Here is a 72,089-nt window from a genome sequence, read left to right as displayed (position 1 = left end):
TACTACTGATTGAAGCCAGGGAAAGTCTACAACTGAGATAGCCCTATTTTATTTTTATGTGTGTGTTTACTTTTCTTTTTGTCTTTGAAACAGTCTTGCTATGTTGTTCAGGCTGTCCTGGAACCTGCAATCTTCCTGTATCAGCATCCCAAGTTACTAGGATTCCACACATGTTCCATCACACCTGGCCTCAACTCTACTTATGTTCCTCTTTGTTTATTCAATAAGGAAACAGAATCATACCTGTATGAAACCAATAGGCCATTCTATGATCTCTTCATTGATGACCAAGCCTTGATGGAGTGGACTTCCAGAGGCAAACTCCCCAACTTTAACCAGCAACCCAAGGCCACCAGGGAAATTCACAGCATTCTGGATATCATACTCAACCCCATGGCTTTCTTTCTTGTCTAAGGATATGAGCTGCCCAGCACTGTTGGTAAACTGGAGTTTCTTCAGGAGTGGATGGAGCTGGAGGAGAGGCATTGATGTGGCAATGAGGCATGCATACAAACGGAAGGTGGAAAGCCCTTAATTCCTAGGCAGTCCTTCTTCCCACCTCCCCAGGCTCAGGATTCCTCCTGGGGAGAGGCTCTGGTCTTTCTGTTTTGATGGTCACTTTCTCATGGACTCAAGGGAGGGGAAGAGTTCTCCCATGGGCAATGTGGTGGAGCCATGGAGTCCAGAGATTCTAGGATAGGCCAAGAGGTTGGCATTGTCAGAGGTTCTGCCATAACCCTGACCAGCAAGTCTATTTGGATCAGATTGGAAGCAAATCCTTGTCTTAGGCCACAACAGGGTTTGAGCTATTCAGAGCCTGCATCCTGGGGAGGGCAGCCTTGTGTGTACACATCACACCTTATCAAAACAGTAAGATAAAATATGTACTTTGATTGACTTATCAGTTTTATATCAATGAAAGTTTAAAGAAGGCAGAACATGGGACCCTTGTCTCTGCTGTTACACTTTCTTAATGACCAGGCTATAGTCTTCTGACATTTCAGGGAGCCACTGGTGTCCCCCAACTGAAAAAACAACTGTCAATTCTAAGGAGGTTTTGAATCAAGCATGCTAATCTGTGAGTCTGTGGTGCCCAGGGCACTGTATTGAGAAAAATCACAAGCCTCTGATTTGTTGCTTTTCTAAATAATTGACCCTTCCACCTTTGCAATCCACCTGGACACCGTGACCTCCTTTTCTACGTTGCAATGTCCAATAAGAACCAAATGACACATCGAACATTATTATAGGAAAAATAGAAATTAGACTGTAGAAGAGATTTTCTGATGTTGCATTTTACATATTTTCCTTTGTCTACTGAGTAAATTCATTTAGATATTCCAGAAAAATGATTAGTGATGTTGACTATTGTGCATTAGTTGATAAACGTGTTTCATACATAGACTATTGATTCAGATCAGTTAGGATTAAAATCGCTAAACATCCATCTCAAACCTAGAGGCCAGTCTTAGATGATAGGAACCATCCATGGTCTCCTACTTAGAAGTGGAGCCACAGGCCATATTCCAGTGTTATTTATAGGTTTTAGAAAATAATAAGGTCTGAACTGGATGCAATGGCACATTCCTGTCACCAAGTACTTGAGGTTGAGACAGGAGGATCAAAAGTTCAAGGCCCACCTCAGCCTCTGAGTGAAGCTCTTAGATACTTCTGAAACCATGTGTCAAAATTAATATAAAAATTGAAAGACATTTAAAAACATTTAAAGGGCTGGGGTGTCCCCACTTCCAAAATAATATGGAAGAGTAAGAAAATGGAGAAGCAGAGGAAGAGGCTTAAAACCAATTCATTTCCCAGAGTCATCTTATATGTAATAGAGATGTAGAATAATAGAGCCTAAATGGGTAGAGTCTACTTTATCGATGCAAAGTACCCAGAATCAGACATGGGCACTGAGTCCATGTCTCCCAGCATTGAATACATTCCAAAAACAGTGCAGATCAGAACAATTTTAATCACCCTCTCATTTATGATTTGTGTTCATATATATGAAAGCATTTTATCCTGCAACAGAAAATGCTTTCCTGGTTCAGTTTTATAATTAAATAGAGATGGAAGCTCTCAAAAACAGAACTCTTCCCACATGGGTAAGATTTCCAACTATACCTAGAGCCAGTTTGAAGGTGCATATGATCCTTCTTGCTGGACCCTGCTGGTCTAGAGATGAGAACACAGTCAGGACACCCCTCTCTATGGTACCCACAGGTGCCAGCAGGTGCTCAGCCCTGGCCTGCTCCTGGGGAAGCCTTACCTGCCATGGAGGGGGCCTGGGCTGCTCTGCATCCTCTGGAGATCCCTGTGCTATTCTCTCCACAAGCACCTCATGGAGGACGTGGGCCACGGCATACACAGCATTATAGAGGAAATAGCTGGAGTCAGATAACATCATGATGTCGCTATATTGTGTCATAGTCTCTAAGGAGGTATTTGGTCCACACTCTCCAATCTTCCCACATGATGACCCAGTGGGTGAGCAGTTAAAATGGTGCATCCAATATTTACTGAAGAAAAAATCATCTGGGTACTGGGAAGGGGTGACAGTCTTGAGAAAGTTTTGGAAGCCAGGGATTTCCCGCTTGTGTTGTGAAAACGAGAAGCTTCCATGGAAGGAATGCAGTATTTGCATCATCTCCAACACAGTGATGTCCCACTTGTCTGCCATGATCCACACCTTCCCTGTGGTGAGAAAGAAATGTGCAATGAGGTCCACCATGATGAGACTCTCTGCTTCTCCATAGAGTATATGCACGTTTGCAGGTGGAATGCTGAGCCTGCTCAGGGCAGAGATGACACCTGGTATATGTGATTTCTTAAGGATAGGGAGCCTTTCTGTTAAGGCCACACAGATATATTTCTTCACCATTTCTACATTCAGATCCTGAAGGAACTGTTCTCCTTTCAAATCATCAGATATTAAGATGGCCACCCACGTCCAGCCAAAATGCAGCAGCAATGAGACCATTGCCTGGGCCAGAGAGCTGTCCTCAGGGGCCATCTGGTAGAGTGACTGGAACTGCTCTTTGTCACTTAGCATGGGATCAAAAGGTCCGTACGTGACCTGAGAAATCAAACAATATATGATTCTGAGTTTATACGGCCTTGGGGTTGTCTGCCTGAGAAAGTAATTAGACTATTCTGTGCATTACAGGGCTATTCAAACAGGCAAAGTTGCACACATCGGTGACCTCTGTGATTGTGAGGCTCAGACAGGAGGATTGCAAGTGGCAGACCATCCCCAGCAAATTAGAAAGGTCCTGTTTCAAAGAAAAAACTGAGCCAGGTTTGGTGGCACACATTTGTAATCGCAACACCTGGGAGGCTGAGACAGGAGGATTGCAGTTCTTGGACAGCCTCAACTACTTAGGGAGGCCCGCTTCAACTCAGTGACACCCTGGTTCCAAGTAAAGAATCAAAAAGAGTTGGCAGTATAGTTTGAATGTAGAATTCTCCTGAGTTCAGTCTCCACTACCAAAAACATTAATTAGCAAAAAATGCAGAGTCTCTGTCCTGGAGTAGAATCTCCCTGAGATCAAATCAGAGAGTGAGAGAGAGTGAGAGTTGAGAGGGAGAGGGAGAGGGAGAAGGAGGGAGAGAGAGGGTGGGAGAGAGAAAGAGAGAGAGGGAGAGGGAGAGAGGGAGAGAGAGAGAGAGAGAGAGAGAGAGAGAGAGAGAGAGAGAGAGAGAGAGAGAGAGATATTGAATAAAATACTTTTGAGTGGAGAGGAAGACCTATAGACCTTATCTGTTCACCCATTGTGGGCACAGAAAACACCATATGTTTTAGTGTTCTTACCTTTTAAAAGTAAAGAGGATCCACACTGACATACAATCATAATCCCTGTACTTGGTTAAGTGAGAAAGGATGATTGCAGGTTCTCAGTCAGCCTCTGCAACTTAGTTAAGGCTCTGATTTAAAATAAAAATAAGGTCTTGGGGTGTTACTTAGAGGGAGAATGTCCCTGGTTTGGGTGCACAGTACCACTATTTGTTTATTTATTTATTTATTTATTTATTTATTTATTTATTATTATTCTGGTGGTCTGGGGTTCCTGAAAACCCTTCTACTTCCGGGCTACACTCCCAGACCTATTTTTATACTTTTTTATTTGGAAACAGGGTCTCTTAAGCCAGTGTGGCTGGCTTCAAACCTGCGTGATCCTCTTGTTTCCGACTCCCAAGTGCAGGGATTACAAGTGTGCGCCACCACACCCGGCATCAGTACCACAATTTCAAAAGAAAAAGAAATGGAAAGGTGAGATTTCCAACTGCTTTCACCTCCTGCCTGGGAAGAAGGAGGTATGGCGTGGGTGCAGCGCTGAGATAGAAAGTTTTATTTTGCTCTTGTGGAGCAGAGCCAGCACCAGCCACCCATGCTGCCTGTGCACACTGATGATGGAATGTCTTCATACTACACTGACCTCCTGGTAGTCTGGACATCAGTTATGAACACAAGGACTGAGGTTATCTAGAGGATTACTTCCATTTATACTCTAGTTTTCTAAAACCTATTTTTCCCTGAACACAATGCTGCTAAGCTGCTGCCTGTGTTTGGCAGTGACACCATCCTGATTGTTAGAATTATTTCCAGAGCTTCCTGCAAAGAAGCAGTGACATGGGGAGGTCTGATTCTTCTGCTCTGTTATCAGTCTGACCAAAGTACCTGACGAGCACAGCTGAAATGAGGAAAGGTTTATTGGGCTCATGGATTTAGAAGTTCTGGAGTTGCTGTTCCTCTATCCATGTTCAGATGTCTCCAAGTCAGAGACTTTGGTGACAAGACATGGCAGATGAACAGAGAAGGAGAAAGTAGTGAAAGCAGCAAGTGAGATGGAGGGGGGCAGGGACACATACATTTTCCAAGACTATGCCCACAAACACCTCATCCAGCCATATCCCACTTCTCCAGCTGGTTGGGTGCTGTAACAGTGAATTCCTAATCATTTGCTTTAGGAGGAATGTCACTGGGTGGGCTCTCAAGAGATCTGCTTGGATGGACATGAGTGAGGCAGGCTGGGCAGAGGCTGTGGGTAAGCCCCAGGATGGGTGTCTCTGACCCTCCGCTCTCCTTGGGATCCTTAGAGGCACAATGGACTTTATTGTTGCCACAAATGCCAGCCAGATGCCCAGGGACTGCTCTCCCTACACATGACAGTCTCTGATGGAGGCGTCTGAAGTTGTCATGTCCTGAGTGGACAGTCTCTATGCTGTGGTCGTCTCCAGGGAGGCTCACAGGTATGAGCCATCGGGAGTCAATCTTCCCAGTGTGTGGGAGACAAATATATAGTTGACACTTTTTATTTACTTATTTATTTATTTATTTATTATTTGCATTGGGGATTGAGCTCAAGGCCATTCTACCTCCTACCTCTGAGCTACATTCCGGGAAAAGCAGCATTTTTCATTTGGAAACAGGGTCTCACTGAGTAGCCTAGGGTCTCATTATGTTTCTGAGCCTGGTCTCCAACCTGTGGTCCTGCTCCCACAGCCTCCCAAGTACTGGGATCACAGGTGAGCTCCATGTCCAGCCTAGTTAGATGCTTAATCTCCAGAGCTTGTCTTCATCTTTCTCCTCACACAGCTGATATTCTCAAGAGTTTGGGAATTCACTAAGACCCAATCACCTGAATCCTCATGACTGATAGGCACTTAAATCCTACTTTTGTCTTGATCACACATTAGGGACAAGCACTAGGGGAAATCTGCACATTTCTTTACAGAATTCTTGGCCAACTTACCTGAGGGGTTTTGTAGAGCTGCAACAGGGCTCCAATCTCAGCCGAAAATGTTGGTGAGGTCCCAGCGATGGCGGCAACAGGACTGTAATTTCTCTTGCACACGTAGTTGGGGAGAATCACGTCACCACCTGACAGCCACATCAGAGTGTTCTCAAGGGTCCTGCGTTCACTGGAGTAGACATTGTAAAGCTGAAACCCCAAGGTCAGGTTGGGGAGCAGGTGCGGGTCCCTGTTGATCTCCTCGATGGTGAAGTAAAAGGCCAGCACGTGTTGGTATTTCTTCCAAAGCCACCTGGACAGAGGAGCAGCATCAGGGAGAAGGTGAGGTCAGGAGGCTCATGGCTGAGTCCTGAGCCAGCATCAGCACCAGACAGGCTAGATCCAGGAGGCAATGCAGAGGTGGCCCTGGCCTTTGGACCCTGTGTGAGTAAGGTTCCCAGGGTTCTCAATGACCTTGAAATGACTCTTGGACATTTGAGAAGCCAATTTTGTCCTTAACACTGAGAGGTTTTTGGGACATTTGGAGTGGGTTGAGGTGGAGTTATGCTGGATGCTATCACTGTCAACTGGAGCACTTTGCTGAGTTTCTATAAATTTGAGGTCCATTAATGGGTACAACAGGAGCAGGAAGTTGTTAGGGAAATGAGTGAATGTGGCTCACACCCTTCTTCATGAACTCTCTTCTTTTATGATGCTGAGGGTTGAACCCAAGCAGAACCTAGGCTTTCTACCGCTGAGCCACACCCTCTACACACATTTGTTTTTTCTTGAAAATGGATGTCACTAGGGTAACAAAAATTTCACTAAGTTTCTGAGACCAGCCTTGAAACTGTGATTTTCCTTCTCTGCCTCTCCAGTACTGAGTTTACAGCCATGAGCCAAGAGGCCAGCTCAGACAAACCTGTCCTCCTTTTCCTCTTAGAACCAAGACACAAGCAGTGCTGGTTTTCCCTGTGTTCAGGAATCCTTAGCCAGCCTCTGCCCTGCCTGCTGACCAAAGCCTAGGGAGAAGTTTCCCCTTTCTCAGGTTTCCCAGAGGGATTCTGAGCAGCTCACGCTTTACTGACCAGTTATAATCCACAGACACTTAAGAGAGCAGCTGGTCATCATGTTTTTCTTCAAATGCGAACACATGATTCAGGACCTATAATTAGTTTTTGTAGGTTTCAACATCCTCTCTTTGTGTTCCTGGACTTTCTCTCTCTGTAGAGAATGTCCCTTGATTCTTCCTCCTCTCCCCTCTGCCCTTTCTCTGATATATTGTGTACCTAGTTTTATCAAAGGTAGTTCTTGCATTTTAGAGCTACCTGTCAAAGGCTTATGTTTCTGAAATAATTCATTTAAGAAAACTTTTTTTTGTGTGTGTGTGTGTGTGTGTGTGTGTGTGTGTGTGTGTGTGATTATTGGGATTAAAACCAGGGGCACTCTACCTCTGTGCTAAATCCAAACCCTTTTAATTTTTTCTGTGGCACTGGAGATTGAGCCTATTGGCTTTCTACCTATGAGCTACACACCAGCCCTTTTAGTTTCATTTTATTTTTTTAAAGAGAGCTTTGCTAAGTTGCTGAGGCTGTTTTTTTTTTTACAAAAACAAATAGCAGCAAGCTGGGTATGGAGGCACATACTTGAATTCCCAGCTTTTGGGAGGCTGAGACAGGAGGATTGCAGTTTACAGACAACCCTAGCTTCTTAGTGAGGCCCTCTGCAACTCAGTGAGACCCTGTTTCAAAATAAAGAATTAAAAATAGTGTTTGGGGGTATAGCTCAGTGGACAAATGCCCCTTGGTTCAAACCCCAGTACTAAAATAAATAAATAAATAAATAAATAAATAAATAAATAAACCTGGGATACAGCTCAATGGTAGTGCACTCCTGGGTTCAGGAAGAGTGCGGATTTTCAGCCAGCCTCAGCTATTTAGGACCTCTGCAACTTAGTGTGAGCCTGTTTCCAAATAGAAGAAAATAGGTCTGGGGTGTAGCTCAGAGGTAGAATGCCCCTGAGTTTCATCCCCCATACCACAAAAAAAAATCATTAAATGAAATTTAAAGGGCTGAAAATTTTGCTCAGAGACAGAATGCCCTGGGTCCAATCCCCAGTGCCAAAAGAAACACCCAGAAAATCACACAGCCACGGCCAAGCATAACACTAGTTTAGAGTGGAACTTATATAACAGATCCCCTGCCCTCCGTCTTCATTAAAAAAGATTACCAGTTCATGGAGAAATCTTGTGTTGCATAGTAAAGGTGGAAAAAGAGCCCCAGCACCAGGTCTCCATCTTTCTGTATATTCGGCCTTTGGTATTTCCAGCACATTTCAACAGCCTCTTCATGGGAGGATGAGGGTGTGTGTAAGGGCTGCAGGATCAGGAAAAAAAGAAAAAGAGATAAGGACATCTCAGGATCAGCCTGACATAGACAATGCTGCTTTCAGGCTGAGCTATGCAGAGAAGGAGCAGGATCCAGGTGTCATCTGTGCGGGCACAATGGCGTCCCCCTGTTGCCCCATGCCCTGACTTGTGCAATTTGTGCAGATGCCTTCCCAGCAGAGACACAGGGAGAAGGAAAGGGGTTATTCAAAGGGAGTTGGAGCTGAGAACTGAGCGGTGTTGGCTGTGGTCACAGCAGCTCCAGCACCCTGTCAATTCGTAGCTCTGCTGCCATCCCGTCCAGGAGCTCGGGGACCCACTGCCCGGGGCTCTGCACCTGTCACCTCCATTCTGATGAAAACACTTTTCAAAAACATGTTTGTGCCTCGGCTTCTCCACACCCACCATGATTTCATCATGGTCCAGTAAGGCTCTGGAGACCACAGCAGCCCTGAGTTGCTGAGAACCCAGAAGTTTAGACTTGGCAACAGCCCACTATCCTGAGGGACAGGACAAGGTGAGCAGGACAAGGTCTCTGGCATGATGCTCTTATTCTACGAAATTCTGGCTGCAGCTTTGAATGCTTACTTCAGGTGAGCAGGGGAGTACGGGCCCTAGACTTTGGATTCAGAGTGGAAGACAGGCGATTGTCTCCATAAAAACCTGTATAACAGTGTGTTCATCACTAAAAATCTAAGGTCAAAAATATAAAAAATTCAACTAAGTAGAAAATATTGGGACTAGGGTTTCACACTCCCAGCCTTTTTTAGTTTTTTATTTGGAAACATCTCACTAACTTGTTGAGACTGGCCTCAAACCTCCAATCCTCTGGTCTCAGCCTCCAAGGTACTGGGATGACAGGTGTGGCTACCTCGCTCGACTCTCTAAATAATTTTTAGGTAAGGGGAGAATAGGCATCATGCATAATACATAAACATTACACGAAAGTGTCCTGTGTCTGAATTGGCAGGTGGCAAAAAAGAAGAACGTAGATAACATTTATGTTAAAGTTTGAGTCAAAGGCAACCTCAATAATCATGATGGAATCAGTAACCATCTCAGAAAATGTCTGCAGCTGGGCGTGGCGGCGCACACCTGTCATCTCAGTACCTGGGAGGCTGAGACCAGAGCATCACAGGTTCCAGCATCAGCCAATTAGCCAAGCTCTCAGCAACTTCCTGAGACCTGTAACAAGCCACAACTAAGAAAACTCAGTGCTTTACCCCATATTCATCTAGTGCTGACGTCTCTTTTTTTTTCCCCAACACTCTTCGTGGAAAACCTTCTATACATAGTTTTCCAAGTTTTATTTTTAAAAACATAAATAGCCATAAAATGCATATATTTATGGTATATGAGATATTTTGAGACAAGTATATCTTGTGGAATTTCTGGAGACTTCGCATACCTTTCTCTTTCTACAGTGAGCACACTTAAGATCTGCTCTCTGGATACTTTTCAAGAACATAATAGATTGCTTTTTAATTTGAATGCTTTTATTAGGGCATTTCATGCTGTATGATTGCAATTATCAGTACAGTGTGGTTCATTGTGATACAGCATACATGCTCTTGGTGTAGTGGTTTTGTTTGGGGGTTTTGTGGGATTGTTTTTCTTGATACTGGGTATCTTCCTGTGACTTACATTCACAACCTTTTTTATTTTGTCTTTTGAAATGGAGTGTTGGTAAGTTGCTGAAGACCTGGCTAAGGTGCTGAGGCTATCCTCAAACCTGTGATCCTCCAATCTCAGCCTCCCAAGAACCCAGATAACAGGCAAGAGCCACGGTGCCTAAGTTGGTAGATTGTTTTTATTTATTATTTTATTTTTTATTTTTTGGCAGGTCTGGGGATGGAACCCAGTGGCATTTGACCTCCAAGCTACACCCCTTGCCCAATTTTTTATTCTTTATTTTAAAACAGGGTCTCAGTGAGTTGCGAAGGGACTCACTAAGTAGCTGAGGCTGTCCGCGAACTGCGATCCTCTATTCTAGCCTCCCAAATGCTGGGATTACAAGCGTGCGCCACCATGCTGGCATGGTACATTGTTTTTAACTGCAGTGACTGGGATGTACAACCCATCTTTTGGACTCATTCCTGCTTATCTAACTGAACTTTTGAACAAAAGTTTTAACTGAAAATTTTTTATCTTTGATCAACATTCTTCCTCCCCCAACTAAATATTAAGTTCCTCAGTGAACCTTCATCTCTCATATGCATAACTTAAAATGAACTGAGGAGCCAGCCGTAAATTCCTCGTTTCTAATTCTCCTGTATATCCTTAAAAAGGAAACACTTGGGCATCAGTCACATGACCTTGATACCACCCTGAAGAAAAGGCTGTGAGATCTGGAACATTCCAGGAAGGAGAGATTATAGCTTTTCCCTTCATGTCCTCCTTCTCCAGTGGAGACCCAGGGTTGTATCTTGACCTGGTCTCCTTCATAAATCTGCACTAACTCCTCATGCTTATATGGTCTTAAATATCTCAAACAGATGAATTCTATGCTGACCCAGCATCCCCCTGCAACTGTGTGGACTCAGGTAGGTGGGCTAATGGATGATCATTTCCTGGGAAAGCCTCTCCCTGTCCCCTCTTGGTGTTCTCTGCCTTCCATGCTCATTCCTGCCCTGCACAGTCAAAAGATAAGCTCCTGCATCACAACATGTATGGCACTGAGCAAATACATGAAGATGTTATGGTTGTAATGGCCCTGTGGGCCATTCTATTTAAGACCATATAATCATAAGGACTTATTGCAGAATTGTCTTAAGACAATTATCCAGTAAGTTTTTCTGGTTTGACCTTCAAGTCATGGCACCAGTTGTGTGTAACAAGATACACAGTCCCCAGTAAAACAAAAAAATAAATAAAATATTTTCTTGTGCAACTATGAGTGAAAGTAGTAGTTGAACAGTTGAGTCAAAGGGGTTGACTGTCTCGTTTGAAAGGGTGCTGAACACACTGGACACAGTAACTAACTGGTAAAACTATTCACTCTGTAAAGCTCTCCAGGCTTTGTGAGTCTTCAAAACAATGCATGTTCTCTAATATAGAGACACAGGGTAACTACATGAACACAAGGTAATTGTGGTGTTGTAATATGTAAATCTGGGTATTCTTTTAACCTTAATAATGATAAAGTTATCCAAATACACATTCTTGTAATTTATTATTTTTATTTATTTTGATATGCAGTAATCATGTGCCTTCCCCTTTCTGCTGTCGTAGACAGGGAGGAAGGTGACCCAGACACCGCAGAACAGCAGCATGCTGAAGGTCAGGAACTTTGCTGCGTTGAAGGTGTCAGGCAGGTTCCTGGCTAGGAAAGCCACAGTGAAGCTCCCCAGTGCCAGGGAACCCAGGAATCCCAGGACACAGTAGAAGGCGGTAACTGAGCCCTTGTTGCACAGGATAAAAAAGTGGCCATGTTCAGAGTATGCTTCAGTGTGAATGAAGGGAGGAGAGGTTCCCAGCCAGATGGCACAGAGCATCACATGGATCAGGGAACAGATGGGGATGATGAAATTAGGTGCCCCTGACACCAGGAGCTGCCTCATCCTCCTCCCAGGACCAGTGACCTTGAAGGCCAGAACCACAGTGACAGTTTTGGCCAAGACAGTGGAAACAGCCACAGTGAACCCGACTCCAAAGGTAATCTGCTGGAGGATGCAGGTGGCCATGTTGGGATGGCCAATGAAGAGCAAGGAGCAGAGGAAACAGAAGACGAGGGAGACGAGCAGGGTGTAGCTGAGAGTGTGGTTGTTGGATTGATGATGTTAGACTCTCTGTGCTTCACAAAGACCCCAAGAACCCCAGCTGTGAGTGCAGAGAAGCCCAGAGCAGCACAGGCCAAAGCCGTCCCCATGGGGTCCTCATAAGCTAGGAAGGACACCACCTTGGGGAGGCAGCGGCTCCTCTCAGTATTTGGGAACTCATGTGGGGAACACCAGGTACACTTCTCTGCATCTGAAGGAAAAATAAGCAGTTCATTTAATTTACGTGTTTGGGTTGGGTTTTTTTTTTTGCCATATCAAAGTCCATTTTCACGCCTGAAATGTCACTGTTAGGACAGACTGCCTGTGATGTCACAGTGAGAAGCACCTGAACACTATCCTAAATTTAGAAGATCTGGACCCCACCCCAACCCTTTGCAAAAGGAAACCTCTTCCTGCAGCCTGACCCACTGTCTTTCCCACTGGGAAATGGAAGCAAGATCTCACCATGGCATGGTTTGACAACTCAAGACTAAGGAAACTCCGTGCTTTGCCTGGTATTCATCCAGTGCTGCATCTCAATTATTTTCCAGCACTCTTCGTAAAAAATCTTGTCTACACAGTTTTCCTATTTTTAATTCTATAAAAAATTAATATCCATAAAATGCATATGTTTATGCTGTTTGAGATTTTTTTTTTGAGGTGCTGGAAATGAAACCCAGGGGCATTCTACCTCTGATCCATACCCTCAGATCTATTTTTTATTCTTTCTTTTGAAACAGGGTCTCACTGAGTTGCAAAGGCCCTCACTAGTAAGTGAGGCTGCCCACGAGCCACAATCTTCCTGTCTCAGCCGCTCAAATGCTGGGAATGCAAATGTGCACCACCATGCCTAGCTAGACTTTTGATGCAAATCTATACTGTGGAATTCTGGATACCTCACATACCATTCTCTTTCTATGGTGAGAACACTTAAGATCTGCTCTGTTGGTATTTTTCAAGAAGACAGTAGATTGCTTTTTAATTTGAATGCTTTTATTACTGCATTTCATGCTGTATAATTACAGTTTTACAGCACACTGAGGTTCAGTGTGACACAGCACACATGCCTACACTTCTTGGTGTATTGGATTTGTTTGTTTCAGTTTTTGTTGGGATTTTTTTCGTGGCACTGGGTAGTCTAATTCTGAGTTATATTTGCAACACTTTTAGTTTTATTTTGATATTTGGATCTCAGAAAATTGCTGAAGACCTGGCTAAGATGCTGAGGCTATCCTCAAATCTGTGATCATCCAATCTCAGCCTCCTAAGGATCGAGATAATAGGCATGCACTACTATGTCCAAGATCTTATTGTTTTTAACTGTAGTTACTCTTATGTAAAATCCATTTCTTGCAATAATTTCTCCTTATCTAACTAAAATTTTGGACAAAACTTTTAACTATAAATTTCTTACCTTTAATAAACAACCACCCAATGGAATATTTATTTCCTCAGTGATCCTTTATTTTTTAGCATATGCAAACTTATCTCAAATGAACTGAAGAGCCAAACATGAAATACTAAATCCTAATACTCCTGTGTCTCCTTAAAATGGGCACAGTTGGGCATCAGTCACATGACCTCAACACCACCCTGAAGAAAAGGCTGTGAGATATGGAAGAAGAGAATGGAGCTTTCCCTGCATGTTTTCCTCCTCCAGTGGAGATCCAGTGTTGTACCCTGACCTAGTCTCCCTTATAAATCTGCAGTAAGTCATCATGCTTATATGGTCTTAAATATCTCAAACAAAAGGAATTCTATGCTGACCCAGCATCCCTCTGCAACTCTGTGCACTCAAGTTGGTGGGCTGGGGGATGCTCACTTCCTGGGAAAGTCTCTTACTTTCCCTTCATGGTGGGCTCTGCCTTCTGTGGCTCTTCCCAGCCCAGCCCAGTAGATAAATAACCACCTGCATCACAACATGCATGGCACTGAGCAAACACAGGAAGGTGTTACAGTTGTAACAGCACTGTGGGCTCTTTTCCTCCATTCAAATAGATAAATTGAATCAGGAAATTCAAATCAATAGACGTCTCAGTGCAGCTGCAACAAATTTTTTTTTTACAAAGTCATTAGGAATTAGAAAGGGAAGGGAAGAGAAGCAGTTTGCCTGGCAGAAATGCTGGAGAGCCTCAAAATGGAATGCTGTCCAACTTTCTCTTCCCAGCCTCTAGATACTTTAGATTCTCTTGCCAGCCTTTATTTTTTTTAATTGGGAAGTTATTATAGCTGTTAATAAGGTAATGTGTAGCCAGGCTGGTGGCACACACTTGTAATCTCCTTGCTTGGGAGGCAGACACAGGAGGATCCCCAGTGTTTTAAGCCAGCCTTGCTGGCTTAAGAGACCCTGTTTCCAAAGAAAAATATAAAATAGGTCTGGGAGTGTAGCTGGAAGTAGAAGGGTTTCAGGAACCCCAGTACCACCAAATAAAATATAATAAAATAAAAAATAAGGTAATGTGTAGTAACTTATTTCTTGGCAGGTGGTACCTCTTGTCTCTGGGCAGTGTATCTACTAAGTGCAAATGTTAATGATTCAACTTGTTTTTTTCATCACGGCTGTATCAGTGGCCCATCAACTATGGGTGCTTTGAAGTAAAGGCCAGGTGACAAAAGAAGAGGTAACCAGAGGCACTGATCTCCTCTTTGTACTTTTTTTTTTTAACTGTTCACTCACAAAACCTGTGTAGGCTTTCTGAGTCAAAAGGTACCTACGTGAACCAATCTCATTGTGGTGTGGTACTATGTAAGTTCAGAGTTTTCTTTTAACCTTATTAATGATAGAATATTCCAGGACTTCCGGGAAGATGGCGACCGAGAAAAGCGGGGCTTAAGAGCCCCGCTAACAACAAATCTCCATTACCACAAAATCAGCGCCTTTCATAGCCAGAAAACACCATCACCAGTGAAACAAAAAATCACCAGGCTCGAGAGAAAGCAGACTGAGAACAGAGCCACAGAGGAGATATACCGGCCTTGCACCCGAGGACGTGGCAGACGCGGCAGCAGCGCCATACTGCCGGCGGCACCGGCAAATTCACAGGACGACTACAGCAAGCCGAGGTGAGCCACTGCAAAGGGCCAAGTGACATTCAGAGGCAAACCAATTAGAATCACTCCAGACTTCCCAAACCAAGTTATGAGAGCCAGAAGGACTTGGAGTAACATATTCCCAATTCTGAAAGAAAACAACTTCCAGCCAAAAATTTCCTATCCAGCAAAACTTTCTATCAAATTAGATGGAGAAATAAGAAGCTTCCATGACAAACAGAAACTGAAGGAATTTATGTCTTCAAAACCAGCGCTAGAGAAAATACTCAGAGATTAACTACAAAGAAGAAATAGGTAACACACACCAGAACTAGAGAAAGAAGATTTTCCATCCAACAGACAACTAAGATTGGTTATCTGTGGAGATTCATTATTTATGTTAGTCTTTTACCTATCTCTAAAGGTTATTGTTTGCCTTTATTGTTGTTAATTTTTAGGATTTCTAGTTGGAATATTAATATACCTTCAGATATAGCATTTGGAAATATTTTATCCCATTCTATTAGTAACTGTTAACTCTGTTTACATTGTCTTTGGATATACAATATGTTTTTTATTTTTTATGGAGTTTGTATACTCTTCTGTTGCTTGTGCCATTGAAATCATATCCAAGAAATCACTGCCAATTTCAATGTTGTGAGGTTTTATGACCCAGATTTTCTCCTAAAAGTTTATAGTCTTAAGATTTATATTTAGGTCTTTTATCTATTTTGAGTTAATATTTGTATATGGGATTAGGTAAGGGTCCAATTTTATTCTTTTCCATGTATGTATTATTTTTCAACAATATTTAGTTAAAAGATTATTATTTCCACCACCAAATGTTCGTGGAAACCTTGTCAAAAATAACTTGACAATATAGGGAAGAATTTAGCTCTAGGCTTTTATTTAACTCCAATGGTTTATATATATCTGCCTTTAGAATAGTACTACACTGTTTCAATTATTGTAGCTTTATATGGTTTGAAATCAGAAAATATACATCTTCTAGCTTTGTTCTTTTTCAAGATCGTTGTGGGTACCTAGAGTCCATATTCCATATTAGGATAGATTTTTTTTTCTGAAAAATAAATATATAAATATATGATAGTTTCACCTAAAAAATAGAAAAAATAGATTCTCTGGTAAGAAAGAAAGCAAAAAGAAATATTGAAATGTTATCTTTAAGTCATCAAAAGCTTGGTATCAGACAAATGAAACTGTTATGTGAGATTATCATTTTTAATTTTTGATAAATTGCTATAATACTAGATGTCAACTACTAAGCCAAGCATGGGTGGGAGGGATAGGGAGAGAATGGGGTGGGGATCGGGTAGGGGCTGACTGGGCAATGTGTGCATGTATGTCTACAAAAGTATGTATCCCACTATGATGTATGAGTACAGTGCACCAATTAAAAGTAAAAAATAAAAAAAAAGAAATCAGAAAATATATATCTTCTAGCTTTGTTCTCTTTCAAGATCGTTTTGGGTACCTAGAGTCCATATTCCATATTAGGATAGATTTTTTTCTGAAAAATAAATATATAAATATATGATAGTTTCACCTAAAAATCGAAAAAAAAATATTCTCTGGTAAGAAAGAAAGCAAAAAGAAATATTGAAATGTCATCTTTAAGTCATCAAAAGCTTGGTATCAGACAAATTAAACTGTTATGTGAGATTACCATTTTTAATTTTAGATAAATTGCCATAATACTAGATGTCAACTACTAAGCTAAGCATGGTAGGGTGGGATAGGGAGAGAATGGGGTGGGGATTGGGTGGGGGCTGACTGGGAAAAGTGTGCATGTATGTCTACAAAAGTATGTATCCTACTATGGTGTATGAATACAGTGCACCAATAAAAAAAAGTAATAAAAAATATAAAATAAAATTTAAAAAAAGAATTTTCCAGATGAATATGCTTATAATTTTTTGAATTTATTTTGATATGCACTAACCAGGCACCTATGGGTTTAGATATTTTCAAGTAAATTGTTCCTTTGTCTGTATGGGTTTTTTAACATACCAAAGTATTCTACTGTATTGGTAATAAATGTTCAGACACTTGTATAGCACTTCTCATAAAAATCGAGCAATAACTTATAAATATTGAGTACTCATTTTAATTTTAAGTTCTATTATATTTGTGTATATAATTATAGGAGGTAGTATGAGGGATATAACTCAGAGATATTCTACCTCTGAGTCACTCCTATCCCAACCTTCTTTTACATTTTATTTAGTTTTTTATTATTTTTTGGTGGTACTGGGGTTCCTGGAAGCCCTTCCACCTCTGGGCTACACTCCCAGACCTATTTTATATTTTGGAAACAGGGTCTCTTAAACCAGCAAGGATGGCTCGAACCTGTGCAATCCTCCTGTCTCCGCCTCCCAAGCACAGAGATTACAAGCATGCACCACCACGCTTGGCCCTCTTTTATCTTTCATTTAAAGAAAGGATCTCACCAAATTGTGAAGGACTCTCTAAGTACTGAGGCTGGCTGCAAACCTGTATCATTCTGCCTCAGCCTCCTCCCCACTTTTGGGATTCCAGGCATGCAGCACCATGCCTGGCTGTTGCTATATTATCCCCACTTCATCTGTGAGAGAACTGGTAGAGTGCACTTGGGTTGCTTTCCTGAGTTCCCTGACTGGTGAGAGTAGAAACCAGACTGGCACTCAGAACATCCCTCCCTGCCCACCAGCCTGCAGGTTGAATACATTTGGTGGACAAAGTGAGGTGTGACCATGGCTGTACTTCATCCTAAGAAAGAAAGGGTTGGATGATAGACAACCAGGAAAAAGGGGCATTCCAAGTGCAGGAAGTTTTTCACGCACCTGATGGGACTTTGTGTATTATAACTGGGAACAGCCCCTTGTTGTATACACATGGAGGATGGGCAGTGCCAGCCATCTAAACACCCCCTTGGAGGAAGCGTTCCTCTCAAGACACAACTCCCTGGGACCCCACAACTTTACTCCCAGAACCCTAGGTCTGGCAACAAGTGCACTCAGATCCCAGTAGAGAAGGAAGGAGAAGGCCTTGACCGACATTCACACAAAGAGACCAGAGCCACCCGGGCCTCTTCTGGGCCTCCTCTCTCCACTCTGCCCACAACTGCATGGCCCTCGCCTCCTGACATGCTGAAAGCCTCCCATGGCTTCTGTGGTATGAAGCTCTTGTTCCACCAAACCCTGGATGTCACGTGTTTCTTGACCACCTACTCCAGGTAAGCAAGCATGGGGCACAGGCCATGGACTCGAAATTTAAAGTGGATTGCAAAATAATTGTCTCAATGAAAACTCAGAGCACAGTGAATAAAAATGAATACAAATGAATAAAACTCTAAGGTCAAAACTATAAAAATTCAACTAAATAAAAACTGATGGGACCAAGCGTTGAGCTCAGGGATGTTTCAACCTTTTTTATTTTTCATTTGAAAATAGCACCTCACTAAGTTGCTGAGATTGACCTGAAACTTGCAATCATCCTATCTCAGCCTCAGAAGTACTGGGAAGACAGGTGTGTGCCACCATGGCTGACTCTCTAAGTAATATTTAGGTAAGGAGCAAATAGGTATCATGCATATTACATACTTCAATATAGAAAGATGTCCTGTTTCTGAATATGCAGGTGGCACAAAAGAAGAAAGTAGATAAAGTTTATGTTAAAGTTAGAGTCAAAGGCAACCTCAGTAATCATTATGGAATCAGTGATCATCCCAGAAAATTTCTGCAGCCAGATGTGGTGGCACACACCTGTCATCCCAGTACCTGGGAGGCTGCGACCAGAGCATCACAGGTTCCAGGACAGCATCAGCAACTTAGCAAGGCTCTCAGAAACTTAGAGAGACCTGTTTAAAAACAAAAAAACAAGATTGGGAATGTAGCTCAGAGGTAGAATGCTCCTGGACTCAATCCTCAGTATCTAGAAGGAAGAAGAAGACAGGAAGACAATACCATAACTCACAACCAGGCTAGATTTTTGTCTCAAGCTTTAAAAAAGGGAGATTTATGAGAAAAGTCCTCAGAAATCTTATTTCTCCTAGAACTTCTGTCCTTCAGACATTTCATAGAGTTCTTCTCAGGTCTTACGAGAATGATGTAGCACTTGGGGGCAAAGATGCAGCCCAGGAGCCCCGCACTGGAGGCCAAGATGGAGAAGACCTCCACGGCCACCATGGCCTTCCCCTTGCTGCTGTGGTAGACAGGGAGGAAGGTGACCCAGACACTGCAGAACAGCAGCGTGCTGAAGGTCAGGAACTTGGCTTCGTTGAAGGTGTCAGGCAGGTTTCTGGCCAGGAAAGCCACCGTGAAGCTTCCCAGGGCCAGGGAGCCCAGGTATCCCAGGACACAGTAGAAGGCGGTGACTGAGCCCTTGTTGCACAGGATGATGATGTGGCCATGTTCAGAGTATGCATCGGTGTCAATAAAGGGAGGAGAGGTTCCCAGCCAGATGGCACACAGCATCACCTGGATCAGGGAGCAGATGGGGATGATGAAATTAGGTGCCCCTGACACCAGGAGCTGCCTCATCCTCCTCCCAGGACCAGTGGCCTTGAAAGCCAGAACCACAGTGACAGTTTTGGCCAAGACAGTGGATACAGCCACAGTGAACCCAATTCCAAAGGTAATCTGCTGGAGAATGCAGGTGGCAATGTTGGGATGGCCAATGAAGAGCAAGGAGCAGAGGAAACAGAAGACGAGGGAGATGAGCAGGACGTAGCCGAGAGCGCGGTTGTTGGCCTTGACGATGGCAGAGTTTCTGTGCTTCACAAAGACCCCCAGAACCCCAGCTGTGAGCGCAGAGAAGCCCAGAGCAGCACAGGCCAGAGCCATCCCCAAGGGGTCTTCATAAGCCAGGAAGGCCACCACCTTCGGGAGGCAGAGACTCTTCTCTGTGTTTGGGTACTTGTGCGGGTGGCACTGGGTACAATGCTCTGATTCTGGAGGGGAAACATCAGTAATTCATATTTATTGATTTGTTCTCTTTGCCACATCTAAGTCCATGGTCACCATTGCAAAGTTACTATGAGGACAGGATGCTCATGATGTTAAAGAGAAGCCCCTGAGCAGACTGTGCCATCTCTGTGCTAGAGAATGCTGAACCCATGCTTCCAGGGACACTGAGCTCACTGTGGGTCCAGGTGGCTCTTCCTGTGGCTCAGTCATGTCACCAAGTCCCCTCCATCACCCTGGTTCTTCTCATGATAGGAGGACTGCCAAGCTTATAACACTCACCCAGAGCCATCAGCAGAAAGCTTTCCTGATACATGCTCAACCCAGAAGTCAACTTCCTATGCCATACAGCACCTATGCCCGAGAAATGTGACAGAATATTTCTGTAGGGTGGCTATGAAATTTACCTGTTTCATTGGAAATGTGTCCCTCTGGGCATAGAACACAGGTAAAACAGCAGACTGGTCTCCCTTCCTGGGGGATTCTCCTGAATCCTGGGCCACAGCTCTGGCTGCACACAGACTGAGGAGTCTGATGGAAACAAAGTGATGGTTATAATGTGCTGCGTTATTATCTACTTTAACAGTAAGTCAGAATCTCTCTCCAAAAAGAAAGAACTTTGCCCTTGAAGAGAAGGTCATCTCTCATAACACCAAAGGTCACCATGGGATCCTACAGGGACACCTGATTCAGGGCTCCTATGATGAGCTGATGTCTCTCCTTAAGTTATCACCAAATGTCACCATGGCACAGGATTATGTTGGGTTTAAACCTCACCAGCCACACACCCAGACTTCTATCTTCTTATGTATCCTACTTTCTGTATGAGATTCTGTGTGGTTCATTCAGCTGTTATGCCTGAGAATATTACAGAGTTGCATCTTTGATGGGGATTGTGGACTGACTCACTCTCTCTCTCTCTCTCTCTCTCTCTCTCTCTCTCTCTCTCTCCACCTATCCCTATATTTCTCCCTGTATCTATATCTCTACATCAATCTCTACATCAAATGTAGAGAGAAACTCAGAGTGTGTGACACACCACTTGGTGCTGAGATAAAGGATTCACACTTGGTATCACCTCAGGACTCTTTTTACTTAACTACTTTTGCAGTAATTGGGATTGAACCCAGAGCTTTGAGCATGCCAGGCAAGAACTATACCCCTGAGCTGTACCCTAAGCCCTTCAAGATCCTATTTGTTTGCTTATTCATTTTTTATTTATCAATTCATTTTTTACTGTGGTACTGCTGATTGAAGCCAGGGAAAGTCTACAAATGAGCTAGCCCTATTTTATTTTTATGTTTGTGTTTCCTTTTCTTTTTGTCTTTGAAACAGTCTTGCTATGTTGTTCAGGCTGTCCTTGAACCTGCAGTCTTCCTGTATCAGCATCGCAAGTAACTGGGATTACACACATGCTCCATCACACCTGGCCTCAACTCTACTTATGTTCCTCTTTGTTTATTCAATAAGGAAACATAATCATACCTGTATGAAACCAATTGGCCATTCTATGATCTCTTCATTGATGACCAAGCCTTGATGGAGGAGACTTCCAGAGGCAAACTCCCCTACTTTAACCAGCAACCGAAGGCCACCAGGGAAATTCACAGCGTTCTGGATATCATATGTGGCCCCGTGGTTTTCTTTCTTGTCTAAGGATATGAGCTGCCCAGCACTGTTGGTAAACTGGAGTTTCTTCAGGCATGGATGGAGCTGGAGGAAAGGCAATGATTTGGCAATGAGGCATGCATACAAATGGAAGGTGGAAAGCCCTTAATTCCTAGGCAGTCCTTCTTCCCACCTCCTTGGGTTCAGGATTCCTCCTGGGGAAAGATAACTGGTTGGTATGTTTCAATGGACACCTTCTTGTAGGCTCTAGGAAAGAAAAGAGTTCTCTCATGGGCACAGTGGTAGAGCCCTGGAGTCCAGGGATTCTAAGATGTGCCAAGATGTTGGCATTGGCAGAGCCTCTGCCACAACCCTGACCATCAAAGTCTATTTGGAGCAGCTTGAAAACCAATCCTTGAACTTAGTAAGGCCACAAGAGTGGTGGGGCTTTTCAGAACCTGCATCCTGGGGAGGGCAGCCTGGTTGTGAATGTCATACCTCATCAAAACAGAAAGATTGCCGGGCATGGTGGTGCACGCTTGTAATCCCCCCACTTGTGAGGTGGTGACAGGAGAATCACTCAGGTTCAAAGCTAGCCTAGCTGGCTTAAGAGACCCTGTTTCCAAATAAAACATAAAATAGGTCTGGGAGTGTCACCCAGAGGTAGAAGGGCTTCCAGCAACTCCAGTACCACAAAAAAAAAACACCCAGAAAGATTAAATATGTGCACTTGATTGTATTTATCAGTTTTATATCAATGAAGGTTTTAAGGAGGCAGAATATGGGACCCTAGTCTCTTCTGTTGGACCATCTTATTTGCCAGACTATTGTCTTGGGACATAACAGGGATCTATTCATATCCCCAACTAAAAAAAAACAACTCTGAATTCTAAGGAGGTTTTGAATCGAGCGTGCTAATCTGTGGATCTCTGGTGCCCAGGGCACTGTGTTGAGAAAAATCACAAACCTCTGATTTGTTGCTTTTCTAAATAATTGACACCTCCACCTTTGCAATCCACCTGAACACAGTTACCTCCTTTTCTAAGTAGCAACTTCTCATAAGAACCAAATGGCACATTGAATATTATTACAGGAAAAATAGAAATTAGATGGTAGATGAGACTTTCTGACATTGCTTTTTACATATTTGCCTTTGTCTACAGAGTAAACTTACTTAGATATTCCAGGAATCTGATTACTGATGTTGACTATTGATAATGAGTTGAAAAACGTATTTCATACATAGACATAGATTCGATTCAGATCAGGCAGGATTAAAATCGATAAACCTCCATCTCAAACCTGTAGGCAGTGTGAGATGATAGGAACCATCCATGGTCTCCTATTTAAAAGTGGAGCCACATGGTAAATTCCAGTTATTTTTATAGGTTTGGGAAAAAATAATATTGTCTAAGCTGGATGCAATGGCAAATTACTGTCACCAAGTACTTGGGAGGCTGACACAGGAGGATCTAATGTTCAAGGCACACCTCAGCCTCTGAGTGAGGCTCTCAAAAACATTTGAAACCATGTTTCAAAATTATTATAAACATTTAGACATTTAAAAACATTTAAAGGGAGGTCCCCACTTCCAAAATAATATGGAAGAATAAAAAGGAGAAAGAGAAAGCAGAGGAGGAGGCTTAAGAACAATTCATTTCCCAGAGTCCTATCTTATTTTGTAATAGACATATAAAGTAATAGAGCCTAGATGGGTAGAGTCCACTTTATCAATGCAAAGTACCCAGAATCAGACATGGGCACTGAGTCTATATCTCCTGGTATTAGATAAATTCTAAAAAAAAAAGTGCAGATAAGAGAAATTTTAATCACCCTCTCATTTATGAGTTGTGTTCACAATTTGAGAGGAAAGCATTTCATCCTGCAATAGAAAATGTTTCCTGGTCAGTTTCTAATTAAATAGTGTGAAATCGAAACTCCCAGAAGCAGAATTCTCCTCACATGGGTAAAAGTTCCAGCTATGCACAGAGCCAGTGTGAAGGTGCCCATGTGCCTTGTTGCCAGATCCTGTTGGTCTAAGACAAAACACAGTCAGAATGCCCCTCAGTATGGTAAATGTGATTACCAGCAGGTGCTCAGCCCTTGCCTGCTCCTGGAGAAGACTTACCTGCCATGGAGGGGGCCTGGGCTGCTCTGCATCCTCTGGAGATCCCTGTGCTATTCTCTCCACAAGCACCTCATGGAGGACGTGGGCCACGGCATACACAGCATTATAGAGGAAATAGCTGGAATCAGATAAGGTCATGATGTCATTATATCGTGTCATAGTTTTATCTAAGGAGGTATTTGGTCCACACGCTCCAATCTTCCCACATGATGACCCAGTGGGTGAGCAGTTAAAATGGTGCATCCAATATTTACTGAAGAAAAAATCATCTGGGTACTGGGAAGGGTTGACAGTCTTGAGAAAGTTTTGGAAGCCAGGGATTTCCCGCTTGTGTTGTGAAAATGAGAAGCTTCCATGGAAAGAATGCAATATTCGATGCGTCTCTACCACAGTGATATCCCAATTGTCTGCCATGATCCACACCTTTCCTATTGTGAGAAAGAAAGATGCCATGAGATCCACTATGATGAGACTCTCTGCTTCTCCATAGAGTATATGCACATTTGCAGGTGGAATGCTGAGCCTGCTCAGGGCAGAGAAGACACTTGTTGTATCTGCTTTCTTAAGGGCAGGGAGCCTTTCTGTTAAGGCCACACAGATATCTTTCTTCACCATTTCCACATTCAGAGCCTGAAGGAATTGTTCTCCTTTCAAGTCATCAGATATGAAGATCGCGACCCACGTCCAGCCAAAACGTAGCAGTAATGACACCACTGCATGGACCAGAGAGCTGTCCTTGGGGGCCGTCTGGTAGAGTGATGGGAACTGGTCTTTGTCACTTAGCATGGGATCAAAAGGTCCATACGTGACCTGAGCAAGCAAACAAAATATGATTCTGAGTTTATTGGGCCTTGGGGTTGTCTCTCCAAGAAAAGGAATAAATTTCTAAAAAATAAAATATTGTATATCCAAAGACAATGTAGACAGAGTTAAAAGTTACTGATAGAATGGGATAAAATATTTCCCAATGCTGTATCTGAAGGTATATTAATATTCCAAATAGAAATCCTAAAAATTAGCAACAATAAAAGCAAACAATACAATTTAGAGATAGGTATAAGACTAACATAAATAATGAATCTCCACAGATAACTAATCTTATTTGTCTGTTGGATGGAAAATCTTGTTTCTCTGGTTCTGGTGTGTGTTACCTATTTCTTCTTTGTAGTTAATCTCTTTGAGTATTTTCTCTACTGCTGGTTTTGAAGACATAAATTCCTTCAGTTTCTGTTTGTCATTGCTATAATACTAGATGTCAACCACTAAGACAAGCATGGGAAGGAGGGATGGGGAGGGAATGGGGTGGGGATCGGGTAGGGGCTGACTGGGCAATGTGTGCATGTATGTCTACAAAAGTTTTTTGTATCCCACTATGATGTATGAATACAGTGCACCAATAAAAAATTAAAAAAAAGAAAAGAAAGTATAAAGATTGTAACAAATCCTGAATAAAGTCGGAGAAGCTTGAAAAAAAATAAAAAAATACAATCAGTCTTGGGTGTAACTTAGAGGGAGAATGCAACTGGTTTTGGTACACAGTATCACAATTTCAAAAGGCAAAGAAATGGAAAGGTGAAATCTGCAACTGCTTCCACCTCCTGACTGGGAATGAGGAGGTATGGCATGGGGTACAGTGCTGAGGTAGCAGGTTGTATTTTGCTCTTGTGGAACAGAGTCAGCACCAGCGACCCGTGCTGCCTGTGCACACCAATGATGAAATGTCTTCTTACTACACTGACCTCCTGGTAGTCTGGACTTCATTTATGGATGCAACGATTGAGGTCATCTTGAGGATTACTTCCATTTACACTCTCTGATTTTCTCAAACGTACTTCTCCCTGAACACAATTCTGCTAAGATACTGTCTGTGTTTGGCAGTGACACCATCCTGATTGTTAGAAGTGTCTCCATAGCTTCCTAAAAAGAAGCAGTGACGTGGGGAGGTCTGATTCCTCTGCTGTCATCACTCTGACCAAAGTGCCTGATGACCGCAGCTGAGATGAGGAAAAGTCTACTAGGTTCACAGATTTAGAGTTCCTGGAGTTGCCATTCATCTAAACATGTTCAGTTGTTTCCAAGTCAGAGACTTTGGTGACAAGACATGGCAGAGGAACAGAGCTCACAGCTCATGGCAGGAGAAAGCAACAAGTAAGATGGGAGATCCAGGAACAGATACAGGTCCCAAAACTAGGCCCAGAACCACCTCATTCAGACATATCCCAATTCTGCAGCTGGCTGGGTGCTCTAACAATGAATCCTAAATCATATGCTTTAGGGGGAATGTCACAGGGTGCACTCTCAATAAATGTGCTTGGATGGAAGTGAGCAAGGCAGGCTGGGCAGAGGCTGTGGGCAAAGCCCCAGGATGGATGTGTCTGAGCCTCTGCTCTCCTTGGGATCCTTAGAGGCACAATGGACTTTATTGTTGCCCCAAATGCCAGCCAGATGCCCAGGGGCTGCTCTCCCTTCACCTGACAGTCTCTGGTGGAGGCATCTGAAGTTGTCATGTCCTGAGTGGACAGTCTCTATGCTGTGGTCGTCTCCAAGAAGGCTCAAAGGTATGAGCCAACAGGAGTCAATCTTTCCAGTGAGTGGGAGACAAATGTATAGTGGAGACTTATTTATTTATTTATTTATTTATTTATTTATTTATTTATTATTTGCATTGAGGATTGAGTTAAAGGGCATTCTACCTCTGAGTCACATTCCCAGCAACGCAAAATTTTTCATTTGGAAACAGGATCTCACTGAGTTTGCCTAGGGAGCCTGGTCTCCAACCTGTGTTCCTGCACCCACAGCCTCCCAAGTACTGGGATCACAGGTGAGCTCCATGTCCTGCTCATGTAGATGCTTAATAGCCAGAGCTCCTTCTTCATCTTTCTCCTCACACTAATGATAGTCTCAAGAGTTTGGGAATTCACTGAGACCCAATCACCTGAACCCTCATGAGTGATAAACACTCAAATTCCACTTTTGTCTTGATCACACATTAGGGACCAGCACTAGGGGAAATCTGCACATTTCTTTACAGAATTCTTGGCCAACTTACCTGAGGGGTTCTGTAGAGCTGCAACAGGGCTCCAATCTCAGCTGAAAATGTTGGTGAGGTCCCAGTGATGGCGGCAACAGGACTGTACTTGCTCTTGCACACGTAGTTGGGGAGAAACACGTCGCCTCCTGACAGCCACCTCAGAGTGTCACGAAGGGTCTTGTGTTCACTGGAGTAGACATTGTAAAGCTGAAACCCCAAGGTCAGGTTGGGGAGCAGGTGCGGGTCCCTGTTGATCTTCTCGATGGTGAAGTAAAAGGCCAGCACGTGTTGGTATTTCTTCCAAAGCCACCTGGACAGAGGAGCAGCATCAGGGAGAAGGTGAGGTTAGGAGGTTCAGGGCTGAGTCCTGAGCCAGCATCAGCACCAGACAGGCTAGACCTAGGGTGCTCTTCAGAGGTTCCTTGGCCTGTGGACCCTGAGTGAGTAAGGTTCCCAGGGCTCTGGTGACCTTGGAATGGCTATTGGATTTTGAGAAGCAAACTGTGTTTTTAACATTGAAAAATTTGTGAGACATTTGGAGTAGGCTAAGGTGGAGATGTGCTGGATGCTATTGCTATCAAATGGACCACTTTGCTGAAGTTTCTATAAATTCAAGGTGCATTGATGGGCACAACAGGAGCAGGAAGTTGTTAGGGAAATGAGTGAATGTGGCTCACACCCTTCTTCATAAACCTTCTTGTTTTATGATGCTGAGGATTGAACCCAAGCAGAACGTAGGCTTTCTACTGTTGAGCCACACCCTCTCCACATAATAGTTTTTTCTTGAAAATAGGTCTCTGTAGTGTACCAAGAGTTTCACTAAGTTTCTGAGACCTGCATTGAACCTGTTATTTTCCTGTCTCTGTCTCCCAAATGCTGAGATTATAGCCATGAGCCAAGAGGTCAGCTCAGACAAACCTTTCCTCCATTTAGTCTTAGAGAAGAACCAAGCCACAAGCAGTGCTGGTTCTCCCTGTGTTCAGGAATCCTTAGCCACCCTCTGCCTTGCCTGCTGACCAAAGCTTTGGAAACAATTTCCCCTTTCTCAGGCTTCCCTGAGGGATTCTGAGCACCTCATGCTGTACAGAGTAGTTATAATCTAATCCACAAACATTTAAGAGAGCCAGCTGGTCATCATGTTTTTCTTCAAACGTGAACACAGTATTCAGGACCTATAATTAATTTTTGTAGGTTTTGACATCTTCTCTTTGTGTCCCTGGACTTTCTTCTCTATAGAGAATATATCTTGATCCTTCTTCTTCTCCCATCTGCCCCTTCTCAGCTATTTTTGTACCTAGATTTACCAAAAGTAGTTCTTGGATTTTAGAGCTACTTCTCAAAGCCTTATATTTCTGAAATAATTCATTAAAAAAACTTTTTTCATGTGTGTGTGTGTGTGTGTGTGTGTGTGTGTGTGTGTGTGTGATTATTCTGATGAAAACCAGGGCCAATCTACCTTTGTGATACATCCAAAACGTTTTTATTCTCATGTGGCACTGGAGATCAAGCCTAGGGTCTTTCTACCTGTGAAAAACATCCTAACTCTCTTAATTTAATTTATTTTTTCTTAAAGATAGCTGTCCTAATTTGCTGAGGCTGGTTTTTTATAAAAACAAATAGCAGCAATCCAGGGTGGAGGCACAAGCTTGTAATCACAGTTTTGGGGAGGCTAAGACAGGAGTATCGTGGCTTGCAGACAGCCCTAGCTTCTTAGTGAGGCCCTTTGCAACACAGTGAGACCCTGTTTCTATATAAAGAATTAAAAGTAGACCTGGTGGTGTAGCTCAGAGGACGAATGCATCTGTATCCAGTCACAAATGCCAAAAAAGAAGACATTAAACATGCAGAAATTCACACAGCCATAACACTGGTTTAGAGTGGAACTTATATACCAGGTTCCCTGCCCTTTGATTTCATTAAGGATGATTACCAGACCATGGAGAAATCCTGCGTTGCATAGTAAAGTTGGAAAAAGAGCCCCAGCACCAGGTCTCCTTCTTTCTGTATATTAGGCCTCTGGTATTTCCAACACATTGAGAAAGCATCGTCCATGGAGGATGAGGACGTGAGCAAGAGCTGCAGGATCAGGAAGAAGAGAGACAGAGAGAAGGACATCTCAGGCTCCCCCATACATGGACAGTGCTGCTTTCAGTCTGAGCTGCTCAGGTGAGGAGCAGGATGCAGGTGTCGTCTGTGTGGGCACAATGGCGTCCCCCTGTTGTCAGATGTCCTGGGCTTGTGCAAAGTGTGCAGACAGGCTTCCAAGCAGAGACACAGGAAGAAGGAAAGGGGGCACCAAAGGAGTCATGAGCAATGTTGGCTGAGGTCAAAGCAGCTCCAGTGCCCTGTCTATTCATGGCTCTGCTGCTCTCCCATCCAGGAGCTCAGGGACCCACTGCCTGGGGCTATACACCTGTCACCTCCATCCTGATGAAAACACTTTGCAAAAACATGTTTGTGCCTCGGCTTCTCAATGCCCACCATGATTTCATCATGGTCCAGCAGGGCTCTGAGGACCACAGCAGCCCTGAGTTGCTGAGAGCCCAGAAGTTTAGACTTGGCAACAGTCCACTGCCCTGAGGGACAGGACAGGGTGAGCAGGAGTCCCTGTGGCATGATGGTCTTATTCCACCAAATTCTCAGTGCATCTTTGAGTGCTAACTGAATGTGAGTGAGCAGGGGTCATGGACCCTGGACATGTGATTCAGAGTAGAGACCGATGATTGTCTCAATAAAAACCTTTACCACAGTATGTTCAAGACTAAAAATCTAAGGTGAAAACTATATAAATTCAACTAAGAAAAAATTGGGAGTAGGGTTTGAGCCCAGGGACATTTCACACTTCCAGCCTTTTTTAGCTTTTATTTGGAAACATTTCACTAAGTTGCTGGACTGGCCTCAAACCTGCAATCCTCTGGTCTTAGCATCCCAAGTACTGGGATGACAGGTGTTTCTACCATGCTCAGTTCTCTGAGTAATTTTTAGTTAAGGAAAGAATAGGCATCATACATAGTACATAATCATTATACAAAGATGACCTGTGTCTGAATTATCAGGTGGCAAAAGAGAGGAAAGTAGATAAAATTTATGTTAAAGTTAAAGTCAAAGGCAACCTCAATAATCACGATGGAATCAGTAACCATCCCAGAAATCGTCTGCAGTGGGGCATGGTGGCGCACACCTGTCATCTCAGTACCTGGGAGGCTGAGACCAGAGCATCACAGGTTCCAGCATCAGCCACTTAGCCAAGCTCTCAGCAACTTATTGAGACCCGTAACAAGCCACGACTATGAAAACTCAGTGATTTACCCAATATTCATCTAGTGCTTATGTGTCTTTTTTCCTAACACTCTTCAAGGAAAACATTCTATATATAGTTTTCCAATTTTTTTAGACTTTTCCATAAAATGTTTAATAAGAAATCAAACCCTTCCTCCCTGTTGTAGAAAATCAAATGGTTTTTATTTTTTTTCCTGCTATTCAGAGGCCTGCTTTCATTCTAGTTTTTATATGCATACATTTCATTTTTAATTTTTTTAATTTTTTAATTTTTATTTAAATTTTTTAATTTTTATTTTTTATAAGTGGAACATATTGAGAGTGCTGTACATTTACATTGTGCTTCATGCCGTTTCCCCCTCCATTTTTCCCCCCCAATAGAGAGTGACCAGGTTAATCATGTCGTATTTATGTGATTACACATATTCATATGTAACTCCTCCATTGAACAACTCAGCCTTCTTCCTCTCCTATCCTTCCATTCAAGCTTTGCTGAGATTTCCCCTCCATCATCTGGAGTCCCTCTGGTATTACCACTACTCCCTAGCTTGAACATATTAGAGTGAACATATGTCCCTTCTCTTTCTGTTCTTGACTAATCTCACTTAACATAATGTTCTCTAGTTCCTTCCATCTTCTTGCAAATGCTATTATTTTATTTTTCTTTATAGCTGAATAGAAAATTCCATTGTGTGTATTTCCCATAATTTTGCAATCCATTCATCTGTTAATGGAGATCTAGGTTGGTTCCATATTTTGGCTATTACAAACTGTGCTGCTATGAACATGGGTATGCATATGTTAACGTAGTTCTCTGATTTCACCCCCTTTGGAAAGATACCCAGGAGTGGTATAGCCAGATCAAATGGTGGATCTATTCCCAGTTTTCTAAGGAATCTCCATACTGATCTCCATAGTGGCTGGACTACTTTGCACTCCCACCAACAGTGTAAAAGAGTTCCTCTTTCCCCACATCCTCACCAGCAATTGTTGTTGTTTGATTTCTTTATGTTTGTCACTCTTATTGGGGTTAGATGGAATCTCAGTGTAGTTTTGATTTGCATCTCCCTGATGGCTAGTGATGTTGAACATTTTTTCATGTATCTATTGGCCATTTGTATCTCTTCTTTTGTGAAATGTCTATTCACTTCAGTTTCCCATTACTTAATTAGGTTGTTTGTTTTGCTAGTGTAGAGTCTTTTGAGCTCTTTTTATATTCTGGATATTAGCCCCCTATCAGAGTGGTGACTGGTAAAGATCTCCCATTCTGTAGGCTTCCTCTTTAGGTTCTCGATGGTTTCCTTTGATGAGAAGAAACTTTTTAGTTTGAAGAGATCCCACTTATTAATTCTTAATTTAATTTCCTGCTCTTTGGAAGTCTTATTGAGAAAGTTACTCCCTGTACCTATATGTTGGAGTGTAGATCCTATGCATTTCTCTAATAACTTCACAGTCTCTGGTCTAATTTCTAAGTCTTTGATCCATCTCAAGTTGATTCCTGTGCATGATGAGAAGTAAGGATTCAGGTCCAACTTTCTACAAGTGGATAGCCAGTTCTCCCAGCACCATTAGTTGAAAATGCTGTATTTTCTCCAGCATATTAGTTTGGCCCCTTTGTCAAAGATCAGTTGACTATAGATGTGTGGGTTTGTTTCTGTATCTTCTATTCTGTTCCACTGGTCAGTCTGCGTATTGTTGTGCCAATACCGTGCTGTTTTTACTACTATTGCTCTATAGTATAATTTGAAGTTCGGAATTGTGATGCCTCCTGCCTGGTTCTTGTTGCTGAGAATTGCTTTGGCTATTCTGGGTCTTTTCTTCCTCCATACAAAATCCATAACTGATTTTTCCAGGTCTTTGAGAAATGTTGTTGGTATTTTAAGGGGGACTGCATTGAGTCTATAGATCACTTTTGGCAGAATGGCCATTTTGATGATATTAATTCTGCCTATCCATGAGCAAGGGAGATCTTTCCATATTCCAAGGTCTTCTTCAGTTTCTTTCTTTAATGTTTTTTAGTTTTCTTTGTAGAGGTCTTTTACATCTTTGGTTAGGTTTATTCCTAGGTTAGTTTTCCAGTTTTTATTTTTAAAAATATAAATAGCCATAAAATGCTTATATTTATGGTATGTAAGACATTTGGGGACAACTATATTTTGTGGAATTTCTGGAGACCTTACACCCCTTTCTCTTTCTATAGTGAGAACACTTAAGATCTGTTCTCTGGAGACTTTTCAAGAACATAATAGATTGGTTTTTAATTTGAATGCTTTTATTAGTGAATTTCATGCTCTATGATTGCAATTATCAGTACAGTGTGGTTCATTGTGATACAGCATACATGCTCTGGATGTATTGGTATTGTTTGGGGGTTTTGTGGGAATTTTTCTTGATACTGGGTATCTACCTCTGAGTTACATTCACAACTTTTTTTACTTTTTCTTTTGAAATGGAGTCTTGGTACATTGCTGAAGACCTGGCTAGGATGCCGAGGCTATCCTCAAACTTGTGATCCTCCAATCTCAGCCTCCCAAGAACCCAGATAGCAGACAAGAGCCACAGTGCCTAAGTTGGTAGATTGTTTTCAAAGGTAGTGACTGAGATGTACAACCCATCTCTTCGACTCATTCCTGCTTATCTTTTTTTTTGTGTGTGTGCAATTCCTGCCTCAACCTCTACTCAGAGTCATGCCCCCAGCGTGATTTTCATGCTGGCGTCCAGTCTCTGCAGGGTTGTTTTAAGCTCTTCCCTGCCTGTAGTGCTGTCTTGGCTGCCCCTGCTCTGCTGATGAACATTTCAGTTGCTTCCTATATTTCTTTTTTTTTATATTAGGTAGATTTTCTTTATTTCCAGTTTTAAGGAAGGGAATGATTTATTGGAATAGCAAGCTCATCTCAAGAGACAATATATTAGAATATCAAGCTCAGATATATAAATTGAAGCTTCCTAGGTCATACCTTAGGTCTACCAGATCAGAAACTCTTTGAGATTGAATATAGCATATTTTTAATTCAAATCTGAGATGATTTTATACATATCAAATCTTTATTTTTTGTGGTACTGGGAGCTGAACTCAGGGACATTTTAACTCTGAGCTACACCCCAAGTCCTATTTCAGTTTTTTATTTTATTTTTTTATTTCTTTTATTTATTTTTTATTTTTTTATACTGGTGCACTGTATTCATACATCACAGTGGGATACAAACTTTTTTTTTTCCCAGCACTTGGAAGGCTGAGACAGAAGGATTTTATTTAGTTTAATTTTTATTTATTTATTTTTTTTAATTTTATTTTATTGGTGCACTGTATTCATACATCATAGTGGGATACAAACTTTTGTAGACATACATGCACACATCGCCCAGTCAGCCCCCACCCGATCCCCACCCCATTCTCTCCCCATCCCTCCCTCCCATGCTTGGCTTAGTGGTTGACATCTATTATTATAGCAGTTTATCCAAAATTAACAATGATAATCTCACATAACAGTTTCATTTGTCTGATACCAAGCTTTTGATAACATAAAGATAACATTTCAATATTTCTTTTTGCTTTCTTTCTTACCAGAGAATATTTTTTTTCTATTTTTTTAGGTGAAACTATCATATATTTATATATTTATTTTTCTGAAGAAAATTCTATCCTAATATGGAATATGGATTCTGGATACCCAAAACGATCTTGAAAAAGAACAAAGCTAGAAGATATATAGTTTCTGATTTCAAACCATATAAAGCTACAGTAATTGAAACAGTGTAGTACTGTTCTAAAGGCAGATATATAAACCATTGGAGTTAAATAAAAGCCTAGAGCTAAATTCTTCCCTATATTGTCAAGTTATTTTTGACAAGGTTTCCACGAACATTTGGTGGTGGAAATAATAATCTTTTAACTAAATATTGTTGAAAAATAATACGTACATGGAAAAGAATAAAATTGGACCCTTACCTAATCCCATATACAAATATGAACTCAAAATAAATAAAAGACCTAAATATAAATCTTAAGACTATAAACTTTTAGAAGAAACTCTGGTTCATAAAACCTCACAACATTGAAATTGGCAGTGATTTCTTGGATATGATTTCAATGGCACAGGCAACAGAAGAATATACAAACTCCCTAAAAAATAAAAAACATATTGTATATCCAAAGACAATGTAAACAGAGTTAACAGTTACTAATAGAATGGGATAAAATATTTCCAAATGCTATATCTGAAGTTATATTAATATTCCAACTAGACATCCTAAAAATTAACAACAATAAAGGCAAACAATACCATTTAGAGATAGGTAAAAGACTAACATAAATAATGAATCTCCACAGATAACCAGTCTTAGTTGTCTGTTGGATGGAAAATCTTGTTTCTCTGGTTCTTGTGTGTGTTGCCTATTTCTTCTTTGTAGTTAATCTCTTTGAGTATTTTCTCTAGCGCTGGTTTTGAAGACATAAATTACTTCAGTTTCTGTTTGTCATGGAAGCTTCTTATTTCCCCATCTAATTTGATAGAAAGTTTTGCTGGGTAGAAAATTTTTGGCTGGAAGTTGTTTTCTTTCAGAGTTTGGAATATGTTACTCCAAGCCCTTCTGGCTCTCATGACTTGGTTTGGGAAGTCTGGAGTGATTCTAATTGATTTGCCTCTGAATGTCACTTGGTCCTTTGTTTTTGTTGCCTTTAAGATTCTCTGCTTGGCTTCCACATTGGTCATTTTGACAATTATGTGGCATGGGGATCCTCTTCTCTGATCCTGTCTAAAGGGAGTTCTATAAGTTTCCTGGACCTGTGTATCAACCTCTTGTTCTATGTTTGGAAAAATTTCCACTCTTATTCCTTTGAAATGATTATTAATCACTTTGGTTTCACCTTCTTTTTCCTCCTCTATTCCAATTATTCTTATGTTAGCTCTCTTAAAATGGACCCATATTTCTTCAATGTCAGATTCCTGCTGTCTGATTTTCTTTTTTAAGTTTATAAATTATGTGTTCATTTTTGGAATGATCATCTTCTAGGAGTAAGATTCTATTCTCCATATGGCCTAATCGATTGTTTATACTTTGAATTGAGGCCTTTACCTCAATGATTGCATCCTTTATCTCTTTTAGACTCTCTCTAAATTCTTTTTGAAAGTCCTCTATTATTTCTACAGTTATTTTCCTGATTTGATCTTCTAGAGATCTCTGAATTTCTGTGTTTTCAGGTTTTGATGTAGTGGGGTTGTGGGCATTCATTGCTCTATTGTTGTTCCTCTTTCCCATGGTTTCAGAATTTTGTGCCTTCCTTGGGTCACTATGACTTCACTTAGTGAGCTCTGTATCTCGAGTCTGTTGTAATCTCATCAGCCATTACTCCTTTAATTGGTTGTATCGAAAAGTCTCAGATCTAGGGAGTTAACCTGGGCTGTGTGAGACCGTGGGGGTGCTGAGCTGGGCATTTTCCCATGGGGAGCTGTGACTAGGGTATGGTATCTCTGCCAGCGCTACTCCTTCACTGGGTTGGACTGAAAAATCTCAGTCCCAAGGAGATTATCAAAGGTGCACAATTCCCTGCGAGTGCAGTACAGGAATTTCTCCTTTAGGGGCTGAAATTTTACTCACAGTTATTGTGTGTGCTGATCAGGAGCTGTCGCAGGTGCGGTGAACTCACTGCCACTGCTGGCGATATGGCACCACTGTCACGCCCTCGGCCGTGAGACTGGTGTATTTCTTTTCTGGTTTTGAGCTCTGTTCTGAGTTCCTTGAAGGCATGATGAACTTGACCACTGGGAGTTTTAGGCATTCTTTGTGCTGAAAGAACTGCTGAATTACACCCAAATGATCTGCAGCTGCTCACTTCAGCTCCTTATTTACCTTTCCACTCTGCAGCCTGGTGCTGTGAAGCAAGATGGTGTCAGCGCGGCTCTGCCACCGCATTGCAGGCTTGATTTCTTTTCTGGTCTCTGGTTGTTCTTCTAGTCTTGTTTTCTCTGTCCCTTGTGTTTACATTTTTTATTTCTTTGCTGATGGTGTCTTCTGGCTATGAAAAGCACTGATTTTGTGGCAATAGAGATTGAGATTTAGCAGGACTCATAAATGCTGTTCTTCTGGGTCACCATCTTCCCGAAAGTCATATCTAAATGAATTTATGAACAAAAGTTTTAACTGAAAACTTCTTATCTTTGATCAATATTCTTCCTACCCCAACTAAATATTAAGTTCCTCAGTGAAACTTTATCTTCTCTCATATGCTTAACCCAACTCATAATGAACTGAAGAGCCAGTCATAAAATCCTCATTTCTAATACTCCCGTGTCTCCTTAAAAAGGGCACACTTGGGCGTCAGTCACATGATCTCAACACGACCCTGAAGAAAAGGCTATGAGATCTAGAACATTCCAGAGAAGAACAGAGTATAGCTTTTCCCTGCATGACCTCCTTCTCCAGTGGAGATCCAGGGTTGTATCCTGATCTGATGTCCCTCATTAATCTGCACTAAGTCCTCATGCTTATATAGTCTTAAATATCTCAAACAAAATGAATTCCATGCTGACCCAGCATCCCTCTGCAACTGTGTGGACTCAGGTCGGTGGGCTGGGGGATATTCATTTCCTGGGAAAGTCTCTCCCTGTCCCCGCTTGGTGTGCTCTGCCTTCTGTGGCTCTTTCCTGCCCTGCCCAACAAATATATAATCACCTGCATCACAACATGTATAGCACGGAGCAAATACATGAATATGTTATGGTAGTAATGGCACTGTGGGCCATTCTATATAAGACCATATAATCATGAGGACTTACTGCAGAATTGTCTTAAGACAATTTCCCAGTATGTTTCTCTGTGCTTTGACCTACAGGTGTTTGAATAAACCTCTTGGGACATGTGGAAAGACACCAGTTGTGTGTAACGAGACACACAGTCTCCAGTAAAAAAAAAAAAAATTAGTACAACAGCGTACTGAAGGTCAGGAATGTGGCTTTATTTAAACTGTTGGGCAGGTTCCTGGCCAGGAAAGCCACAGTGAAGCTCCGCAGGGCCAGGGTGCCCAGGTATCCCAGGACACAGAAGAAGGCGGTAACTGAGCCCTTGTTGCACACGATGAAGATGTGGCCATGTTCAGAGTGTGCATCAGTGTCAATGAAGGGAGGAGAGTTTCCCAGCCAGGTTGCACAGAACATCACTTGGATCAGGGAGCAGATGGGGATGATGAAATTAGGAGCCCCTGACACCAGGAGCTGCCTCATCCTCCTCCCAGGACCAGTGGCCTTGAAGGCCAGAACCACGGTGACAGTTTTGGCCAAGACAGTGGAAACAGCCACAGTGAACCCAACTCCAAAGGTAATCTGCTGGAGGATGCAGGTGGCCATGTTGGGACGGCCAATGAAGAGCAAGGAGCAGAGGAAGCAGAAGGTGAGGGAGACGAGCAGGATGTAGCTGAGAGCACGGTTGTTGGCCTTGATGATGGCAGAGTCTCTGTGCTTCACAAAGACCCCAAGAACCCCAGCTGTGAGTGCAGAGAAGCCCAGAGCAACACATGCCAGAGCTGTCCCCAAGGGTCCTCATAAGCCAGGAAAGCCACCACCCTGGGGAGGCAGAGATTCCGCTGTGTTTGGGAACTCATGAAGGGAACACTGGGCATATTGCTCTGCATCTTGAGGGGAAGATAAGCAGATCATTTAATTGACTTGGGTATTTTTTGCCACATCAATGTCCATTTTCACGCCTGCAATGTCACTATTAGGACAGACTGCCTGTGATGTCTCAGTGAGAATAACCTGAACACTATCCTAAATTTAGAAGATCTGGACCCCACCCCAACGCTTTGCTAAAGGAAACCTCTTCCTGCAGCCTGACCCACTGTGTTGCCCACTGGGAAATGGAAGCAAGAACTCACCATGGCATGGTTTGACAAGTCAAGACTAAGGAAACTCCGTGCTTTTCCTCGTATTCATCCAGTGCTGCATCTCAATTATTTTCCAGCACGCTTTGTAAAAAAACCTTGTCTACACAGTTTTCCTATTTTTTATTCTATAAAAAATTAAAATCCATAAAATGCATGTTTATGCTGTTTGAGATTTTTTTTTAATTTTTATTGGTGCACTGTATTCATACATCATAGTGGGATACAAAAAATACTTTTGTAGACATACATGCACACATCGCCAGTCAACCCCCACCCGATCCCCACCCCATTCCCTCCCCATCCCTCCTACCCATGCTTGGCTTAGTGGTTGACATCTAGTATTATAGCAATTTATCCAAAATTAAAAATGATAATCTCACATAACAGTTTCATTTGTCTGATACCAAGCTTTTGATAACTTAAAGATAACATTTCAATATTTCTTTTTGCTTTATTTCTTACCAGATAATATTTTTTCTTTCTTTTTTTTAGTTGAAACTATCATATATTTATATATTTATTTTTCAGAAAAAAATCTATCCTAATACGGAATATGGACTCTAGATACCCAAAACGATCTCGAAGGTGCTGGAAATGAAACCCAGGGGTGTTCTACCTCTGATCCATACCCTCAGATCTATTTTTTATTCTTTCTTTTGAAACAGGGTCTCACTGAGTTGCAAAGGCCATCACTAGTAACTGAGGCTGTCCATGAGCCACAATCTTCCTGTCTCAGCCCCTCAAATGCTGGGATTACAAGTGTGCACCACCATGCCTAGCTAGACTTTTGATGCAAGTATATATTGTGGAATTCTGGATACCTCGCATACCATTATCTTTCTATGGTGAGAACACTTATCTGCTCTGTTGGTAGACTGCCTCTTAGTTTAAATGCTTTTATTAGTGTTTTCATGCTGTATAATTGCAATTTTACAGCACAATGCGGTTCAGTGTGCTGTACCACACATGCCTACACTTCTTGGTGTATTGGATTTATTATTTCAGTTTTTTGTTGGAATTTTTTCTTGTCACTGAGTATTCAACCTCTGAGTTGCATTTGCAACATTTTTTTTTATTTTGATATGGGATCTCAGAAAGTTGCTGAAGACCTGGTTAAGATGCCGAGCCTATACTCAAATCTGTGATCATCCAATCTCAGCCTCCCAAGGACTGAGTAATAGGCATGCACTACTATGTCCAAGTTTTTATTGTTTTAAACTGTAGTTACTGTTATGTGAAACCCATTTCTTGCAATCATTTCTCCTTATCTAAATAAAATTTTGGACAAAACTTTTAACTATAAATTTCTTACCTTTAATAAACAACCACCAAATGGAAGATTTAGTTCCTCAGTGTTTTAGCATATGCATAACATAACTCAAATGAACTGAAGAGCCACACATGAAATACTAATTCCTAATTCTCCTGTGTCTTCTTAAAATGGGCACACTTGCACATCAGTCACATGACCTCAACACCAACGTGAAGAAAAGGCTGTGAGATATGCAACATTCTAGGCAAGAACAGAATGAAGCTTTTCCTGCATGTTTTCCTCCTCCAGTGGAGATCCAGTGTTGTACCCTGACCTAGTCTCCCTCATAAATCTGCAGTAAGTCCTCATGCTTATATGGTCTTAAATATCTCAAACAAAAGGAATTCTGTGCTGACCCAGCATCCCTCTGCAACTCTGTGCACTCAGGTTGGTGGGCTGGGGGATGCTCACTTCCTGGGAAAGTCTCTTACTTTCCCTTCGTGGTGGGCTCTAGCTTCTGTGGCTCTTCCCAGCCCTGCCTAGTAGATACATAACCACCTGCATCACAACATGCATGAGCAAACACCTGAAGGTGTTACAGTTGTAACAGCACTGTGGGCTCTTTTCCTCCATTCAAATAGATAAATTGAATCAGAAAATTCAAATCAATAGACATCTCAGTGCAGCTCCAACAAATTTTTATTACAAAGTCATTAGGAATTAGAAAGGGAAGAGAAGAGAAGCAGTTTGCCTGGCAGAAACCCTGGAGAACCCCAAAATGGAATGCTGCCCAACTTTATTTCCCCAGATTTTAGATACAGAGTTAGGTTAATTTTTATTATGGGAAGTTATTACATCTATTAATAGGTAATGTGTAGCCGGGCTGGTGGCACATGCTTGTAATCCCCTTGATTGGGTGGCAGAGACAGGAGAATTGCACAGGTTTGAAGCCAGCCTTTGCTGGCTTAAGACTCTGTTTCGAAAGAAAAATATAAAATAGGTCTGGGAGTGTAGCCGGGCAGTAGAAGGGTTTCAGGAACCCAAGTACCACCAAAAAATAAAATAAAAAATAAGGTAATGTGTAGTAACTTATTTTATGGTAGGTGGTGCCTCTTGTCTCTAGGCAGTGCACTTACTAAGTGCAAAAGTTAATGATTCATCTTGTTTTTTTTAATCATGGCTGTATCAGTGGCCCATCAACTATGGGTTCTTTGAAGTAAAGGCCAGGTCACAAAAGAGGAGGTAACCAGAGGCGCTGATCTCCTCTTTGTATTTTTAAGGCTAAGGGCTTTAATTGCATCTATATTTCTGCTATGGGTATCATTAGGACAAAGGGCCGAGGGGAGAGGAGCTCTGCTATGTACTAGGCTAAGCTGCCACCTCTCCCTGCCTGAGTGCCTGCACAGTGCCCAGACTCTGCCTGCTGTTCACATTTTATAAATCAATATCAGAGCTAGTTTTCAATACCAGCCAAACGTGTATAGAGTATGGTTTATAAAACAATTTTCAAAAACTCATAAACAACTTGCTTACACATGCCAGCAAGTAGCTCAAACAACTTGAAAAATTCATAAACAATTTGTTTATGTCTGCCAGCTTATAACTTCAGAAACTTGTGTGGATGGTCAGCCTAGGGCTCAGACCAGCACAAATGTGCTGCAGTTGATATCAGACCCTTGGGTCAGGAACTGTCTCCTCTCCTCTGATGGATGCACATCATCAATACTTTTGAGACTACTGACAGGAGTCTGATAGTGTTGGATGAGCCTGGAGGAGCTGCCAAGATGCTGGGCTGTGCCCATGAAGTCCTAGGAAGAGACCTGCCTTCCTATGTGCAGCATGGGTGCTATGCTCACACCACATCACACCACAGCAGCTCTCCCCTGTGTACCAGTACCGTCCAGTGACCACTGAGGTCTAGCTCTGCTTTTTCCTCAGGATCCCAAGACTGCAAACTGCTCTAGCAACTTCTGAATCTCCTCTTCCATTTCTGGACTTGATTCATTATTTCCCACTCCCTGTTTGTTTGTATCATATTATTTTTTCTTATTAATTAAAGTGCTCTGAACTTATATAATTGTGTGTTCTCCAGCACACTTATTCGACCCAAATGGTTAGACTTGCTTGTATGATATTTATTGTTTAATGCTAATTTGTTGCTAATTGGCTTTGTCTAAGCAACCATTCAAAATTCAAACTGAGCATACCTTCACCTATCAATTCTCCATTTCTCTGTGCTCCTCTCAAGACATCGCACCCTGGGACCTCAAATCTTCACTCCCAGAACCTTAGGTCTGGAATGAAGTGCACCCAGATCCCAGCACAGGAAGAAGGAGGAGTCTTGGCCAACTCCTCACACCGAGGCCAGAGCCACCCGAGCCTCTCCTGGGCCTCCTCTCTCGACTCTGCCCACACCTGCAATGCCCTCTACTCCTGACATGCTGAAAGGCTCCCATGGCTTCTATACCATGATGCTCTTGTTCCACCAAACTGTAGCTGCTGCGTGTTCCTTGACTGCTTACTCCAGGTGAGCAAGCAGGGGGCACGGGCCCTGGACTTGGAATACAGTATGGATGGCAAAATAATTGTCTTAATGAAAACTCAGAGCACAGTGAATAAAAATGAATAAAAATCTAAGGTCAAAACTAAAAAAATTCAACTAAATAAAAACTGATGGGACCAAGAGTTGAGCCCAGGGACATTTCAACCCTTTTTATTTTTCATTTGAAAACAGAACCTCGCTAAGTTGCTGAAATTGACCTGTAACTTGTGATCAACATATCTCAGCCTCCAAGGTACTGGAAAGACAGGTGTGTGCCACCAAGGCTGACTCTCTAAGTAATATTTAGGTAAGGAGCAAATAGGTACCATGCATATTACATAATTCATTATAGAAAGATGTCCTGCTTCTGAATATACAGGTGGCACAAAAGAAAAAAGTAGAAAAAGTTTATGTTAAAGTTAGAGTCAAAGGCAACCTGAGTAATCATTATGGAATCCGTGATCATTCCAGAAAATGTCTGCAGCCAGATGTGGTGTAACACACCTGTAATCCCAGTACCTGAGAGGCTGTGACCAAATCATCACAGGTTCCAGAACAGCATCAGCAACTTAGCAAGGCTCTCAGAAACTTAGAGAGAACTGTTTAAAAACAAAAAACAAGAATGGGAATGTAGCTCAGAAGTAGAATGCCCCTAGGCTCAAGCCTCAGGATCTAGAAGGAGGAGAAAGACAGGAAGACAAACAATACCAAAACTCACAACCAGGCTAGATTTTTTTTCTCAAGCTTTAAAAAAGAGAGGGAGATTTATGAGAAAAGTCCTCAGAAATCTTATTTCTCCTAGAACTTCTGTCCTTCAGACCTTTCAGAGAGTTCTTCTCAGGTCTTAGGAGAATGATGTAGCACTTGGGGGCAAAGATGCAGCCCAGAAGCCCCGCACTGGAGGCCAAGATGGAGAAGACCTCCACGGCCACCATGGCCTTCCCCTTGCTGCTGTGGTAGACAGGGAGGAAGGTGACCCAGACACTGCAGAACAACAGTGTGCTGAAGGTCAGGAACTTGGCTTCGTTGAAGGTGTCAGGCAGGTTCCTGGCCAGGAAAGCCACCGTGAAGCTCCCGAGGGCCAGGGAGCCCAGGTATCCCAGGACACAGTAGAAGGCAGTGACTGAGCCCTTGTTGCACACGATGAAGATATGGCCATGTTCAGAGTGTGCATCAATGTCAATAAAGGGAGGAGAGGCTAGCAGCCAGATTGCACAGAGCATCACCTGGATCAGAGAGCAGATGGGGATGATGAAATTAGGAGCCCCTGACACCAGCAGCTGCCTCATCCTTCTCCCAGGACCAGTGGCCTTGAAGGCCAGAACCACAGTGACCGTTTTAGCCAAGACAGTGGAAACAGCGACAGTGAACCCAACTCCAAAGGTAATCTGCTGGAGGATGCAGGTGGCCATCTTGGGACGGCCAATGAAGAGCAAGGAGCAGAGGAAACATAAGGCGAGGGAGACGAGCAGGACGTAGCTGAGAGCGCGGTTGTTGGCCTTGACGATGGCAGAGTCTCTGTGCTTCACAAAGACCACAAGAACCCCAGCTGTGAGGGAAGAGAAGCCCAGAGCAGTAGAGGCTAGAGCCTTTCCCAGGGGGTCCTCATAAGCCAGGAAGGCCACCACCTTGGGGAGGCAGTGACTCCTCTCAGTGTTTGGGAACTCATGCTGGGGGCACTGGGTACACTGCTCTGCATCTGGAAGGTAAACATTAGCAGTTCATAGTTATTTATTTGTCCTCTTTGCCACATCTAAGTCTATGGTCACCACTGCATTGTTACTTTGAGGACAGGATGCCCCCAATGTTCAAGAGAAGCCCCTGAGCAGTCTGTCCCATCTCTGAGCTGGAGAATGCTGAACCCACACTCCCATGGACACTGAGCTCACTGTGGGTCCAAGTGGCTCCTCCTGTGGCTAAGTCATGTCACCAAGCCCCTTCCCACAACCCTGGGTCTTCTCATGATAGGATGACTGCCATGTTTATAACACTGACCCAGAGCCATCAGGGGAAAGTTTTCCTGATACATGCTCAACCCAAAAGTCAACTTCTTATACCATACAGCACCTCCTGTCCCTGAGAAATGTGACAGAGAAGATTACTGTAGGGTGGCTGTGAAATTTACCTGTTTTATTGGAAATGTGTCCCTCTGGACATAGAACACAGGTAAAACAGCAGACTGGTCTCCCTTCCTGCGGGATTCTCCTGAATCCTGGGCCACAGCTCTGGCTGCACACAGACTGAGGAGTCTGAGGGAAACCAGGTGATGGTTAGAATGTGCTGTGTTATTATCTACTTTAACAGTGAGTCAGAATCTCTCTCCAAAAAGAAATAACTTTGACCTAGAAGAGAAGGTCATCTCTCCTAACACTAAAGGTCACCATGGGATCCTACAGGGACACCTGATTCAGGGCTCCCATAATGAACTGCTGTCTCTCCTCAAGTTATCACCAAATGTTACCATGGCATAGGATAATGTTGGGTTTATACATCACCAGCCACACACCCAGGCTTCTCTCTCTTCCTATGTAACCTCCTTTCTGTATAAGATTGTCTGTGGCTCTTTCAGCTAGTATGCCTGAGAATATTATAGATTTGCATCTTTGATGGGGATTGTGGACTGACTCTCTGTCTCTGTCTCTCTGTCTCTCTCTCTGTCTGTTTCTCACTCTACCTCTATCTCTCTCACTCCATCTCTATCTCTCTCACTCTATCTCTATCTCTACATCTAACTCTGTATCAAATCTACAGAGAAACTCAGAGTGTGTGACACACCACTTGGTGCTGAGATAAAGGATTCACACTTGGCATCACCACAGGACTCTTTTTACTTAACTACTTTTGCAGTAATTGGGATTGAACCCAGAGCCTTGAGCATGCCAGGCAAGGGCTATACCCCTGAGTCCCTCAAGACCCTATTTGTTTGTTTATTTTTTATTTATCAATTCATTTTCTTACTGTTGTACTACTTATTGAAGCCAGGGAAAGTATATAACTTGGCCAGCCCTATTTTATTTTTATGTTTTTGTTTACTTTTATTTTTGTCTTTGAACAGTCTTGCTATGTTGTTCAGGCTGTCCTGGAACCTGCAATCTTTCTGTATCAGCATCCCAAGTTACTAGGATTACAAACATGCTCCATCACACCTGGCCCCGACTATACTCATGATCCTCTTTTTTTATTCAATAAGGAAACAGCATCATACCTGTGTGAAGCCAATAGGCCACTCTATGATCTCGTCATTGATGACCAAGCCTTGATGGCGTGGACTTGCAGAGGCAAACTCCCCTACTTTAACCAGCAACCCAAGACCAGCAGGGAAATTCACAGCATTCTGGATATCATATGTGGCCCCATGGTTTCCTTTCTTGTCTAAGGATATGAGCTGCCCTGCACTGTTGGTAAACTGGAGTTTCTTCAGGAGTGGATGGAGCTGGAGGAAAGGCAATGATTTGGCAATGAGGCATGCATACAAATGAAGATGGAAAGCCCTTAATTCCTAGGCAGTCCTTCTTCCCACCTCCCTATGCTCAGGTTTCCTCCTAGGCAAATATACTTGTCGGTATGTTTCAATGGTCACCTTCTCATGGGCTCTAGGGTAGGTAAGAGTTCTCTCATAGGCACAAGAGTGGAGCCTCGGAGTCCAGGGATTCTAGGATGTGCCAAGACATTGACATTGGCAGGGTCTCTGCCACAACCCTGTCCAGCAAAGTTTATTTGGAGCAGCTTGGAAGCCAATTCTTGAATTTAGTAAGGCCACAAGAGTGGTGGGGCTTTTCAGAACCTGCATCCTGGGGAGAGAAGACTGGTGTGTGCATGTCACACTTCACCAAAACAGAAAGATTGCTGGGAGTGGTGGTGGTTGCTTGTAATTCCCCCACTTGTGAGGTGGGGACAGGAGGATCATACAGGTTTGAAGCCAGCCTTGCTGGCTTAAGAGATACTGTTTCCAAATAAAATATAAAATAGGTCTGGGAGTATAGCTCAGAAGTAGAAGGGTTCCATCCCCTATACCACCAAAAACAAACAAACAAAAAAAAACCCAGAAAGATTAAATATATGCAATTGATTGTGCTTATCAGTTTTATACCAATTAAGGTTTTATGGAGGCAGAATATGGGACCCTAGTCTCTGCTGTTGGACCATCTTAGTGACCAGGCTATTGTCTTGGGACATGACAGGAATCTATTTATGTCTCCCTACTAAAAAAAACAACTCTCAATTCTAAGGAGGTTTTAAATTGAACATGCTAATCTGTGGATCTCCGGTGCCCAAGGCACTTGTTGAGAAAAATCAAAAGCCTCTGATTTGTTGCTTTTCTGAATAATTGACCCCTCCACCTTTGCAATCCACCTAAACACGGTGACCTCCTTTTCTAAGTAGCAACTTCTCATAAGAACCAAATGGCACATTGAACATTATTATAGGAAAAATAGAAAGTACATGGTAGATGAGACTTTCTGACATTGCTTTTTACATATTTGCCTTTGTCTAGAGTAAACTTATTTAGATATTCTAGGAATCTGATTAGTGATGTTGACTGTTGTTAATGAGTTGAAAAACATATGTCATACATAGACAGAGATTCAGATCAGCCAGAATTAAAATCGATAAATATCCATCTCAAATCTGGAGGGGAGTCTGAGATGATAGGAACCATCCATGGTCTCCTACTTAGAAGTGGAGCCAAAAGCTACATTCCAGTTACTTTTATAGGTTTCGGGAAAATAACCTATATTATTATTGCAATAGCATATTCCTGTTACCAAGTACTTGGGAGGCTGAGACAGGATTAAGGGTTCAAGGCCCACCTCAGCCTCTGAGTGAGGCTCTCAAAAACTTTTGAAACCATGTTTCAAAATTAATATTAAAACTGGAAGACATTTAAAAACATTTAAAGGGCTGGAGGTGTCCCGGCCTCGAAAATAATATGGAACAGTAAGAAGGAGGAGAAAGAAAAAGCGGAGGAGGAGACTTAAGAACAATTAATTTCCCAGAGTCCTATCTTCTGTGTAATAGATATAGAGTGATAGAGCCTAAAGGTAAAGAGTCCACTTTATCGATGCAAAGTACACAAAATCAGACACGGCCCTCAGTCATGACTCCCTGCATTGTATACACTCCAAAAATCCTACAGGTTGGAGCAATTTTAATCATCTTCTCATTGGATCTCGCTTCTGTTCTGAAAATGAGAAGCTTCCATGGAAAGAATGCAGTATTTGATTCCTATCTAGCACGGTGACTTCCCACTTGTCTACCATGATCCACACCTTTCCTATGGGGAGAAAGAAAGATGCCATGAGGTCCACTATGAATACGAGTTGTGTTCACAGAATTGAAAGCAATTCATCCTTCAATATAAAATGCTTTCGTGGTTCAGTTTTCTAATTAAATAGTCTGAGATGGAAGCTCCCAGAAGCAGAATTCTCTCCACATGGGTAACACTTCCAGCCACACCTAGAGCCAGTGTGAAGGTTCCCATATTCCTTGTTGCCTGATCCTGCTGGTATAAGATGAAAACACAGTCACTATACCCTCACTATGGTACATGTGGGTGCCTGCAGTGCTCAGCCCTTGCCTGCTCCTGGAGAAGCCTTACCTGCCATGGAGGGGGCCTGGGCTGCTCTGCATCCTCTAGAGATCCCTGTGCTATTCTCTCCACAAGCACCTCATGGAGGACGTGGGCCACGGCATACACAGCATTATAGAGGAAATAGCTGGAATCAGATAAGGTCATGATGTCCCTATATTGTGCCATAGTCTCTAAGGAGGTATTTGGTTCACACTCTCCAATCTTCCCACATGATGACCCAGTGGGTGAGCAGTCAAAATGGTGCATCCAATATTTACTGAAGAAAAAATCATCTGGGTACTGGGAAGGGTTGACAGTCTTGAGAAAGTTTTGGAAGCCAGGGATTTCTCGCCTGTGTTGTGAAAAGGAGAAGCTTCCATGGAAAGAATGCAGTATTTGATGCGTCTCTTCCACAGTGATATCCCACTTGTCTGCCATGATCCACACCTTTCCTATGGTGAGAAAGAAAGATGCCATGAGGTCCACTATAATGAGACTCTCTGCTTCTCCATAGAGTATATGCACGTTTGCAGATGGAATGCTGAGCCTCCTCAGGGCAGAGGGGACACTTGTTGTATCTGATTTCTTAAGGGCGGGGAGCCTTTCTATTAAGGCCACACAGATATCTTTCTTCACCATTTCCACATTCATAGCCTGAAGGAACTGTTCTCCTTTCAAGTCATCAGATATGAAGATGGCCACCCAAGTCCAACCAAAATGCAGCAGTAATGACACCATTGCATGGACCAGAGAGCTGTCCTCCGGGGCCATCTGGTAGAGTGATGGGAACTGCTCTTTGTCACTTAGCCTGGGATCAAAATGTCCATACGTGACCTGAGCAAGCAAACAGAATATGTTTCTGAGTTTATATGGCCTTGGGGTTGTCTTTCCTGAGAAAGGAATTAGACAATTTTTTCCATTACAGGGCTATTCAGCCAGGCAAAGTTGCACACATCAGTGACCTCTGTGGTTTGGAGGCTCAGACAGGAGGATTGCACATTGGAGACCAGCATCAGCAAATTAGAAAGGCCCTGTTTCAAAGAAAAAAATGAGCCAGGTTTGGTGGCAGACATTTGTAATTGCAACAGTTGGGAGGCTGAGACAGGAGGATCGTGGCACTCAGACAGCCTCAAACCCTTAGGGAGGCCCTCTGCAACTCAGTGAGACTTTGTTTTAAAATAAAGAATAAAAAGTAAACCTGGGGGTATAGTTTGAAGGTAGAATGCTTCTGAGTTCAATCTCTACTGCCAAAAAAAATTAACAAAAAGTGGAGGTTCTCTGTCCTGGAATAGAATCTCCTGGGTTCAAATCAGAGAAAGAGAGAAAGGGAAAGGGAGAGGTAGAGGGAGAGGGAAAAGAAGAAGAAGGGGAGATGAGATGAGAGAGAGAGAGAGAGAGAGAGAGAGAGAGAGAGAGAGAGAGAGAGAGAGATTCAACTGAATAAAATACTTTTGAGTGGAGGGGAAGACCTATAGACCTTATCTGTTTGCTCATTGTGGGCACAGAGAACACTGTATGTCTGAGTGTTCTTATCTTTAAAAAGTGAAGAGGACACACACTGACATATAATCATAATCCCTGTACTTGGTTGACTGAGAAAGTGGATCGCAGGTTCTCAGTCAGCCTCTGCAAATTAGTTAGGCTCTGAATCAAAATTAAAATAAAATGTGTTGGTGTGTTACTTAGAAGGAGAATGCCCCTGGTTTGGTGCACAGTACCACAATTTAAAAAGGCAAACAAATAGAAAGGTAAAATCTGCAACTGTTTCCACCTCCTGCCTGGGAATGAGGAGGTATGGCGTGGGGTTCAGCGCTGAGGTATCAGGTTGTATTTTGCTCTTGTGGAACAGAGTCAGCACCAGCGACCCATGCTGCCTGTGCACACTGATGATGGAATGTCTTCTTACTACCTCCTGGTAGTCTGGACTTCATTTATGAACACAAGGACTGAGGTCGTCTAGAGGATTACTTCCATTTACACTCTCTGGTTTTCTCAAACTTACTTCTCCCTGAACACAATGCTGCTAAGCTACTGCCTGTATTTGGCAGTGACACCATTCTGAGTGTTAGAAGTGTCTCCAGAGCTTCCTGCAAAGAAGCAGTGAAATGGAAGGTCTGATTCCTCACCTCTGTCATCATTCTGACCAAATTACCTGATGAGCACAGCTGAGATGAGGAAAGGTCTACTAGGTTCACAGATTTATAAGTTCTGGAGTTGCCATTCCTCTATCCATTATCAGATGTCTCCAAGTCAGAGACTTTGGTGATAAGACATGGCAGAGGGACAGAGATCACAGCTCATGGCAGGGGAAAGCAGCAAGTAAGATGGGAGATCCAGGAGCAGACGCAGTTCCCAAGACTAGGCCCAGAACCACCTCATCCAGCCATATCCCACTTCTCCAGCTGGCTGGTTCTGTAACAGTGAATTCCAAATCATATATATCAGGGGGAATGTCACTAGGTGGGCTCTGAAGAGATCTTCTTGGATGGACGGGAGTGAGGCAGGCTGGACAGAGGCTGTGGGTAAGCGCCAGTACACGTGTCTCTGAGCCTCCTCTCTCCTTGGGATCCTTAGAGGCACAATGGACAATATTATTGCCCCAAATGCCAGACAGATGCCCAGGGGTTGCTCTCGCTACACCTGACATTCTCTGGTGGAGGTGTCTGAAGTTGTCAAGTCCTGTGTGGACAGTCTCTCTTGTGAACGTCTCCTAGGAGGCTCACAGGTATGAGCTGTCGAGAGTCAATCTTCCCAGTTTGTGGGAGACAAATACATTGTTGAGATTTATTTATTTATTTATTATTTATTTATTTATTTATTTATTTGCATTGGGGATTGAGCTCAAGGGCATTCTACCTCTGAGCTACATTCCCAGCTAAGCAGCATTTTTAATTTGGAAACAGGATCTCCCTGAGTTCCCTTAGCGTCTCATTATTTTGCTGAGCCTGGTCTCCAATCTGTGGTCCTGCTCCCACAGCCTCCCAAGTACTGGGATCACAGGTGAGCTTCATGTCCTGCTCACATAGATGCTTAATAGCCAGAGCTCCTTCTTCATCTTTCTCCTCACACTAATGATAGTCTCAAGATTTTGGGAATTCACTGAGACCCAATCACCTGAATCCTCATGAGTGATAAACACTCAAATTCCACTTTTGTCTTGATCACACATTAGAGACAAGCACTAGGGGAAATCTGCACATTTCTTTACAGAATTCTTGGCCAACTTACCTGAGGGGTTCTGTAGAGCTGCAACAGGGCTCCAATCTCAGCCGAAAATGTTGGCGAGGTCCCAGCGATGGCGGCAACAGGACTGTAATTGCTCTTGCACACGTAGTTGGGGAGAAACACGTCGCCTCCTGACAGCCACCTCAGAGTGTCACGAAGGGTCTTGTGTTCACTGGAGTAGACATTGTAAAGCTGAAACCCCAAGGTCAGGTTGGGGAGCAGGTGCGGGTCCCTGTTGATCTCCTCGATGGTGAAGTAAAAGGCCAGCACATGTTGGTATTTCTTCCAAAGCCACCTGGACAGAGGAGCAGCATCAGGGAGAAGATGTGGTCAGGAGGTTCAGGGGCAAGTCCTGAGCCAGCATCAGCACCAGACAGGCTAGAGCTAGGACGCAATGCAGAGGTGGCCCTGGCCTTTGGACCCTGTGTGAGTAAGGTTCCCAGGGCTCAGGATGATCTTGAAATGGCTCTTGGATTTTGAGAAGCAAACTGTGTCCTTAACATTGAGAAATTTGTGAGACATTTGGAGTGGGCATAGGTGGAGTTGTGCTGGATGCTACTGCTATCAACTGGACCAATTTGCTGAGGTTTCTATAAATTTGAAGTGCATTGATGGGCACAACTTTGAGCAGGAAGTTGTTAGGGAAATGAGTGAGTGTGACTCACATCCTTTTTCATAAACCCTCTTGTTTTATGATGCTGAGGATTGAACCCAAGCAGAACCTAGGCTTTCTACAGTTGAGCCACACCCTCTCCACATAATAGTTTTTTCTTGAAAATAGGTCTTGGTAGAGTACCAAGAGTTTCACTAAGTTTCTGAGACCTGCATTGAACCTGTGATTTTCCTGTCTGTCTCCCAAATGCTGAGATTATAGCCATGAGCCAAGAAGCCATCTCAGACAAACCTTTTCTCCTTTTCCTTTTAGAGCAGAACCAAGCCACAAGCAGTGCTAGTTCTCCCTGTGTTCAGGAATCCTTAGCCAGCCTCTGCCCTGCCTGCTGACCAAAGCTTTGGGAACAGTTTCCCCTTTCTCAGGTTCCCAGTGGGATTCTGAGCAGCTCATGCAGTACAGAGCAGTTATAATCCACAGACAGTTAAGAGAGCCGGCCGGTCATCATGTTTTTCTTCAAATATGAACACATTATTCAGGACCTATAATTAATTTTTCTAGGTAGCAACATTTCCTCTTTGTGTTCCTGGACTTTCTTTCTCTGTAGAGAATTCCCTTGATGCTTCCTCCTCTATTCTGCCCTTTTCTGCTATTTTTGTAGCTAGATTTACCAAAAGTAGTTCTTGGATTTTAGAGCTACCTCTCAAAGGCTTATATTTCTCAAATAATTAATTTAAAAAATTTTCAAGAGTGTGTGTGTTTGTGTGTGTTTGTTTGTTCGTGTGTTTGTTGGTGTGATTATTGTGATGAAAACCAGGGCCACTCTACCTTTGAGATACATCCAAACATTTTATTTTTCCTGTGGCACTGGAGATTAAGCCTAGGGGATTTCTACTTGTGAAAAACACTCCAGCCCTATTAGTTTCATTTATTTTTTTAAATGAGAGCTTTGCTAAGTTGCTGAGGCTGTTTTTGTCTTTTGTTTTTTGTTTCTTTTACAAAAAAATAGCAGTAACCCAGGGTGGAGGCACAAGCTTGTAATCACAGATTTGGGGAGGCTAAGACGGAAGGATCGTCGCTTGCAAACAGCCCTAGCTTCTTAATGAGGCCCTTGCAACACAGTGAGACCCTGTTTCTAAATAAAGAATGAAAAATAGAACTGGGGTGTAGATCAGAGGTCAAATGCCCCTGGATCCAATCCCCAGTGCCAAAAAAGAAGACATTAAACACACAGAAAGTGGCACAGCCATGGCCAAGCATAGCACTGGTTGAGAGTGGAACTTATATAGCAGGTTCCCTGCCCTTTGATTTCATTAAAGAAGATTACCAGTTCATGGAGGACTCCTGCGTTGCATAGTAAAGTTGGAAAAAGAGCCCCAGCACCAGGTCTCCTTCTTTCTGGATATTAGGCCTCTGGTATTTCCAGCACATCGTGAAAGCATCTTCCTTGGAGGATGAGGACGTGAGCAAGAGCTGCAGAATCAGGAAGAAGAGAGACAGAGAGAAGGACATCTCAGGCTCCCCCATACATGGACAGTGCTGCTTTCAGTCTGATCTGCTCAGGTGAAGAGCAAGATTCAGGTGTCGTCTGTGCGGGCACAATGGCGTCTCTCTGTTGTCAGATGTCCTGGACTTGTACAAAGTGTTCAGACAGGCTTCCCAGCAGAGACACAGCGAGAAGGAAAGGGGGCACCAAGAGAGTCATGCAGCTGACACCTGCACCATCTGGCTGTGGTTACAGCAGCTCTGGCACCCTGTCATTTCATGGCTCTGCTGCTGCCCCATCCTGGAGCTCAGGGACACACTGCCTGGGGCTCTACACCTGTCACCTCCATCCTGATGAAAACACTTTGCAAAAACATGTTTGTGCTTCGGCTTCTCAATGCCCACCATGATTTCATCATGGTCCAGCAGGGCTCTGAGGACCACAGGAGCCCTGAGTTGCTGAGAGCCCAGAAGTTTAGACTTGGCAACAGTCCACTGCCCTGAGTGAAAGGACAGGGTGAGCAGGAGTCCCTGTGGCATGATGGTCTTATTCCACCAAATTCTCAGTACAGCTTTGAATGCTAACTGAATGTGAGTGAGCAGGGGTCACGGGCCCTGGACACAAGATTCAGAGTAGAGACTGATGATTGTCTCAATAAAAACCTTTACCACACTGTGTTCAAGACTAAAAATCTAAGGTGAAAACTATATAAATTCAACTAAGTAGAAAATATTGGGAGTAGGGTTTGAGCCCAGGGACATTTCACACTCCCAGCCTTTTTTAGTTTTTATTTGGAAATAACATTTCACTAAGTTGCTGGACTGGCCTCAAACCTGCAATCCTCTGGTCTCAGCCTCCCAGGTACTGGGATGACAGGTGTTGCTACCATGCTCAGTTCTCTAAGTAATTTTTAGTTAAGAAAGTTAGCATCATGCCTAATACATAATCATTACACAAAAGTGTCCTGTGTCTGAATTGGCAGGTGGCAAAAGAGAAGAAAGTAGATAAAATTTATGTTAAAGTTAAAGTCAAAGGCAACCTCAATAATCACGATGGAATCAGTAACCATCCCAGAAATTGTCTGCAGTTGGGAGTGGTGGCGCACACCTGTCATCTCAGTGCCTGGGAGGCTGAGACCAGAGCATCACAGGTTCCAGCATCAGCCACTTAAGCCAAGCTCTGAGAAACTTGCTGAGACCTGTAAAAAGCCACGAATAAAATACTCAGTGCTTTACCCCATGTTCATCTAGTGTTGATGTCTTTTTTTTTTGTTCTTAACACTCTTCATGGAAAACCTTCTATAAATAGTTTTCCAATTTTTACTTTTAAAAATATAGGCATAAAATGCTTATATTTATGGTATGTGAGATATTTTGAAACAACTATATATTGTGGAATTTCTGGAGACCTCGCATACCTTTCTCTTTCTACAGTGAGAACACTTAAGATCTGCTCTCTGATAATAGATTGGTTTTTAATTTGAATGCTTTTATTAGGGCATTTCATGCTGTATGATTGCAATAATCAGTACATTGTGGTTCAGTGTGATACAGCATACATGATCTTGGTGTATTGGTTTTGTTTGAGGGTTTGGTGGGGTTTTTTTCTTGATACTGGATATTATACCTGTGAGTTACATTCACAACCTTTTTTATTTTTTCTTTTGAAATGGAGTCTTGGAAAGTTGCTGAAGACCTGGATAAGATGCTGAGGCTATCCTCAAACCTGTGATCCTCTAATCTCAACCTCCCAAGAACCCAGATAACAGATAAGAATCATAATGCCTAAGTTGATACATTGTTTTTAACTGTTGTGACTGGGATGTACAACGCATCTCTTGAACTCATTCCTGCTTATGTAACTGAACTTTTGGACAAAACTTTTAACTGAAAATTTCTTATCTTTGATTAACATTCTTCCTCCCCCAACTAAATATTAAGTTCCTCAGTGAACCTTCATCTTCTCTCACATGCATAACTTAACTCAAAATGAACTGAGGAGCCAGCCGTAAATTCCTCATTTCTAATTCTCCTGTATATCCTTAAAATGGGCACACTTGGGCATCAGTCACATGACCTCAATACCACCCTTAAGAAAAGGCTGTGAGATCTGGAACATTCCAGGGAAGAAAATAAGGTAACTTTTGCGACAGACTGGCTCAATCGGGAATAGTAAGTCCAGCACTGAATATGGCCATTGAGTCCGTTTGAGACCGAGTTTTCTCAGAAAGGTGTGCAAAGGCTTCGGGTGCAGTTCTGCAGCCACTTATCTGCAGCAATTTTTTCCCTTTTTATGAAATAAACTCCTTTAAGTTCCTATTCCCGGCACTAAAAGTGGAGATTTCTCTCCAGGAAAGAATATGACATGGACAAATGCCTCTAGTGCAATTGAAACTTTATTACAAGAACCCAGGAAAATTTATATTCTTCACCAGTGAGATTAATAGTTAAAAAAAAAGAAGAGAAGTGTAATCACCACAAAACAATAGTGAAGGACATGTAAACAAAGTAAAAAGACACTAGTCCGGCATTCAAGATTAGCTCCCGATCTTGTGACCAAATCCAGCCCCCTGTCCTTGAGCCCCCTACCCTTGCAGACAGGCGGCTCCAAAGGGCAAATTCCAGAAGGCACAGGCACACCCAGGGCTTGGAGAATATGGCCTCTCATGGAATCTCCTTTAACTCTTTTTGAAACTTTCCATTCCTAGGGCTTAGTTCATATGGCTGGCATGGGGAGATATGGTGATCCAAGGGGATGTGATGGAGGTCTCCCCAATTTTGTCCACATTGCCATAAAAAGTCTGAAAGCTTAAACAAGCTCACAACACAGTTGAGCAGATAAACACCAAAAAGTAACATGAAGTTTTTAGATTTAGTTGTCAGATGTACTTCTCTAGCTGCTGAGCACTTTTCCTCAAATGATAGGCTTATTGGAAGCCTATTTCTCTTTTTATAATCCATTTTCCTATCACAAACCCTCTGCAACTTCCTTTTCTTTTCTGATTACCCTGATTCTCTCTTTCCCATTTGGGACAATCTTAGGATAAGCTCTTCTTGATACAAAAATGCTTTTTTATTCTCACCATATATTTCCTTTCTTTCACACTTACACATTTATTATATCTGTCCTTTGTTCTGACATATTCATTTCTTAGCCACATGGCACCTCCCTGTCTCGGGCAGCGCACATACTGGGTGTAAAGGTCAAGAATCTTTGTAGCATTCAGCTCTATTGTATTGGGCAGTATTAGATGCTCACCAACTAGGCTGCTTTGAAGTCACACACAAATTTTATCTTCTCTGAATCTAGGCCAGATCACAAGGAGAGGGGGTGAACAGAGGCACCGGTTGCCTCCCTTACAAGTTTTTAGGGCTAATGACTTCAGCTGACTCTTAAGGCTTTTACTATAGGTTAATGATTAGAGATAGAGGGGAAATCTGCGTTTGTACTTGCTGTGACTGGAATGCTTCCACAGCATCTGAATTCTGACTAGATTTTATTGCCATTTGAGCAAAGCCAATGGCATTTAGAGGCTTAGACAAATTACTAGAAAATTTATTTTCCACGGACTCAGTTTCTCTCACAGTCCTGATCTTACATCACTGGAGCAATTCGTGTGAAAAGTTAAAAGAATCATTACCAAAAGAATAGTAGTTATGAAAGAATATCTAAGAGTGGGGGAGTACTTTGGCCAGAGACAACACTTCCCCTTGGGGCTCTGCTTCCTTTAAGCTTAGCCAATTTCTTGCTTGGGAAATATCTCCATGCAGATGCCGAGGAAAAGGAAGTAATGGCGGCAAACTTTCCCTGCATGTTCTCCTCCTCCAGTAGAGGTCCAGTATTTTAGCCTGAGCTGGTCTCTCTGATAAATCTGCACTAAGTCCTCATGCTTATATGGTCTTAAATATCTCAAACAAAGAGAATTCTATGTTGACCCAGCATCCCTCTGCAACTCTGTGCACTCAGGTTGGTGGACTGGGGGATGCTCACTTCCTGGCAAAGTCTCCTGTCCCCTCGTGGTGGGCTCTACTTTCTGTGGCTCTTCTCAACCCTGCCCAGTAGATACATAACCACCTGCATCACAACACACATGGCACTGAGCAAACACAGGAAGGTGTTACAGTTTTGACAGCACTTTGGGCTCTTTTCCTCCATTCAAATTGATAAATTGAATCAGGAAATTGAAATTAATAGACATCTCCGTGCAACTACAACAAATTTTTTATCACAAAGTCAGTAGGAATTAGAAAGGGAAGAGAAGAGAAGCAGCTTACCTGGCAGAAATGCTGGAGAGCCCCAAAATGGAATGCTGCCCAACTTTCTGTCCCCAGTTTTTAGACACAGAGTTAGGTTTATTTTTTTAATTGGGAAGTTATTACATTTGTTAATAAGGTCATGTGTAACCAGGCTGGAGGCACATGCTTGTAATCCCCTTGCTTGGGAGGCAGACACAGGAAGATCCCAAGTGTTCAAAGCCAGCCTTGCTGGTTAAGAGACCCGGTTTCCAAAGAAAAATATAAAATAGGTCTGGGAGTATAGTTGGGAAGTAAAAGGGTTTCAGGAACCCTAGTACTACCAAATAAAATATAATAAAATAAAAATAAGGTAATGTGTAGTAACTAAATTCTTGACAGGTGGTGCCTCTTGTCTCTGGGCAGTGCACGTACTAAGTGCAAAAGTTAATGATGCATGTTGTTTTTTTAATCACGACTGTATCAGTGGCCCATCAACTATGGGTTCTTTGAAATAAAGGCCAGGTCACAAAAGAGGAGGTAGCCAGAGGTGATGATTTCATTATTCCCCACTCCCTGTTTGTACCATATTATTTGTCTAATTAATTAAAGTGCTCTGAACTTATATAACTGTGTGTTGTCCAGCACACTTATTCAGCCTAAATGGTTAGACTTGCTTGTGTGACATGTATTGTTTAATGCTCATTTGTTGCTAATTGGGTTTGTCAAAGCAACCACCCAACATTCAAACTTAACCTACCTCCACTTATCAAGTCCCGGTTTCTCTGTGCTTTGAACTTCAAGTGTTGAATAAACCTCAGGGCATTGTGAAAAGACAACAATTGTGTGTGACAAGACACGCAGTCCCCAGTGCCACAAAAAATAAAATTAAAAAACTTTTCCTATGCAATTCTGAGTGAAAGTAGGGGCTGACCAGTTGAGTCAAAGGGGTTGGCTGTCTGCTTACACGGTGCAGGATACACTGGACACAGTAGCTAACTCTTAAACTATTCACTCCCAAAACTTGTGCAGGCTTTCTGAGTCACAGGGTACCTACATGAACCAAACTCATCATGGTGTTGTACTATGTAAGTTCAGAGATTTCTTTTAACCTTATTAATGATAGAATTTCCACATGATTATGCTTGTAATTGTATTTTTTATTTATTTTGATATGCACAAATCAGGCACCTATGGGTTTAGATATTTTCAAGTAAATTGTTCCTTTGTCTGTAGGGGTTATTTTGAAATACCAAAGTTTTCTAATGTATTAGTAATAAATGTTCAGACACTTCTATAGCATTTCTCATAAAAATCCAGGAATAACTTACAAATATTGAGTATTCCTTTTAATTTTAAGTTCTGTTATATTTGTGTGTATAATTATGGGGGGTAGTATGAGGGATTTAACTCAGAGATATTCTACCTCTGAGTCACTCCTACCTCAGCCTTATTTTATCTTTTATTTAATTTTTATTTCTGGTGGTACTGGGGTTCCTGGAAGCCCTTCTACCTCCGGGCTACACTCCCAGACCTATTTTATATTAGTATTTGGAAACAAGGTCGCTTAAGCCAGTGAGGCTGGCTTCGAACCTGTGTGATCCTCCTTTCTCAGCCTCCCAAGTTTGGGGATTACAAGCATGAGACACCAAGCCTGGCCCTCTTTTATCTTTTATTTAAAGAAAGGATCTCAGTAAATTTTGGAGGACTCTCTAAGTAGCTGAGGTTGGCTGCAAACCTGTATCCTCCTGCCTCAGTTTCCCCACTTTTGGGATTTCAGGCATGCAGCACCATACCTGGCTGTTGCTATATTATCCCCACTTCATCTGTGAGAGAACTGGTAGAGTGCACTTGGGTTGCTTTCCTGAGTTCCCTGGCTAGTGAGAGTAGAAACCTGAGCACCCCCCCATCCCTGCCCACCAGCCTGCTGACTGAGTGTGTTTGATGGACAAAGTGAGGTGTAACCATGGCTGCACTTCATCCTAAGGGAGAAAGGGTTGTATGATAGACAACCAGGAAAAAGGGGCATTCCATGTGCAGGAAGTGTTCTACACACCTTATGGGACTTTGTGTATTATAACTGGGAACAGCCCTTTGTTGTGTACACATGGAGGGTGGGCATTGCCAGCCATCTACACACCCTCTTGGAGAAAGTGTTCCTTTCAGGAAACAGCTACCTGGGACTACACCTCCACTCCCAGAACCCTAGGTCTAGCAATAAGTGCACTCAGATCCCAGTAGAGGAGGAAGGGAGGAGGCCTGGGCTGACTCTTCACACAAAGAGGCAAGAACCACCCGGGCCTCACCCTCACCTCCTCTCTCCACTCTGCCCACAACTGCATGGCCCTCGCCTCCTGATATGCTGAAAGCCTCCCATGGCTTCTGTGGCATGAAGCTCTTGTTCCACCAAACCCTGGCTGTCACATGCTCCTTGACCACTTACTCAAGGTAAGCAAGCAGGGGGCATGGGCCCTGGACTCAGAATGTAGAGTGGAAGCCAAAATAATTGTCTAAGTGAAAACTCAAACCACAGTGAGTAAAAATGAATAAAAATAAATAAAACTCTAAGGTCAAAACTATAAAAATTCAACTAAATAAAGACTGATGAGACCAAGAGTTGAGCTCAGGGATATTTCAACCTTTTTTATTTTTCATTTGAAAACAGCATATCACTAAGTTGCTGAGATTGACCTCAAACCTGTTAAACTCCTATCTCAGCCCACAAGGTACTGGGAAGATAGGTGTGTGCCCCCATGGCTGACTCGCTAAGTAATATTTAGGTAAGGAGCAAATAGGTATCATGCATATTACATAATTCAATATAGAAAGATGTCCTGCTTCTGAATATGCAGGAGGCACAAAAGAAGAAAGCAGAAAAAGTTTGTTATAGTTAGAGTCAAAGGCAACCTGAGTAATCTTTATAGAATCAGTGATCATCCCAGAAAATGTCTGCAGCCAGATGTGGTGGTGCACATTTGTTATCCCAGTACCTGGGAGACTGCCACCAGAGCATTTCAGGTTCCAGGACAGAATTAGCAACTTAGCAAGGCTCTCAGACTCTTAGAGAGAGCTGTTTAAAAACAAAAAACAAGATTGGGAATGTAGCTCAGAGGTAGAATGCCCTTGGGCTCAATCCTTAGTATCTAGAAGGAAGAGGAAGAGAGGAAGACAACAACAAAACTCACAACTGGGCTAGATTTTTTTCTCAAGGTTTAAAAAAGAGGGGGAGATTTATGAGAAAAGTGCTCAGAAATCTTATTTCTCCTACAACTTCTGTCCTTCAGACCTTTCAGAGAGTTCTTCTCAGGTCTTACGAGAATGATGTAGCACTTGGGGACAAAGATGCAGCCCAGGAGCCCCGCACTGGAGGCCAAGATGGAGAAGACCTCTACGGCCACCATGGCCTTCCCCTTGCTGCTGTGGTAGACAGGGAGGAAGGTGACCCAGACACTGCAGAAGAGCAGTGTGCTGAAGGTAAGGAACTTGGCTTCATTGAAGGTGTCAGGCAGGTTCCTGGCCAGGAAAGCCACAGTGAAGCTGCCCAGGGCCAGGGAGCCCAGGTATCCCAGAACACAGTAGAAGGCGGTGACTGAGCCCTTGTTACACACAATAAAGATGTGGCCATGTTCAGAGTATGCATCAGTGTCAATGAAGGGAGGAGAGGTTCCCATCCAGATTGCACACAGCATTACCTGAATCAGGGAACAGAAGGGGATGATGAAATTAGGTGCCCCTGACACCAGGAGCTGCCTCATCCTTCTCCCAGGACCAGTAGCTTTGAAGGCTAGAACCACAGTGACAGTTTTGGCCAAGACAGTGGAAACAGCCACAGTGAACCCGACTCCAAAGGTAATTTGCTGGAGGATACAGGTGGCCATGTTGGGATGGCCAATGAAGAGCAAGGAGCAGAGAAAGCAGAAGGTGAGGGAGATGAGCAGGATGTAGCTGAGAGTGCGGTTGTTGGCCTTGACGATGGCAGAGTCTCTGTGCTTCACAAAGACCCCAAGAACCCCAGCTGTGAGTGCAGAGAAGCCGAGAGCAGCACAGGCCAGAGCCATCCCCAAGGGGTTCTCATAAGCCAGGAAAGTCATCACCTTGGGGAGACAGTGACTCCTCTCAGTGTTTGGGTACTCATGCGGGGTGCACTGGATACACTGCTCTGCATCTGGAGGGGAAACATCAGTAGTTCATAGTTGTTGATGTGTCCTCTTTGCCACATCTAATCCACGGTCACCTCTGCAAACTTACTATGAGGACAGGATGCCCGTGATGTTCAAGAGAAGTCCCTGAGCAGTCTGTCCCATCTCTGACTGGGAGAATGCTGAACCCACTCTCCCATGGACACTGAGATCACTGTGGGTCCAGATGGCTCCTCCTGTGGCTCAGTCATGTCACCAAGTCCCTTCCCACAACCCTGGGTCTTCTCATGATAGGATGACTGCCATGCTTATAACACTGACCCAGAGCCTTCAGCAGAAAGTTTTCCTGATACATGCTCAACCCAGAAGTCAAATTCCTATACCATACAGCACCTCCTATCCCTGAGAAATGTGACAGAGAAGATTACTGTAGGCTGGCTGTGAAATTTACCTGTTTTATTGGAAATGTGTCCCTCTGGGCATAGAACACAGGTAAAACAGCAGACTGGTCTTCCTTCCTGGGGGATTCTCCTGAATCCTGGGCCACAGCTCTGGCTGCACACAGACTGAGGAGTCTGAGGGAAACCAGGTGATGGTTAGAGTGCGCTGTGTTATTATCTACTTTAACAGTGAGTCAGAATCTCTCTCCAAATAAGAAAGAACTTTGATGGAAGAGAAGGTCATCTCCCATAACACCAAAGGTCACCATGGGATCCTACAGGGACACCTGATTCAGTGCTCCTATGATGAGCTGATGTGTCTCCTCAAGTTATCACCAAATGTCACCATGGCACAGGATCATGTTGGGTTTAAACATCACCAGCCACACACCCAGACTTCTCTCTCTTCTTATGTCACCCTATTTCTGTATGAGATTCTCTGTGGTTCTTTCAGCTGGTATGCCTGAGAATATTATAGAGTTGCATGTTGCATCTTTGATGGGGATTGTGGACTGACACTCTCTCTCTACAACAAATCTACAGAGAGACTCAGAGTGTGTGACACACCACTTGGTCCTGAGATAAAGGATTCACACTTGGCATCACCTCAGGACTCTACTTAACTACTCTTGAAGTAATTGGGATTGAACCCAGAGCCTTGAGCATGCCAGGCAAGAGCTATACCCCCGAGATGTACCCTAAGCCCTTCAAGTCCCTATTTGTTTGTTTATTTATTTTGTGTTTATCAATCCATTTTTTACTGTGGTACTACTGATTGAAGCCAGGGAAAGTCTACAACTGAGCTAGCCTTATTTTATTTTTATGTTTGTGTTTCCTTTTCTTTTTGTCTTTGAAACAGTCTTGCTATGTTGTTCAGGCTGTCCTGCAATCTTCCTGTATCAGCATCCCAAGTTACTAGGATTACACACATGCTCCATCACACCTGGCCTCAACTCTACTTATGTTCCTCTTTGTTTATTCAATAAGGAAACAGAATCATACCTGTATGAAACCAATAGGCCACTCTATGATCTCTTCATTGATGACCAAGCCTTGATGGAGTGGACTTCCAGAGGCAAACTCCCCTACTTTAACCAGCAACCCAAGGCCACCAGGGAAATTCACAGCGTTCTGGATATCATACGTGGCCCCGTGGTTTTCTTTCTTGTCTAAGGATATGAGCTGCCCTGCATTGTTGGTAAACTGGAGTTTCTTCAGGCGTGGATGGAGCTGGAGGAAAGGCAATGATTTGGCAATGAGGTGTGCATACAAATGGAAGGTGGAAAGCCCTTAATTCCTAGGCAGTCCTTCTTCCCACCTCCCTAGGATCAGGATTCCTCCTGGTGAAAGATAACTGGTTGGTATATTTTAATGGTCATCTTCTCGTGGGCTCTAGGGAATGGAAGAGTTCTCTCATGGGCACAGTGGTGGAGCCCTGGAGTCCAGGGATTTTAGGATGTGCCAAGAGGTTGGCATTGGCAGAGCCTCTGCCACAACCCTGACCATCAAAGTCTATTTGGAGCAGCTTGAAAACCAATCCTTGAACTTAGTAAGGCCACAAGAGGGGTGGGGCTTTTCAGAACTTCCATGCTGGGGAGGGCAGCCTGGTGTTTGCACGTCATACCTCATCAAAACAGAAAGATTGCCGGGCATGGTGGTGCACACTTGTAATCCCCCCACTTGTTAGGTGGTGACAGGAAGATCACTCAGGTTCAAAGCTAGCCTAGCTGGCTTAAGAGACCCTGTTTCCAAATAAAACATAAAATAGGTCTGGGAGTGTAACCCAGAGGTAGAAGGGCTTCCAGAAACCCCAGTACCACCAAAAAAAAAAAAAAAAAAAAAAAACACCCAGAAACATTAAATGTGTGCAATTGATTGTATTTATCAGTTTTATATCAATGAAGGTTTTAAGGAGGCAGAATATGGGACCCTAGTCTCTGCTGTTGGACCATCTTAGTGACCAGGCTATTTTCTTGGAACATGACAGGGATCTATTCATGTCTCCCAACTAAAAAAAACAACTCTGAATTCTAAGTAGGTTTTAAATCGAGCGTGCTAATCTGTGGATCTCTGGTGCCCAGGGCACTGTGTTGAGAAAAATCACAAGCCTCTGATTTGTTGCTTTTCTAAATAATTGACCCCTCCACCTTTGCAATCAATCTGGACACAGTGACCTCCTTTTCTAAGCGGCAACTTCTCATAAGAACCAAATGGCACATTAAATATTATTATAGGGAAAATAAAAAGTAGATGGTAGATGAAACTTTCTGACATTGCTTTTTACATATTTGCCTTTGTCTACAGAGTAAACTTATTTAGATATTCCAGGAATCTGATTAGTGATGTTGACTATTGTTAATGAGTTGAAAAACATATTTCATACATTGACATAGATTCAGATCAGCCAGGATTAAAATTGATAAACAGCCATCTCAAACCTGGAGGGCAGTGTGAGATGATAGAAACCATCCATGGTTTCCTACTTAAAAGTGGAGCCAAAAGCTACATTCAAGTTATTTTTATAGGTTTGGGAAAAATAATGATGCCTAAGCTGGATGCGGTGGCACATTCCTGTCACCAAGTACTTGGGAGGCTGAGACAGGAGGATCTAAGGTTCAAGGCACACCTTAGCCTCTGAGTGAGGCTTACACAAACTTTTGAAACCATGTTTCAAAATTATTATAAAAATTTAGACATTGAAAAATATTTAAAGGGACGTCCCCACTTCCAAAATAATATGAAAGAGTAAAAAGGAGAAAGAGAAAGCGGAGGAGGAGGCTTAGGAACAATTCATTTCCCAGAGTCCTATCTTATATGTAATAGACATATAAAGTAATAGAGTCTAAATAGGTAGAGTCCACTTTATCAATGCAAAGTACTCAGAATCATACATGAGCACTGAGTCTATATCTCCAAGTATTAGATACATTCTAAAAAAAGTGCAGATAAGAGAAATTTTAATCAACCTCTCATTTATGAGTTGTGTTCATATATTTGAAAGCAAAGCATTTCATCCTGCAATAGAAAATGCTTTCCTGGTCAGTTTCTAATTAAATAGTCTGAAATGGAAGCTTCCAGGAGCAAAATTCTCCCCACATGGGTAAAAATTCCAGCTATGCCTAGAGACAGTATGAAGATGGCCATATTCCTTGTTCCCAGCTCCTGCTGGTCTAAGACAAAACACAGTCAGAATACCCCTCAGTATAGAACATGCAGGTACCAGCAGGTGCTCAGCCCTGGCCTGCTCCTGGAGAAGCCTTACCTGCCATGGAGGGGGCCTGGGATGCTCTGCATCTTCTGGAGATCCCTGTGCTATTCTCTCCACAAGCACCTCATGGAGGACATGGGCCACGGCATACACGGCATTATAGAGGAAATAGCTGGAATCAGATAAGGTCATGATGTCGTTATATTGTGGCATAGTCTCTAAGGAGGTATTTGGTCCACACTCTCCAATCTTCCCACATGGTGAGCCAGTGGGTGAGCAGTTAAAATGGGAAGTCCAAAATTTACTGAAGAAAAAATCATCTGGGTACTGGGAAGGGGTGACAGTCTTGAGAAAGTTGTGGAAGCCAGGGATTTCTCGTTTGTGTTGTGAAAATGAGAAGCTTCCATGGAAAGAATGCAGTATTTGATGCGTCTCTTCCACTGTGATATCCCACTTGTCTGCCATGATCCACACCTTTCCTATGGTGAGAAAGAAAGATGCCATGAGGTCCACTATGATGAGACTCTCTGCTTCTCCATAGAGTATATGCACGTTTGCAGATGGAATGCTGAGCCTGCTCAGGGCAGAGAAGACACTTGTTCTATCTGCTTTCTTAAGGGCAGGGAGCCTTTCTGTTAAGGCCACACAGATATCTTTCTTCACCATTTCCACATTCAGAGCCTGAAGGAATTGTTCTCCTTTCAAGTCATCAGATATGAAGATCGCGACCCACGTCCAGCCAAAACGTAGCAGTAATGACACCACTGCATGGACCAGAGAGCTGTCCTTGGGGGCCGCCTGGTAGAGTGATGGGAACTGGTCTTTGTCACTTAGCATGGGATCAAAAGGTCCATACGTGACCTGAGCAAGCAAACAAAATATGATTCTGAGTTTATTGGGCCTTGGGGTTGTCTCTCCAAGAAAAGGAATAAATTTCTAAAAAATAAAATATTGTATATCCAAAGACAATGTAGACAGAGTTAAAAGTTACTGATAGAATGGGATAAAATATTTCCCAATGCTATATCTGAAGGTATATTAATATTCCAACTAGAAATCCTAAAAATTAGCAACAATAAAAGCAAACAATACAATTTAGAGATAGGTATAAGACTAACATAAATAATGAATCTCCACAGATAACTAATCTTATTTGTCTGTTGGATGGAAAATCTTGTTTCTCTGGTTCTGGTGTGTGTTACCTATTTCTTCTTTGTAGTTAATCTCTTTGAGTATTTTCTCTACTGCTGGTTTTGAAGACATAAATTCCTTCAGTTTCTGTTTGTCATTGCTATAATACTAGATGTCAACCACTAAGCCAAGCATGGGAAGGAGGGATGGGGAGGGAATGGGGTGGGGATCGGGTAGGGGCTGACTGGGCAATGTGTGCATGTATGTCTACAAAAGCTTTTTGTATCCCACTATGATGTATGAATACAGTGCACCAATAAAAAATTTAAAAAAAAGAAAAGAAAGTATAAAGATTGTAACAAATCCTGAATAAAGTCAGAGAAGCTTGAAAAAATATATAAAAAAATACAATCGGTCTTGGGTGTAACTTAGAGGGAGAATGCCACTGGTTTTGGTACACAGTATCACAATTTCAAAAGGCAAAGAAATGGAAAGGTGAAATCTGCAACTGCTTCCACCTCCTGACTGGGAATGAGGAGGTATGGCATGGGGTACAGCGCTGAGGTAGCAGGTTGTATTTTGCTCTTGTGGAACAGAGTCAGCACCAGCGACCCGTGCTGCCTGTGCACACCAATGATGAAATGTCTTCTTACTACACTGACCTCCTGGTAGTCTGGACTTCATTTATGGATGCAACAATTGAGGTCATCTTGAGGATTACTTCCATTTACACTCTCTGGTTTTCTCAAACGTACTTCTCCCTGAACACAATTCTGCTAAGATACTGTCTGTGTTTGGCAGTGACACCATCCTGATTGTTAGAAGTGTCTCCATAGCTTCCTAAAAAGAAGCAGTGACGTGGGGAGGTCTGATTCCTCTGCTGTCATCACTCTGACCAAAGTGCCTGATGACCGCAGCTGAGATGAGGAAAAGTCTACTAGGTTCACAGATTTAGAGTTCCTGGAGTTGCCATTCATCTAAACATGTTCAGTTGTTTCCAAGTCAGAGACTTTGGTGACAAGACATGGCAGAGGAACAGAGCTCACAGCTCATGGCAGGAGAAAGCAACAAGTAAGATGGGAGATCCAGGAACAGATACAGGTCCCAAAACTAGGCCCAGAACCACCTCATTCAGCCATATCCCAATTCTGCTGCTGGCTGGGTGCTCTAACAATGAGTCCTAAATCATATGCTTTAGGGGGAATGTCACAGGCTGCACTCTCAATAAATGTGCTTGGATGGAAGTGAGCAAGGCAGGCTGGGCAGAGGCTGTGGGTAAAGCCCCAGGATGGATGTGTCTGAGCCTCTGCTCTCCTTGGGATCCTTAGAGGCACAATGGACTTTATTGTTGCCCCAAATGCCAGCCAGATGCCCAGGGGCTGCTCTCCCTACACCTGACAGTCTCTGGTGGAGGCGTCTGAAGTTGTCATGTCCTGAGTGGACAGTCTCTATGCTGTGGTCGTCTCCAGGGAGGCTCAAAGGTATGAGCCAACAGGAGTCAATCTTTCCAGTGAGTGGGAGACAAATGTATAGTGGAGACTTATTTATTTATTTATTTATTTATTTATTTATTTATTTTTTGCATTGGGGATTGTGCTCAAGGGCATTCTACCTTTGAGTCACATTCCCAGCAATGCAAAATTTTTCATTTGGAAACAGGATCTCACCGAGTTGCCTAGAGAGCCTGGTCTCCAACCTGTGTTCCTGCACCCACAGCCTCCCAAGTACTGGGATCACAGGTGAGCTCCATGTCCTGCTCACATAGATGCTTAATAGCCAGAGCTCCTTCTTCATCTTTCTCCTCACACTAATGATAGTCTCAAGAGTTTGGGAATTCACTGAGACCCAATCACCTGAACCCTCATGAGTGATAAACACTCAAATTCCACTTTTGTCTTGATCACACATTAGGGACCAGCACTAGGGGAAATCTGCACATTTCTTTACAGAATTCTTGGCCAACTTACCTGAGGGGTTCTGTAGAGCTGCAACAGGGCTCCAATCTCAGCTGAAAATGTTGGTGAGGTCCCAGCAATGGCGGCAACAGGACTGTAATTGCTCTTGCACACGTAGTTGGGGAGAAACACGTTGCCTCCTGACAGCCACATCAAAGGGTTCTCAAGGGTCCTGTGTTCACTAGAGTAGACATTGTAAAGCTGAAACCCCAAGGTCAGGTTGGGGAGCAGGTGCGGGTCCCTGTTGATCTTCTCGATGGTGAAGTAAAAGGCCAGCACGTGTTGGTATTTCTTCCAAAGCCACCTGGACAGAGGAGCAGCATCAGGGAGAAGGTGAGGTTAGGAGGTTCAGGGCTGAGTCCTGAGCCAGCATCAGCACCAGACAGGCTAGACCGAGGATGCTCTTCAGAGGTTCCTTGGCCTGTGGACCCTGAGTGAGTAAGGTTCCCAGGGCTCTGGTGACCTTGGAATGGCTATTGGATTTTGAGAAGCAAACTGTGTTTTTAACATTGAAAAATTTGTGAGACATTTGGAGTGGGCTAAGGTGGAGATGTGCTGGATGCTATTGCTATCAAATGGACCACTTTGCTGAAGTTTCTATAAATTCAAGGTGCATTGATGGGTATAACAGTTGCAGGAAGTTGTTAGGGAAATGAGTGAATGTGGCTCACACCCTTCTTCATAAACCTTCTTGTTTTATGATGCTGAGGATTGAACCCAAGCAGAACCTAGGCTTTCTACTGTTGAGCCACACCCTCTCCACATAATAGTTTTTTCTTGAAAATAGGTCTCTGTAGTGTACCAAGAGTTTCACTAAGTTTCTGAGACCTGCATTGAACCTGTTATTTTCCTGTCTCTGTCTCCCAAATGCTGAGATTATAGCCATGAGCCAAGAGGTCAGCTCAGACAAACCTTTCCTCCATTTAGTCTTAGAGAAGAACCAAGCCACAAGCAGGGCTCGTTCTCCCTGTGTTCAGGAATCCTTAGCCACCCTCTGCCTTGCCTGCTGACCAAAGCTTTGGAAACAATTTCCCCTTTCTCAGGCTTCCCTGAGGGATTCTGAGCACCTCATGCTGTACAGAGTAGTTATAATCTAATCCACAAACATTTAAGAGAGCCAGCTGGTCATCATGTTTTTCTTCAAACGTGAACACAGTATTCAGGACCTATAATTAATTTTTGTAGGTTTTGACATCTTCTCTTTGTGTCCCTGGACTTTCATCTTTATAGAGAATATATCTTGATCCTTCTTCTTCTCCCATCTGCCCCTTCTCAGCTATTTTTGTACCTAGATTTACCAAAAGTAGTTCTTGGATTTCTGAAATAATTCATTAAAAAAACTTTTTTCATGTGTGTGTGTGTGTGTGTGTGTGTGTGTTTGTGTGTGTGATTATTGTGATGAAAACCAGGGCCAATCTACCTTTGTGATACATCCAAAACGTTTTTATTTTCATGTGGCACTGGAGATCAAGCCTAGGGTCTTTCTACCTGTGAAAAACATCCTAACTCTCTTAATTTAATTTATTTTTTCTTAAAGATAGCTGTCCTAATTTGCTGAGGCTGGTTTTTTATAAAAACAAATAGCAGCAATCCAGGGTGGAGGCACAAGCCTGTAATCACATATTTGGGGAGGCTAAGACAGGAGGATCGTGGCTTGCAGACAGCCCTAGCTTCTTAGTGAGGCCCTTTGCAACACAGTGAGACCCTGTTTCTAAATAAAGAATTAAAAGTAGACCTGGTGGTGTAGCTCAGAGGACGAATGCATCTGTATCCAGTCACAAATGCCAAAAAAGAAGACATTAAACATGCAGAAATTCACACAGCCATAACACTGGTTTAGAGTGGAACTTATATACCAGGTTCCCTGCCCTTTGATTTCATTAAGGATGATTACCAGACCATGGAGAAATCCTGCGTTGCATAGTAAAGTTGGAAAAAGAGCCCCAGCACCAGGTCTCCTTCTTTCTGTATATTAGGCCTCTGGTATTTCCAACACATTGAGAAAGCATCGTCCATGGAGGATGAGGACGTGAGCAAGAGCTGCAGGATCAGGAAGAAGAGAGACAGAGAGAAGGACATCTCAGGCTCCCCCATACATGGACAGTGCTGCTTTCAGTCTGAGCTGCTCAGGTGAGGAGCAGGATGCAGGTGTCGTCTGTGTGGGCACAATGGCGTCCCCCTGTTGTCAGATGTCCTGGGTTTGTGCAAAGTGTGCAGACAGGCTTCCAAGCAGAGACACAGGAAGAAGGAAAGGGGGCACCAACGGAGTCATGAGCAATGTTGGCTGAGGTCAAAGCAGCTCCAGTGCCCTGTCTATTCATGGCTCTGCTGCTCTCCCATCCAGGAGCTCAGGGACCCACTGCCTGGGGCTCTACACCTGTCACCCCATCCTGATGAAAACACTTTGCAAAAACATGTTTGTGCCTCGGCTTCTCAATGCCCACCATGATTTCATCATGGTCCAGCAGGGCTCTGAGGACCACAGCAGCCCTGAGTTGCTGAGAGCCCAGAAGTTTAGACTTGGCAACAGTCCACTGCCCTGAGGGACAGGACAGGGTGAGCAGGAGTCCCTGTGGCATGATGGTCTTATTCCACCAAATTCTCAGTGCAGCTTTGAGTGCTAACTGAATGTGAGTGAGCAGGGGTCATGGACCCTGGACATGTGATTCAGAGTAGAGACCGATGATTGTCTCAATAAAAACCTTTACCACAGTATGTTCAAGACTAAAAATCTAAGGTGAAAACTATATAAATTCAACTAAGAAAAAATTGGGAGTAGGGTTTGAGCCCAGGGACATTTCACACTTCCAGCCTTTTTTAGCTTTTATTTGGAAACATTTCACTAAGTTGCTGGACTGGCCTCAAACCTGCAATCCTCTGGTCTTAGCATCCCAAGTACTGGGATGACAGGTGTTTCTACCATGCTCAGTTCTCTGAGTAATTTTTAGTTAAGGAAAGAATAGGCATCATACATAGTACATAATCATTATACAAAGATGACCTGTGTCTGAATTAGCAGGTGGCAAAAGAGAAGAAAGTAGATAAAATTTATGTTAAAGTTAAAGTCAAAGGCAACCTCAATAATCACGATGGAATCAGTAACCATCCCAGAAATCGTTTGCATGGTGGCGCATACCTGTCATCTCAGTACCTGGGAGGCTGAGACCAGAGCATCACAGGTTCCAGCATCAGCCACTTAGCCAAGCTCTCAGCAAGTTACTGAGACCTGTAACAAGCCATGACTATGAAAACTCAGTCATTTACCCAATATTCATCTAGTGCTGATGTGTCTTTTTTCCTAACACTCTTCAAGGAAAACATTCTATATATAGTTTTCCAATTTTTTTAGACTTTTCCATAAAATGTTTAATAAGAAATCAAACCCTTCCTCCCTGTTGTAGAAAATCAAATAGTTTTTATTTTTTTTCTGCTATTCAGAGGCCTGCTTTCATTCTAGTTTTTATATGCATACATTTTATTTTTAATTTTTTAATTTTTTAATTTTTATTTAAATTTTTTTAATTTTTATTTTTTATAAGTGGAACATATTGAGAGTGGTGTACATTTACATTGTGCTTCATGCCGTTTCCCCCTCCATTTTTCCCCCCCAATAGAGAGTGACCAGGTTAATCATGTCGTATTTATGTGATTACACATATTCGTATGTAACTCCTCCATTGAACAACTCAGCCTTCTTCCTCTCCTATCCTTCCATTCAAGCTTTGCTGAGATTTCCCCTCCATCATCTGGAGTCCCTCTGGTATTACCACTACTCCCTAGCTTGAACATATTAGAGAGAACATATGTCCCTTCTCTTTCTGTTCTTGACTAATCTCACTTAACATAATGTTCTCTAGTTCCTTCCATCTTCTTGCAAATGCTAACATTTTATTTTTCTTTATAGCTGAATAGAATTTTATTGTGTGTATTTCCCATAATTTTGCAATCCATTCATCTGTTAATGGAGATCTAGGTTGGTTCCATATTTTGGCTATTACAAACTGTGCTGCTATGAACATGGGTATGCATATGTTAACGTAGTTCTCTGATTTCACCCCCTTTGGAAAGATACCCAGGAGTGGTATAGCCAGATCAAATGGTGGATCTATTCCCAGTTTTCTAAGGAATCTCCATACTGATCTCCATAGTGGCTGGACTACTTTGCACTCCCACCAACAGTGTAAAAGAGTTCCTCTTTCCCCACATCCTCACCAGCAATTGTTGTTGTTTGATTTCTTTATGTTTGTCACTCTTATTGGGGTTAGATGGAATCTCAGTGTAGTTTTGATTTGCATCTCCCTGATGGCTAGTGATGTTGAACATTTTTTCATGTATCTATTGGCCATTTGTATCTCTTCTTTTGTGAAATGTCTATTCACTTCAGTTTCCCATTACTTAATTAGGTTGTTTGTTTTGCTAGTGTAGAGTCTTTTGAGCTCTTTTTATATTCTGGATATTAGCCCCCTATCAGAGTGGTGACTGGTAAAGATCTCCCATT

The 72,089-nt window shown here is 42.8% G+C and overlaps 3 protein-coding genes across 3 annotated transcripts in view; all 3 read right to left on the bottom strand.

Annotated features, from left to right (window-relative positions):
• Positions 1-11,805, bottom strand: part of LOC308276737 (vomeronasal type-2 receptor 116-like) — a gene marked incomplete at both ends in the record, with an annotated part of 14,040 nt that extends 2,235 nt beyond the window's left edge. The window contains 5 exons of the mRNA XM_080715577.1: positions 244-471; positions 2,273-3,079; positions 5,757-6,048; positions 7,966-8,111; positions 11,332-11,805. Of these exons, the coding sequence (XP_080571703.1) occupies positions 244-471; positions 2,273-3,079; positions 5,757-6,048; positions 7,966-8,111; positions 11,332-11,805 (1,947 nt within the window). The remainder of the gene's footprint in view (positions 1-243; positions 472-2,272; positions 3,080-5,756; positions 6,049-7,965; positions 8,112-11,331) is intronic.
• A 7,100-nt stretch (positions 11,806-18,905) lies between these two features.
• On the bottom strand, positions 18,906-29,257 carry LOC308276736 (vomeronasal type-2 receptor 116-like; the record flags this gene model as incomplete). The annotated part of the gene is made up of 8 exons (XM_080715576.1): positions 18,906-19,861; positions 20,282-20,405; positions 21,360-21,587; positions 23,445-23,510; positions 23,611-24,420; positions 26,660-26,951; positions 28,572-28,717; positions 29,123-29,257. 8 exons carry the CDS (start codon positions 29,255-29,257, stop codon positions 18,906-18,908), a joined length of 2,757 nt encoding a protein of 918 aa, XP_080571702.1.
• Positions 29,258-36,837: 7,580 nt separating this feature from the next.
• On the bottom strand, positions 36,838-52,512 carry LOC308276735 (vomeronasal type-2 receptor 116-like; the record flags this gene model as incomplete). Its single annotated transcript, XM_080715575.1, has 7 exons — positions 36,838-37,400; positions 42,414-43,292; positions 43,719-43,842; positions 44,799-45,026; positions 47,193-47,999; positions 50,394-50,685; positions 52,328-52,512. The coding sequence occupies 7 exons, from the start codon at positions 52,510-52,512 to the stop codon at positions 36,838-36,840; spliced, it is 3,078 nt and encodes a 1,025-aa protein (XP_080571701.1).
• Between the last annotated feature and the right edge of the window lie 19,577 nt (positions 52,513-72,089).

The sequence above is a fragment of the Muscardinus avellanarius genome (assembly GCF_963383645.1).
Source record: "Muscardinus avellanarius genome assembly, chromosome: 18".
In the NCBI taxonomy this organism is placed as follows: Eukaryota; Metazoa; Chordata; class Mammalia; order Rodentia; family Gliridae; genus Muscardinus; species Muscardinus avellanarius.
This window is presented reverse-complemented; position numbering and strand designations above follow the sequence as displayed.